This window comes from Thermobia domestica, chromosome 18 (assembly GCF_964235325.1).
Source record: "Thermobia domestica chromosome 18, izTheDome1.hap1.1, whole genome shotgun sequence".
NCBI classification, from domain to species: domain Eukaryota; kingdom Metazoa; phylum Arthropoda; class Insecta; order Zygentoma; family Lepismatidae; genus Thermobia; species Thermobia domestica.
The window spans coordinates 84577565-84649653 of NC_137471.1; the positions used below are offsets into that span (position 1 = coordinate 84577565).

Consider the following 72089-nt stretch of genomic DNA (forward strand, 5'->3'; position numbering starts at 1 on the left):
GTGTTAATTACATAATGTTCATTACAACCTACTGGGGACTTCCAGTTATTAAAGAATATAACAGATCTCATATACAATTTGATAGACTTTATTAAGAACACATCTGTTGTGTAAAATGTTTCACCATCTAGTATAATGCAACAGTACGAAAGAACTTGACAATATCTTTAATGTGCTTAAATCACTACCGTCATGGTCGTCCACTAAATTGCACACCACTTGATAATAAACTACAGGGTGGCCCAAAAGTAGGTATATAGACCACCATCGATCAACTTTGACATTTTAACTTATTAAGATAATACATTTATTTCCTTCGGTCTGTTCCGAGCTTTAGGTATAAGTGAAAAGAAATTAAGAACAAATAACGAAGAAACTAAGTTAATAAATGTATGGATAATAATAAGTAAATGATATAAAATGTCATGAGCCAATCAGTACGGGACTGTATACTTACTTTTGGGCCACTCTGTATACGTAATAAAACTTTGAAATACAAACTAAACATTTATTTGAGACTAGTCAATTTTATATCTAACTGTACCAGTAATATGTAGCTTTTAACTAGATTTCAAATAAGAAACAGCAGAAGACAAGGAAAAGGTTTAACATTGCAGCGGCATGCTTATAAAAGTATTTGCAGGCAATATCCTGAGCTACAGAAACTTCAATAGAAGCCCACCTTCTCCCCATGGTTTACTAATTACATCGCTCTGAGACAACTTTTGTTGGTATTTTACTTACAAGAATGATCGTATACACTTTGGCGCTAAAAAATCTTCCTTAAGCCACCCAAACCTAACTCACAGCCCCAAAATTACTAGTGAGGGATGGACAGAAGATGTCTGGGCGAAACGAGCAGTGTAACACTAGTAGAAATTACTTAACTGTTTCCACAAGAATTTTAGGATACACGAGACCGTACTAGAAACTTGAATGATATGACAGTAACGTTAAATTTTTAATTTATTACCAATTGTTCATTAAATTACTATATTGTAACTTCTATGCAATCAACCTTTGTATATAAAATCGTAATTGTAAGACATTACAATCTATCTACATGCGTTGCGAAATAACACTTTGCAAAACATCATTGCGCTTTAATAAGTATTAGTTAGTGTTTAAACAGCAACATGGGAACGCGTATATAGGTAGGAAGGTTGAATAAAGAACTGAGAAAGTATAGAATCCAGAAAGCCTTCATTAGTGATTACAGTAGATAATGGAAAAACACAAGGAGAAATTGTTACATTCTGAGAATTATGTTTGCAGGGTTCTAATATTTTCACGATGGAGAATTCTCTGACTTTTCCAGGTTCACAATTACAAATTCCAAGATTTATATATAATGTAAAAGAAGAAATACCAACCAACTAGAGTTTCTTAATCTACACATGTAGACACGGCTCCAAAAGAGCACCTGCAATCACATACGGACAATTTTAGTTTCTTTTTTAATAGGGATACCCATTTAATAATATTTATAAAAAGAGAACTAAAATCGTCCACGTCTAGTTTGTTGTCTAAGTTTGAAGAATGTGCCGAATAAAGGTGGTATTCTTTTCAAGCTGTGTGTACATGTGTATATTTTTTGTGATTGAAGATACAAAAGATTTGCAAACCAAATTACGTTCCTTTGTAATATATTACCTACCAAATAGCCAGGTGAGGCACAAATAAACTCAGCAGACCTGTAAAATCCTCATAATATATATATATATATATATATATATATATATATATATATATATATAAAGCCTTATATTTCCAGTTTTTTTTTTAGTTTCAAGAATTCCCTGACTTTCTAAGGATTTCCAAGTCAATGGAAACCATAGTGTAGCTGAAAACGAACACGTTAGTGTAACCATGTTTACATCTTTGCGCCCCCTTTACTGTAATATTAACTTATGCCTTTCTGTATTTCATACTTCACTTCTTTCAGCTTCATAAGCCCTACCTAATTTATCCGTGAGAATGTTGTTTTCTAAACAATAACTAATACCCTTTAAGGCCTAATATCAGTTAGTATTGTCACAGTATTAGTTGTCAAAATCTTTCATGTTGCTGAATAACAAAATACATTACAAACAAACAGAAACGTATAAGGCACCATTACTCATCTCTTTAACCTTTTCACAGAGGAAGTCGACTTTTGTCGACAGAAAGAAAATTTCCTTAACATGCGAATGTCGACTATAGTCGACAGGTTAAAATTTGTTTGTCCGCATCTTGGCTTTGTCGAGAGTAGTCGCCAAAGTTGTACCGTTCAATTTTTTGTGTTCTATTGTTTTCGATAAACAATAGAAATCACACAGAAAACCTTTGGCGACTATAGTTAACTAAAACAAAACCAAGATACAGACAAATTTTAACACGTCGACTATAATCGACATTCGCAGGTTAGGGAAAGTTTCTTTCTGTCGCCTTCCACAGTGAAAGGGTTAAAATAAGTAGGAGGTTCTGAAAGAAAATTATTAATGTCGATACCTTTCCACTGGTTTCATAAGCACAATAAGAGCTCCTCTACACATTGTAAAATATACTGGATGTGCTTTCTGGTGAGATGCGGTTCACTGTATAGTTTGGCTATAAAATAAAACACTTCTTCCTCCATAGCCTCCTGATAGGCTTCAGGTAAGCTGCTTTCTGAAAGTCTCTCATTTGTTTTTTCATCTATGTTTTCATCTGCTACTATAACAGCATCAGTATCAACACCACAAGTTGTTTTATGTTTAGACACATGTATTTTATTTCGAACAACATGAGACATAGACAGAACATCTGGGAAGTCGTGCTGCTTATGTAAATGCTTACGAAAAGAATTAAGAATATCAAATTCACGCCTACACAAATATTTTCCGCAGCGATACACACTATTTATGTGCAAATTGTGGATACATTTGAAATGTTGCAACAACAGTTTAACTGACCTACATTACATCTACATATATAACACGTCGGCATTTTACTTTATGTACTAATGCCAATATTTCACAACAAACAAAATACGCACTATTGATTTCTACAGCAGTTCCTCTAACATAAATTCATTTACAGCTGTATATTTGTCCAACTGCAAAAAAAAAAAAAAAAAAAAAATCAAGGCTGCTGCAGTTTATTTGCGTTATTAAACTACTTACAGCTGTGAACTTCTTGTCCCACTGGGTAAAAATTTCGTAGATATGTTGTTGGATGAATATCCAAGCTTGTTCACTTTCCTTCGGGTACTGCAAGTGTAATACATGGAAACACTTGAAGCAGATATCCATGGCCTTCAAAATTGTTTCCATCCTGTATAACTGAGTTTCGATGCACACGAAATATGCTTCTTGATTTATTATATCCTTCGCAATAACTACGGGCAAAGGTTGAACACCACAGCCGAATCTTTTCATCTTCTCATGATGTGCTTCTAAATTTGCCTGGAGGTCAGATGCTTCCTGCAAAACACAAATATTCGATAAGATTGTGTTCAAAAGCTGGAATAAATATCATGCATTTGAAATAAAACCTACTGTAGGGACAATCTTAATGTATGTATTTATGCGGACCCTCTGCTCAATGAATGAGGAAATACTGCGGACAATAGATGTATGAGCATTAGCCCAATGAAAGTGAGTCTTCGCCTTGGAAGTTTCGTTTAGCGAAAAGTATTGGTTCGACGTGCTAGCTACGTGATGGTGATTTATTGGCTTTTCATTCTTCATTATAGAAGTCCTGGGGGCATTTCTTATATTTGCATGTGAGGTTACCGCTATTTTTATGCGCATCAATATGATTCGTGATTCTTGAGTTTTGGTCGTTTCAACCAATAATAAAAGAATGTACAAATTACCATGTGGACATGATAATGAAACCTTTCCAATGGGTTCGATTTCGGAATTACATTTATGTAATTATTCACTACTGCGGAGGAGAAAGTTAACTAGCTACTAGGAGTATTTGATTTTCTTCCCCTGCTTTTGGGGCTTTATGTGTAAATTCATATAAAATTATGTTGCGCAGTGAGTGACAAGAGTACGGTACGAAGTGGGGCGCCAAGCTGTATAAAACTTATGGTGGCGGAGGACGTCACCAACTGATTCAGTGTAGGGGAGTTTCATTTTTCGCAGCCCCTTATCAAGGGCGAAATTTGGAGGTTGCAAGTGATGTAATGTAACAAACGCACAAGAGCCACCTAGTATCAGTCCCATGTGAAGTGTATTTGTAGCCGACTTGGAAGTGAGGACGGAACGCTTTTAATTTGGCCACAACGACACATTTTATACGAAATTGATATTTGGTAGCTATAATGCGTTTGGACATAAGTAACATCATTTTCTACCTCAAGGTCTCACTATGACTAAGAGATTGCGAAAAATTAGACTCCCTACACTCAATCAGTTTGAGACGCGTTATCCAGCTGTATAAGTTTTATACAAGAAAGTACCGTCCAACTTTATATCAAACTTGTGAGTTTTGACATTACACTGATTTTTCTGCTACGTTCGCTTTAGCTGCAATATGGAAATGATCTTAAAACTTGAGAATCAATTTTCCCCTTTCTGCAGTGTCGATAACGAAACTCACGTTCGGCTGTGCAAAAGTACATGAGAATAATTAAATAGTGCCAACAAATGTAATGTGTTCCCTTAAACTTTCGATGAAACGTAATTATAAAAATTAATTTCATATACATTTAAATTTTGCTGGTTGCTGCTAGGTTACATTTTAAACTATCTGAAACAAGAAATGCGAATAGTTGAAAAAGAATGTGACGTCAGACTCAATACTAAAGTGTCATATATATATTTCCTCTCTTCTGACAGAGAGAATGAGTGTTAGTAATTTCTTTGTCTCTAAAGCTTCGCATTTCTTCTTTCAGAAATTTTGAAATATAAATTACAGCACTTAATATATATATATATATATATATATATATATATATATATATATATATATATATATATGTGTGTGTGTGTGTGTGTGTGTAATTCGAATATATATATAACTGAATATTTATGGGATTTCGAAAATTTATTATGAAACTTGAAGAAACAGTTACTCGATTTAGACAACCTTTTTGAATCATTTAACAATGTATCTCGGATAAACAATCTTTCGATTGATCTGACGCAAACATCCACTCTTCCTTTGCACTTTTTCATTTTATTTCTTCCTCAGGTTTTATTTGATCCATATACTTCTCTATTTCTACTATACGGTATTTAACTTAAAAAGCAACATACCTTAACATGAGAAAGGAATCCCTGCTGCGCTTCTAACATTGTTGGCTTCCAGTATCCTCCACTATCTTTCCTCTTTACCGACGAAGTGACAGGAGGAAAATGTCTACCTAAAAGTAGCTGCAGAATTACATTTCTGGCTCCTGTAAGTATAAAAAATATAATGTAATTAGTACAATTGCTTTAAACTGTAACGCCTTTCTTAAAAGAATATGCCTATATAACATGAATAATATCACATTACGAAACCTAATGGATACAATGTATTGAATACCATATACCATATCCTAGTTGCATTGGTTACTAACTACGCATACGTTGGATTAGTTTTGATACAGATCCAATGAGTAGTTTCCATTTTTGGTACGATTTTACACTATACGAATGTGACTAAAAATTCCGGTTGACATTCGGTGTACTTTCAGTTTCTATAGGGTGAAAAGAGAAGTAGACTGACATTTAAATCCATTCAAGTACGATGTACAATTAAAGTACGATCATATTAATTGTTTAATTCACAGAAAATAGCCACAATTTAATAATTAATTTTTACAAAACTTATTGCTGGTATTAAAATGAGGTCGCGTCGAAAATTATAACATATTTGCTGTCATGAGGAAACTATAGACACACGAGTTTAGATGTAAATAAAATGTTTACTCCTAGAAGTACATAAAGGTAAGCTAAGCTAAAAAGATCTGGGTTAAATTAAGTAAAGAACAAGTTTTAAGGTTTCGTTAAATGTCTACTGTATGTTAAAACAAAGTGCTGGTTTTCGATAAGTTGGAACGGAGGGCTGACTTCAACAATTCATAACTTGAATTAGACTCATTTGTTCGGAACCAAACTATGATAGCTTTTAAAGAAGTTTATTGTTAATACGTATATCAAGTTTTAAATTGATCTGATGTTGTTCAGAAGAGTTCTTGTGTATTTTGTAAGATAACGTTTCTTCAGAACTGAGAAAGCGTATCAATAATGAGATTTAGCTTGTTTTGAAGTTCAGTGAAATGTCAAGCTAAACCTAAAACTGTTTAGGTTTAGATTATGATTTTCATATAAATGTACATTTAATCATGTACATATGTTCGGCGAGCGTATTAAAGCAGGCGTGTGATATTGCCAAGTTGACTGGCGAGCGATCCCAGGATGGCATATATTATAAAAAAAATCGCAATACTTGCTCGCTTCACATAAAGTACTGAAAACCCATTCCTCTTTCGTATTTTACATACACATACTACACACATAAGGAGATTTTCACGTATACTCTACCTAGCAGTATTGGCAAGATGAAGGGAACACCAAGAATATCATTCGTAACCCAAGAAAATGTAATATCTCAGAATCTGGAAGTTAAGAACGCAAAGATATGAAAAAATAGGCGTCTGAACATTCAATTAAGAAGGGACAGCGACGAAGAAAAGTACACAGAAGGGTCCTAACTAAGCTGCAAGAACAATGTGAATTTCAATATCCATAAGTAACGCCAAACAATCATTTACAGATATCAACAATGATACATTAAGTCAGGGTAACCACTCTTTCGTGATTTCAAAATTCCGTGACATTTTCCCGGTTTCGAGAAAATCTTTTTCCTTAAGTGATCTGCAAAACGTACTTCCTAGTTCACCTCAGATACGAGCCTTCTTAATATTGAAAGTTGTGGGAAGCACTTTATCAATTGTGCTTTCTAAGCTCCCATGCAATAAATGGGCTGGAAAGTAGATGATTATTTGTAAACCACTTATAACTTATTCAACAATTTTCCAGCTCGTCGAACAAACTGCAAAAGATTCGCGGAATTTCTGTGTTTCCGAAACAAATTTCCAGCTTAGCATGAACATAAACATTTAGATGTTACTCCTCGGGCCATGGAAATAATGCTGAACAAAGAATAAGTGCTGCTGGCAAGAAGAAAGTACCACAATGTGGAAGTTTTGATACTGTACGACATTTCACAAATGACAAGCTTCTTGTTGGAAAGCTACGTTCTTTAACATTACCAAAGACTGATGGACCTTTTCTTCGCGAGTTTCAAGTAAAGCTGGCTTAGAAAAATATAAATAAAATGAAATATTTAAGTTTAACGTCCCACGGTTATGCCGGTTAGGCTAAAGGAGACGGTGATAATGAGAAATGAAGAAAGTGGGAGGAAACGGGAGAACCCCAAGAAAACCCATGAGCACGGTTTTTGTCCATTACAAAGTCCACACGGCGCGAGCTGGGATCGAAGCAGGGATTCTAAGCACCGGAGGTGAACGCTCGACCACTGAGATCCCTCACCCTCGAAAGCTGGTTTAGCTCTTTCCGATTGCAATTCCCTCCAGGCTACTATATTGTCCGCTGCTGGTTGTTTCGTAAAAGATAGCGTTTTGAAGAGCCAGCGATTAGTTATGTTTGATTTCATGAAAAGTGAAAACGTAAAGTAAGCTAACTTTGTAAACATGGCTAACTTATACACCGAAAGATGTTTTACGAAAAGCCAAGACTATCGGAAAAAGAAATTCTTGAATTTCGAAAAGATTGTCGCGTAGGATGTCAGAAATCTGTATTGAAAGTAATGGAGAGGTCACCTCTGGAAACCAAACTGACAAGAGCAATTTGGAGAGTATTCTATTTACAGGTTTCTGTAATTCCTGAAGTTTTAAATTTCCACGTTTTCAACTCTCCCCTGGAATCTTGGTCATGGAGGTTAAAAGCAGGAAGAAAAAGAACAGAAACATCAAGGAACACAAAGGAACGGACTTACAAAGAGGACAAGATATGTGGAAAACACATTGTCAAGTGCGTCAGCTATCTGCAGATGGTCTTGAAACAAACTGAAATATGGCAGTCAGTTTGTGCGCCTTTTCTATTTCTGTTGGAAGTTTGCCAACTCATGTTATTTTTTATTATAATGCCAAAACTGTGAAAATTTTGTGATAACAGCCTCCCATTCGTCACTCAGTCATCCCGTGTCTAGATTTAATTTTGGTTTCGTTAAATGAATAAATAAAATTTCAAAACACAGTCTCTCTACTTCATTTCTGGCTCCAAATAAAATTTTTGAATCTTCTACCCTGTACTGCGTTTCTTTTAAATGTTTCGATAAACCTGACACCGGATTTTCGCTTTCGAATCTCTAATGTGTTCCTTTACTCGGACTTTTGAATTTCTTTTCGTTTTACCTATGTAACTCTCTTGGCAACTGCATTTTATGTCGCAAATACCATATTTGTCATTGGCATCTGTGTAATAACTCTTAAATTTGGTGATGCTCTTTTCTAACGTTTTAGGTGGTTTTAAAGCTGTACGTAAATTGTATTGTGTGTAGATTCTATTTCCAGAGCTCCTACTGATCTGGAGAAATTTATTTCCCTGACTTCTCCCTGACCTTTGATAGGAAATTCCATGACTTTCATGACGTATGTCGGATGACGCTGACATATAAACAAAGAATAGATAACGGTGAATATTTATATATGGGAACATTTATTCTATAGAGACAAATAGAAATCAATTGCTCATCATGCATTCCACTTACCTCCCATAAAAATCTGAGCAACGTCTCATACTGTGACCATTAATGGTTGGCTAAACTGAAATTGGTGTACAATTAATGTTAGAAAAATATATTTTATAAGACATCCCTGACTTTCCCTGATTTTCAGCCTTTTTCTCCAAGTTTCCTGACCTGCACCATTTTCACTGAGTTTTCCCTGACCATTAGGAACCTTGATTTAATGTAGTTGTCAGTCTAGGAAGAATAGGCAATCCTATCCATGTTTATCCTTCATGTCGGTTTCAGGTCCTTTTAACCCGATTATACCAATTATTTAATAAGGAATAACAATTAGTTCACCATTGGATGAAGATGCCGGATTTATGCGCACACTCAACACGAGGGGTGATGTGAAATTGCTCCTGTGACACTAGAAACGATAAAATTAACTTATATATTCGTGAAAGGAGAGAACAATCCAATTTGTTTAGGCACCAGGTCATCTGTAGGTGCGAATTCAATAACACAGAAAAAGTGAAAATTTGAATGACTGGACGAGGACTCGAATCAGGGATCTTCGGCATACCGTGCCAGTGCGTTAACCACTATATTACCCAGAATAGCCACACACACCTTCTCATTCCTGAAGTCGGTGCTCTCCGCTCCGACCACATGGTTTGTACCACAGCCTAGATGCTATTCTTGGACTTGGACAATTAAGAAAAAAACTTATTTTCTCCTTGCATGAATTACGCGTCAAAAGGTGTTCTCAATACATGAATACTGGATTATTCAAGCACAAGAGCTAGGCCGTAGTACAAGATTGTAGTCGGAGAGAAGATCACAGATTTCAGGAGTGAACGTGTGTGTGTCTGTGGCTGTTCTGAGTAGCGTAGTGGTTAATGTATCGGCATGCTATGCCAAAGGTCCCCGTTTAGTCATTCACTTTTCACGTGTCGTGTAATATTGTTTATTCACTTAAACTTACCTTGTTTATTCACAATCAATTCTGAAATCACCACTATTTTCTTACAGGCACCTATTCAGTGGGAAAAGAAGGTGATTTGAACAGCAGTACTAACCATTTGAAGTTTTTCCTCTCATAAACATCTGAGAACGTAGGTTTTAACTTCATATTAATAACATTTACAATATCTCTGAAGTCAATCTGAAACTTTCAAATGATAACTCTTATAAGAAGTAATAAATTTGTATTCCAGAGAAAAAATGTTACTCGTAGAGATTAGGGGCGGCGTAACAATCGAGAGAAAGCATGGGGTCTGGAGCAAAGCCCCATAGAGCTAAAACGTGGTTTGGAGAAAAGTTCCTAACGGGAAAAAATGGGGTCTCGGGAGAATTCCAGAGCGATGTTCACACAGAAAAATGAAATGAAATCTTTAAGTTTTACGTCCCACGTTTATGCCGGTTAGGCAAAAGGAGACTGTGATAATGAGAAATGAGTGAAATGAAGAAAGTGGGAGGAAACGGGAGAACTCCGAGAAAACCCACGAGCACGGCATTCATACTGAGTCTTCAGCGAATGAAGCTACTACAAAATTGTTTAGCACTCGCTCCAGCTCAATTCACAGGCAGTATTCAATGACCTTTTAGTATAAAACCCATGGATACTGACTGACTGACAACAGTGCATGCCAAACTATGCAGTTCAAACCGGTATAGCTACAAGACGAAACTTGGCATCAATAGCAATCATTAAGTGTCAAATAGTGGGCTGCGGGCAGAATCCAAGAGACAAGGGTGATTTTGTTATAGAAACAGCACAAATCAACGCCTATCTTTGGAAGATAGTATCTTATATTTGCATCTAAACAGAAATACCATGTGTTTCGAAACGACATAAAATTACAAATCTTCACAAAATTAAAGATTCTAAACAGAATTTCCTGATGTTTTCGGTTTTTTTGGTCGAGTGGTCACCGTGTAAATCGCGAGTTTCGATCATTCAGGGAAAGAAACTATCCGGAGAGCATGTAAATACGTTTATTAGGGTGGATCGAAGAAAGAAATGCAGTTTTATAGCTCGCACCACTAAAACGATGAAATATATACAGTATGTTATAGCAGCTTTAAAATATAGGATCCAGACAGCTGTAAAACGTTGTTAAAGTAGCCAAAATTTCAACAACAATGGCCATATCCGCTACTGTAACAATACTTCACATTAACGGTTGAAATACATACTTTGCGACGTCTTTTTCATAGATAATCAAGTCCTTTCAATAATAGATATTTAGCCTTTCTGAGGCTTAAAGATACCTACTTTTGTCTCATTAATAAGGGTCATCGTTTGAGTACGGTAAAGTTACAAACTCTTCCATTCACCCTAAAATTTATCACTGAGATGATAATTTGCCATAACCATACCATTCATGTGCACAATGTAGGTTTGAAGTTGAACTGTAATCAAAGTTAAACTTACGTGGCTCCGGTGAGTTATTAGCCGCTGAATTCAACACGTCTTCACAGTTTAAACTGTCATACAAATACGTTTCAGCGCTTTCACCAGCAGCAGCGGTAATAACAGTAAAGTCACACACCTGAAACTGAAATTATATGCAGTACTTACTGAAAATAGATTCATTCGTTGTACAAAGGATACATGCCAATTTCTGGTGATATTTCAGTTACATGTGTAATCTTTTAAAGAGACAATAGCTGTATATTTTAGCATTCAAAAGACTCGTTAATATGTTTGTTAGTTTTTGAATTAATTTCTTGGTACCAATAAATTTAGAACGTACTTTCATCTCGTGAAGCTTTTTTTTTTTCGGAAAATCTACCATTTTCGGCATGAGCATCCTATAATGACTTGAATGTTATCACAAATTCAATTTTCAATACAAAGAAACGCATTGTATAATGTTTAAAGACATAGTTTCATTGAGGCTAAAAGACAAAACGAATTCATTACAAAACAAACAAACAAACATACACACAAAAAAAGTAGATCCTGCAGCATACAAATTGATCTTAACATTTCGCAGAAATCAACGCCACGCGTCTATCTAAATATATATCATGTTAGCCATAGCTTCTTCCTCACAGCATTCTTTTGGACTAGAAAGTCGAGAATACAAAGAGACCACTGAATAATCCACTCTTTCCTCACAGTTGAAATACTCGGTCAGTGTTATGTGTCACAAAGTGACATAAGTCACTCACCAAGAAAATAACTACATAAATAAGTTTTGGAGAAGCGAAAAGAATGCATCTTGAACGATAGCTATACGTTGGATAAATAGCATCTTGAACCATAGCTACACGTTGGATAAATATTTTCTTCAACCCCGTATCGTATTGTAGAGAATATTTTCTTCCAATTGATCGCTCTATCAAACAAGTAGAACTATTAAATAGAAGCGTAATGTCGATAGGCGTATTTTACAAATGACAAAAAAAAAAAAGATATTTTTCCAAAAAGTCTACCTGTAGCATGGTATTTTTTCTAAACGACGATGCGTGGCTGATGGACCAATATCTTCCAACAAGATAGAATTAGCCTATAGGTAATTCTGTCATACTGAGATAAGGTCCTTTCAACATGTTAAGGAACACCGTCCCGAAGATGTTGCTCACAAAGAAAAAAAAGTTTTAGGTATGTAGATCAAAAATCAAACATTCAAACAATTAGTATGTTGCACTGTGGACTGACTTAAATCAGGGAGATATACAGGGAAAAAAAATATCACGGAAGTCATCTCAACTTGATATCTAATACTAAAATTCATGTACTTCCCTCCTATAAAGATCAGTATTTCAGATATAGTTCCGATAATAAGATAATGTGGAAAGCTTAGTGGGTTTTAATAACGTGCTTTTTTCCAGAATGGCGCAGCCTGAAAGAGGAAATTGTCGCAAAACCTGTCACGTGTAATTAGATGCAGTTTTAAAATTATGAATATTTATCTGAAAGTAGATCCTATCATAATCACTTCTGAGATATGTGTCCGGACTTATACTTTTAACATTCACTTGAAGATGATACTGAGATACAAGATCAAAAGCTCATCCATATTGCAGTCATTCCATTTCAAATCAACACTAAGCTCGTGCTTTTTAGATTCATTTAACTTTTAGTACACGGTGAGACAGAAGTCCACTTTTTTTTTCTTTTTTTAAACATATTTTTGAAAATTGCCCAACCCCACAAAAATTCCTCATTTTTATATACATAAGTTGTCATAAGTCCGTAACCCTCAGTCATATAAAACTAATTTCCGGCCCATTTTAAAGTTGTTGCAATGCCCTTCAATTGATATGCAACACAAGAGTCAGTAAATAAAAACAAAATTACAGGAACAATTATGAATTGATTGGAACTAAACTTAGTACAAAAATGAGTACATATTGTACCTTACTTGATTGTCATGAGTGTGATCCAACAGTTATGAATATTAGCAAATGGATTAGATATTTTCGCTTTTAGGAAATGCGCTGTATTAAAATTAGTATATTGATAAAGTATCTGTTATTATAAATACTAATTGGGGAAGCTCGAATAAATACCCTAAAAAACGTAGTTAGTTAATTAACTGTATTTCTGCTGAATTTCGTACCTCATTAACAGAAGAACTACTACTTTCCGTTGTTTCTGACCCTGGAGTGGAACAAGATATCGGCTGGTGTAATTTAATATCCTCCTTATACTTCTCGTAGCTCTTCATAAATCTAATCCGTGGACCCACCTTTGAGATTAACTCCTTTATAAGATCCGGAGTGAGATGTTGGAACGTGTCGTCGTCAATTTCCTCATCTGTAAATACGAATTCAGTGATGATTTTTAAGGTATTAAAACTGGCCCTTGAATCAAAGTAATGATAAAAACAGACTTACGGTGGGCACAAAAAATGTTCATACATTTATCTCAAATTGTTCAATTGTTTCCTTCTGATGTGATCAGAAACAACAGGCAGCATTGCTATCAACATGAAGAAATCATAGGAAATGCCCTCTTCCCTCCTTTAAAATGAGAATTCTCAAAACCACTGGGACACGCGTCCACTTATATTTAATATGCAATTTATCTTTGAAGTTTCATCTTCGTAGCTTGAAAAGATCGTGAGATAGTCAACTTTTCGTACCAATTTTGACTTTCCAGCTCCCTCTTAGAATACGCATTCTAATCAAAGTAACATCATAAATATCCTGGTCGAAATGTTCATTTCAAATGATCTAATCGTTTTCCGCCATGCAACTAAAATAAGATCCTACTATAAAACTAACACTGATTCACACGTTAGTTCAGCCACTAAGAAGCCATGGGTGCTAAAAGAACACTAAAAGCCTTCCTCTCTCAACTGAAATCTTAATCACTACTCGCTTTGCAAATGAGATACTTTATAGGGCCCCACCGGGAATCGATACCTGGACCCCTTGATTACAAGGTAAAAAACAGATCTAATCTAACCTAATGATATTTTTAGGTAACGCTGTACAAACAAAGTGGCGGAACAAGTTTACTTTATTGGGTATCACAAAAGTGCTTCAAAAATTACTTCAAATGTAATGACGGGAAAATATGTAAAGCGGAGGCAGATTTGCGTGGTGAAAGCCAAAAGGGGAGGAGTATTTTTATCGTTGGGTCCTCAGGGTAGCCGCTTTCGCTTTCTTCAGCATCGCCATGTGACTAAAACGAAACTGTAGCACAAAAAATAATGATTTTGCCATTACTACTACACACGACTGTATTAAATATAAGTAAATAGTTGCCGATTGGCCTACTTAGAGTAGATTTGGTTACGTCCAGGTAGGCCCCAGATACCTAAACAAACACTTCCTGCTACCAGAAATAATTGTCAGAAAACACAAAGCAACCTATGCTAGGTGGCCGATAAAAAGCATGAATTTTACTTAACTCGGTGAGAGCAGGGCGAAAGTGGTAGGCCGGCGGGTTAGCGCGGGGCTGCATCCATAGGGAGAAATCATATCAGCGATGGTGGGTATACGCATGAACTCCTATTTATTATCTGTAAATTAACTTTTACATACTGTTGATTGTCAGGAAAAACGTACATATTCATTTTAATTTTTTCACCATCAAAATTTAATTTTAATTTTTACCTCTAATGTTTCGTTTGGTAAAACAGTCTGTCGCAATCCGTAAATAATTAATGAACAGCGTGTTGTGTATACTGCACAATTACCGATATATTGGTCGTATTCCGCACACTAACTCTTGCCTTAGCGATATCACATGGTAGTCATGATGATGATGATGATAATAATTAATGTTCTGCCTGAAGGCAGATTTTTTACCCAAAGGTCCCTATACGACAAGGTGAACTAACGGTGGTTTACCATTGTCTTCATGAGATGATGATGACATCCTAAGGGTGCAGGTGTAGTTTTGGCTGACCACATTTTGGAAGATTAACAGATAAAATTGAAAACTTTATATCAAAAGACATACATATAAAGAACAAATTCCTGCAGACGACAAAATTAAATTCAAAGTAACACTGGGCAAGTTTCAAGAACAATGGGTCACATTCCCATTAAGTCGCAATAAAGAAAGTAATCAACTTTGTTACTAACCCCCCTACACTCCTTATCGCTCGCTCGGTATTACTATGTGAATTGAGTATGGGCTTTAAAGAAAGGAATCGACCTTGCTACTAAACCACCTTTACCAATATGTGCAGACCAGCATTGTAGAATCTTCCAGTAATACCACTGTCGGCACATTTTTCTTTTAGGCAATTCAATCATTCTCGATTCGTTCAATGATTCCAATTCCAAACTGATTTCTTGAAACAATTTCTTCAATGTTCATAGGTACTACACTCCGAAACAGAATCGGTTTAAGAATCATGGTTCCTGCAGCCCATATCTCACTAATTATTTTAAACATTGTTTTCTTAAATAAGGAAAAATTTATTACTATCCTAATTTTCACTCTTAGAATAGTCCTAAATTAATCAATGTTTAAAATAATAAAAGGAAATACTGCACCAGGAACAACGAAATCTTCCAACTCCTGCAAGTTCTAGAACAGAATTCATAAAAACCTAAGGCATTACTGCTGTATGCCAGACCACACGAAAATAAATAAATAAAAAAAGATTATTACTCAATATCTTCCCCAAAATACTAGGTTGTGACCCTGGCTTCCTTAGTAGTGACTACTGTTTGAAATACAGTGTGGACGTATGACATACAAACCAACTTGTGCAAGGTGGACTCTAAAAGCACGAATGTCATCTAACCGAGATGGGGCAGAATTGCAGCAGGTGGGCGCCAGCGATAGCGATCGGGTGCGTTCACAGGAGCAGGCGCGTCAGCGAGTATACGTATAAATGAGGATAGGAGTAAACACACTATACACGTCATATTAGTTTGGTGTTGTTAAATATAATAGTATCAAAAAGAAAATAACAAGACAGAGATGTAACGTAAACAGCTAAACGTATACGCAAGTTAGCAAAGGATCGCAATAATCGAGGACCAGATGGCTCTGGCAGTCTTTTGAAATGGTTAATTATTTCAGAAATATAGGTTTTGTGAAGCTTAACTTTGGTTCAGTTGTTTTCCTTATGAGGAAATTAAGCAGCAAGCTCTGCGATCGAGTGCTGAAATATAAAAAGTCCTGTAATATCCACCTTGTAAATGAGACTGCCAGAGTCACCTGGTGCTCGGTACCACAATGTGCATGAGTTCTGACTCTCTAGTGAGTGTGCACGAGCCTGGCCACACAAATTTGTGTTAATTTGGAGTAATATATGTTTTATTTTTTGGTCGTTTCTGATATTTTTATTTCATGATTATACTCCCCAACCCGAAGGTGTAAGGTATCCAATTTTAACCAGTGTCAACTCAGGTATCATAAATAATGAATCAATTCCAGGGTCGGGTGTTAGAAAATAAGATTGTGGTACTAGCAACCCTTGCACTATTGTGGTTGGCCTTGATCATTTCGAATTTTGTGCTTAAAATGGGCAAGCTGCATAAGCATGTATGCCACCTAAATTAAAGACATTACTCAGAAAATAACTCACCAAATATACCATTAGCTATTAAAAACATTCATTTAATCTCAAACACGGCATTCAATTGCGCTCCTTTGGGGGCGCGGTGGCTCAGTGGTAGAGCGTTCACCTCCGGTGCTTGGGGTCCTTGGGGCTGTGATCAAACCCGGGACCCCAATTCAACTAGAAATAAATGAATGAATTGCAAAAAGAAAGTACGGCAATTGTTCAGGTTTGGGGAGGGGGGGGGCAAGTTTTCAACCGAATTTTTAACGATATTCTATTCATATATTAATATTCATTCATGCCTTATTCTATTGGTTAGGTTAGGTTAATAATATTTCATTCCGAGCTAGCGTTAGCAAGTAAAGGCGGGTTACAGCCCCGCAGTACATGTTGTTTTCTATGTTTGTTAGTGTTGGCCCCATCACGAAACAATTACCGAAAATACATGCTCAGATGTATTTTAGGCTTACTAGTGCAAACTAATTTCAAGTGCTTTACGACGAATAAAATAAGGGAGGGCATTCGAAAGATGACACCCTTAGTTACCCTTTCCCACTCATGTATATCCACCATCGTTCACGCGCCTCATCCCTTTGAACGTAGCTTCGTCCTGCACTGACTCGGTTACATAGGGTAAACATTTAGGCTTTTTAGTGGCCGCCTAGCACAAGTTCGTTTGTTTTTTGGAACTGTAGTTTTTATGCAATACACGCGCAAGCGGTATAAATATATAATCGCAAATCGTAAAAGATGTATAATTTTTCAACAGTTACTTCTGGTGGCCCAATTGAATTTTATATGTGCCAAGTAGCTTTTCATTTCGCCCAACGCAAATCTTTTAAGGATATAATAAGAAGGAAATTTGTGAAAGAATTATATTTTTTCAACAATTATTTCGGGAGGTCTACCGAAAGTAAACGTGCACGGTTCTAAGTACGGGATATACAGTTTAAGGACAGTAATGTTCTTTTTTCCGTAAAAATTATACTTGTTAAGATGACCTAAGTAATTTGCTAAGTGAACAGTTGTTAAGAGTGAGTAACTTGACCATTCCTTTAATAACATCTACTTTAACAAATATTAAAAACTAAAAACAAATAAAGCCCTACCTTTGAATATCTTGATGTAGTTGCAGAGATTATTCGTTTGTAGAACTTCTTCCATGATTTTAATCTTCTCGTCTTGTCTTGTCTTCTTCACTATTAGTAGTGCTGGTTTTTTGCATCAGGTTTTTTCACCCCAGTATGCTTTTAATGTTATTTTATGATTATTTCGTTTGTAGATGTATTTCGATGTCTATAAATCTTCTTGTCGAATAAACACAAACAAACTATACTCTTCCGCGCCTGCGCGCAAACCAACCAAGCCTGTTATGTTGGTTCAGCTCACAGTATTGCCAGCGCAGCACACTCGAATTTCATGTTGTGTTCAATGGACAAAATATGAACAATACACATTGTGCACGCAACTATAAAATGATTAACTATATTTTATAATTCTCACAACAAAACCGCTATGATTATTAGAACACAGCACCAGGTTGTTTCACAAATTTTCTCAGTTGGAGCAGCAATTTACTTTGACTATACCGTTTAACTATAATTTTATTGTACACGTAACCCATTTTGTTTTTTGAGTGTAACCACTTTCAAGTTATTTACATTTTTGACGAGCGATAATATTACAAACTTAAGAGTATACGTACTCGAGAAGAGTGTACGGTCTTTCTGTTCTGTTGTTAAAAATGTGCAATTCTACCCAACACTGAAATCATTTCGGGAATTCACTGATGAAGAATTGACACAACAAGTCCAACATGTTTACGTTGAGCGTCTGAGTGATTTAGCGATTGGCTATGAAAATTACTTTCTTGTATCAGATTCTGACAACTCGTAGATAGAATATCCTTTTGAGTATGGTATAGTATAGGCGCGCACCCAGAAATTTTTGTTGGGAGGAGGGTCCAAGCTTTCCGGGGGACTGGGGATCCAATACTACAAGCCACTACGTCTATATAGTATTGAACGGATCTTATTCTGCACCGGGAAAGACGATAAGTAATTGTAAAATACCTCCATCTATATTTTCAAATAATAATAATAATAATAATAATAATAATAATAATAATAATAATAATAATAATAATAATAATAATAATAATAATAATAATAATAATATAAAACTAGATTGTTTTTATGAGTTAAGTCGAGTTGATTTTGAGTTTAGTGTCTCTTGCAGCAAGGCTATATGAGACGTGGACCTACTGATTATTGTGGAATCCAAACCTCACATGGGCGCCCGAAGGCGGGCATGGGGTACCGCCCCCTGGCTCACGAAAATGTATGCGTAATATAGTAAACCACGTATATTAAATACCAGATGTAATATAGCAACCATGGAATGCCCCCCTCGTAGAAAAAAAATTCGGACGCCCCTGAAACCACATGAGCTCCCGCCGAGGTTTCTATAAGAGAAAGCGTACAGTTGAAGTATAAGATCAAATTTTCATGCTCCATCATTCATTTCTCTGTTAAACAATTATACTTTTATTGAAGAAGTGTATGTTGAGTTAGAAAGTTTTGGGGGTCCAGACGTGATGGACTAATCGTGGGTGCGTCCCTGGTGTAGTACAATTAAAATCTTTATTTGAGGAGAAGCAAGATGAACATGTCGATGTTACTCATAATGATTTATTTAAAATACTTTTCAAAGAATATGCCCTCTATTATTTTCATGTGAAGGTATTTTCAGAGATAAAATAGGTAAAATGACTTATAATCACCCAGTTCCATTTTCTAGCACATTTCTTTGTGAAATAATATTATCAATAATTCGTTTCCTGAGAAACAAACATTGAAATAATTTCGATTCTACACCTGATTTACGGCCAAAATTAGCAAATATTGAACCAGATGTGGAAAAAATTGCCCGAAACAACATGAGGGATTACTTTTTAATGACATCTATATTCTCGTGTATACAGTATGTAGAATGCTTAGAACATAAATCAAAGTAAGTAGTAATTTAATTGTTGTTAATATTGTTATCTGCCTCACAACTACTATTTCTTTGTACATATCAAAATTAAAAGGTTTGGGGCCCATACCTTGCCTTAGAAATAATAAAGGAAAGAATCCACAACTCGAAAATAATTTGAAAGCTCTGTTTTAATGTATTGTAGCTACATATTTTTCTATGTTATTTTTAATAAATAGTATACATACAGAAATATAGTTGACTTTCTACACTGAAGAAATCGTTATGGCGAGGCTTTGCATTGCGAGGTTTTGGCCAGGCGAGATTTTGGTTCGCGAGGTTTCGGCCATGAGGTTTTGTTCCCAAACCAGTCGATAGGTAGCAACACCCTGTGCTTATGTATATATATCTTCACCCTTTCTTACCGTTTTGCAATGCACCCTGGTGAGTAGTTTCGAAATTATTTGAAACTCTAATATGGAATAACATTTATTAAGATTACGATTGGTTGTTTGGATTATATCCAAACTTTTAGATCCACTTGGAAATAATATGCTAATAACAACTAAAGAAATACCGTAAAACGGGGCTACTTTGACAGGTTTTGGACTAGTTTAGATGTGTACACGGGACACTTTCTGCAAACAATGAATGATACTATTCTCATCATAACAATAGGTATCTAGGCTATCACATCCACTACTAAACCTAAGTCTCTACAAGTAAGTTTAGGCGGGAATAAATTAAGAAATACCGGTCAAAGTAGCCCCGGTGGTGGGGCTACTTTGACATCTTATGTATTTGCTGCATAAGGTCAAAGTTACATGACGTATGGAGTTATTTTGGCATTGAATTTATGTAAAGTGTATAAAACACGGTTTTAGTCATGTGTAAGGTACGGTATGCTGTATACTTGATAACCACGAAATCTTTATTTTGTTGTGGTACATCATTATACACCACTATACAAGTTTTCCTAAAGCTTTACTTTTAACATCTTTTACTTTGAACATCACGGTGCTTTACCTTACATTCTTACTTTATTTTTTACTCTACTTTACTTTTAACATAATTACATATGTACCGGTATGTTATCTTTACATGTAACAATGGAAAGAAAAACCTTAGTCGTCAACATCACAGTCGTAACAAGCATACTGAGGATTTTTTGATCCACTATTACAAAACCCATACACCCATTTTTTGCACAGGACACATCGAATCCACTCTCTTCCACCCTTCCACAACACGTTGATATATATCGTCAGAGTGCGAATTAGATTATTCATTTTGGGGGAAATAAACAGTGGCGGATCTAGAAGTCCTTATGTTATATATTGAGGGACAGAAAGAATATTGAGAGGGGGTAGAAATACAATGGGAGAAATCTCTCATCCCTTCCGGCAATTCGGACCGTGGACACCATATCAGCCTTTATCTATGAAAGTATATGCAACAATTCTCACAGGAAGCACGAATTGCTCATCTGTCAAAGTAGCCCCACTCTATGTCAAAGTAACCCTAAATGTCAAAGTAGCCCCGTTTTACGGTAATACTCTTTAATGCAAGTAATAATTTTAGCAAATAAGTGAAAAATGTTACCAATACTTTTCAGATAAAATGCAAGGTTTCATCTCCATGTGTACATTTTACGTATTTATAATTCACTGCATCCCTGCTGTATCTAGGTACATTAAAAAAATGAAGAAACACTTACTTCGAAGAACGAACTATCCATTATGTATATTGTCGTAGGAAGAAATTTACTCATCACTGTAGAGTTTTTAATGAAATATTTATTGATGAAATCAAAATCATCTGAGTTGTTTCTAAGGTAATCAGACACACACACACACACATACATATATGCATATATATATTTCTAAATATACAGGCGCGGATCCAAGATGGGCTATAGGGGCTATAACCACCCATTGACGTTCAGGTATACATGGATAAAATGGGCTTCAATCCTGCTTTACACTGAATAAAGCGGCAAACTATGGTTTAGCCCCGCAATTGATCATATCCTGCATCCGCCACTTTATATATATATATATTCGGTGGGTTATGAGTATGTGTGGACATTACGAACAACCATCTTAAAGTGTATGTCAGCTATTGCATAGCACACCAATTGCCTAGCTTTCTAAACTATTATATTCGGAAGAAGAAATATCCAGTCAGCCTGGGATGAACATATAATGAAGCATCATATAGCTTTATTACTAATGTAAGCTCAAATGATAACCTCGAAGACAAAGCCAAACTTCTTGCTGTCATATTCTCTGACAACGGAGCATGGCTTCGAGTCTTACCTGCACCTTCTCTGGGCTTACATCTATCTACTGAGAGTTTTCGAAGAATCACTGCTCTGCGCTTAGGAGTAGATAGCTGCGAGTCACATATAATGGTCATGTAGATAGAAGGCTTAGCATGTAAACACAGTGTTGGCAGGCTTTCACGACATATCAGTATAAATAATATCATTCTGAAAGCTCTCATTTCAGCAGGCGTTGCATCAATGAGAGGACCAAATGGATGCAGCCGCAATTATGAAAATAGGGCTGATGCGATGACGTTAGTACTATGGAAAAGAAAAGGGAAGGCGCTTGTTTAGGATTTCACCTGTGCAGATACTTATGCTCCCTCAAATGTGTCAGATACATCGACTCAAGCAGGACTCGTAGCAGCTCGAAGAGAGGTCGAAAAAGGAAATAAATATATCAATCTACTAGCAGCGTTCACCCCGCTTCGCTGCGGTCACCCCGGAACGCAATAAACTTTGTTACTTAGATAATTTTTACTTTTTCGCTTTCAAGTGATATGATAAAAACCATAGAAGATTGCAGTAAATGTTAACATTATATCGCCTGTCATTTATGTTAACCCGCCCCGCTTCGCTGCGGTCACCCCGGAAGTTTTCGCTTTCAAGTGATATGATAAAAACCATAGTAGATTGCAGTAAATGTTAACATTATATCGCCTGTCATTTATGTTAACCCGCCGAGTTACACGGTCATGCGGGTTGCATATAAATACGTTTATTTTTACCTATGATGAACTAACAAAGGATTTGTACGTTATGGACACTTGAATGGTCAATTATCTCAAGACACTGGTAATTAAAAATTAAAGTGATATGATAAAAACCATCTAGGGTCCAAATCCTAATAACCCCCCAAAAATAAAAGAAATTGGTTCAGCCGTATTAGCGTGATGAGGTAACAAAGGATTTGTGCGTTCTCTTTTATATATATAGATTGCATAAATATTGGTTTGTTACGTGGGGCCAAGAGGGGTTTAATTTTATGAATGAAGTTGGCCAACGCATACCACTAAAATCGGGAGTACCCTAGCTAGAGCATTTCTCATACAATGCATTAGTATAGGGAATGTGTCAGCTATTTTGGAAACTCTGTCAACCGGAAAAGAATTAGAAGAGATCTTCCAACTTATGAACTATTTGGGAGAAAACTTTTGTCAATTAATAATAATAATTGTTTTACTTTTTATTCCCTTCGTGAAAATTAATAAATGTACTTAGTTCTTTCGTTGGTATATACTCTTTAAAAAAGTCATACATATTTATATTTAATCTCTTTCCAGCCTTAGAACAAAGTGGATGTAAACATACCCACCTGACTATCAGTAGATCGATGACCAGTGATTGGTTGTTGGCCTCACTGCACTAATATCCTACCACAATATAATCCCTACTAAAATAATAATTCCAAATGAAAATATCCGAATTTACCCTGTATTTTATGATAATAAACTCAATATATATAATATTTAACAACGGATGTAGCTTTATTTCAACCTCATCCATCCTTGGACATATAGTATTTATTGCGCATGCGTATGCGTTCACACGCAGACCCCACTCACTTGAAATTGTAGAATGCAGAGTTCCATGGCGAAAAAAGTGTTACAATAATCCACCTTCCTCTCGTGTTATAAAACACAAAACAGAACATCAGGAACAGAGGTAGTCTTGTTTATATAACAATTTAAGAAAATATGTATTTCCAACATAACAGCAGTCAGTGTCAATGTGTTAATTATATACCAGCCAACAGAGCCTTACATTTTGGAAATTATGCGGCGACAATAAGCTAGCAGAAGATCTTGCTGTTCACGTCTCTCGCTGCCGAAGCACGTGTGAGTCGCGGAGTAATACATTTCGCTTTGTTTACATCTACTTTGTTCTAAGGCTGGAAAGACTTTAAGTAATATATATTAGGTTCGTGCTGAAGAAATGTCCGCTTCAAGTGTGTTATTTCCAAAGGCCAAAAAAGAGAAAAAAATTGAGAATTGCATGACAAAGTATCCATTCTTCGCAGACACATTTTTACCATCACTCGACCAATGATTAGATTCCATGGAGTTTACCTGAATACAGTCTGTGATGCGTAGAAGTTCTTAATAATAGATTACACCACCCAATCATCAGGTAATGACTTCTCTAACAAGACGTGATCAAGATGCAGGAAGAGGTAGTTGTCAGTGGGAGATATATCGGTCGAATAAAATGGTTTCATACTGCGACCCATTGAGAGCCTTATCGATCTTTGCGCTGTATATTGGCGAACATTGGGGGTCAACGTAATGACGCCATGTCTGTTGACCATTGTTGGACACTTATGGACATGTTTGCGGTGCATTTCATGGAGTTCAGTAGTGTAGACTGCACTAGAGACCTGCACGGGTATCGGCCCGAGCCCAATCCAGCCCGAATGTACCTAGGCCAGGCCCAGCCCGGGCATGAAAAGTTTTGGAGATTTTCAGCCCAAGCCCGGCTCGGCCCGATAAGTTTTTTTAAAATTCTTGGCCCAAGCTCGGCCCGGGGCCGATAAATTTTAAAAGTTTTTTTTGTAACATATTTTACGGGTACACTTCTTCAACGTTTGCCTTTATTCTAATTATCGTTTAACGAAAGTCAATAATTATTAAAGAATTGCAATTAATCGGCCCCAGCCTGGCCCAACCTGAAGAGAAATCAGTGTCGGCCCGCCCAAGTCCGGCCCGGCCCAAAGAAATAACAGAGTCGGCCCGCCCAAGCCGAGCCCGGCCCGTGCAGGTCTCTAGACGGCACTGATGGTTTCACCTCGCCTGAGAAAGACATGATGTATAACTTCTACCATAGATTACCATACCAGTGACAGCACTTTCTGTGTAGAAGTGGTTAGGAAACCATCCTGGCCGTTGATCACAATCCAACCGTTGTTCTGACTGATTACAATTGTAATACCAGAACCATTTTCCTTGTAAGGTGACAATTCGATGCAGAAAACTTTCCCTTTTAGTCTTTACATTGAGAGAAGTGCACACTTTCAGATTACTATTCTTATTGTCTGGTGCCAACTCATATGACACCATGAATCAAACTTTCATCTAACTGATTGCACGGAGGCGCCAAACAACAGTGGTATGGCGTACAAGCATAAGCCAATGGTCTTAAATGACATTAACACTTTTCCATAGTGTTCCTGAGGATCTTATCCAAACATGGTACTGGTCAGTGCTGGCGTGACTTTTCTTTAAATGTTGTGTTACCGTACGAAATGTGACAGATTAATGGTGCGTTTATCCGCTATTCCTAGTTCAAATGCATTACTAATGATTTTTGAGGCTTGCTGAAAATCCTAGTTTGAAATCGTAAAGAAAAACTATACGAAATTGTATATTCTTCATAGTGCACTTTAATGTTCAACAATCCACTGCCTCCTAATTGTGTGCAGAGTTTGCGACTTTAGATCCGTAAAATTATCCATCTCTGTGTTGTGTTGGCTGAGGTAAGTCTCTCCACAAGATGTCCTTTCTACATTTCGTTTGCGCCAACCTAATATCAATCCAACGTCCTGACGAAACTGAAAACTCTATAAAATTAACATTTAGAATGACTTACCATCGCTAGACTTCCAGGATATGACACAACAAATTTAACAGTTCATTTAAATCAGTTCCCAATAGTTTGAAAAATGTAGAAGTACGTTTTAAAAGTTAACGAAGAACCCTAACTTATGAAATTGTAAATAATAATAATAATAATAATAATAATAATAATAATAATAATAATAATAATAATAATAATAATAATAATAATAATATTTGTGTTCTTTACAGGTTGTTTGGATTTAGGAATTGACCAGTGGCGTATTTACGATTTTCTTTCGGGAGGGGCTTTGCTAACTTTCGGGGGGGGGGGGGCTTTGCCTGGAAATGTGAAAATTCTGCAAGATATTTCATTTACTTTACTATACTAAATAAGATTTCGGGGGGGCTTAAGCCCGGAAGCCACCCCTTAAATACGCCACTGGAGTTGACCAAGATTGGGAGCATTGACCGACAGCTTTCTCTTGAAAGGATAAAGATATTAAACAACGATGTTCTTCATATGTTGACACCGATTGGTTATTTTATTGTCAATCATTGCAATCTTAATACAAAACACATTTTTCATGAAATATCGCTGTAATTAATTTAAGAACAATACATAAAACTACATTTTGTCATTGATTCTTTATATTTAAAAAATGCTTACAGAGTAGATATGTGAATTGTACGTCACTAAGTCTGTTCGAAAGTCATATGAATGGTATAAAGAAAGTACAAGGGTTAAATACGAGGCCACACCATTCCAAAGTTACCCCAAACTGGTTACTCCATATTTGATTTTCATAATTTTCTCGTTATCTCAACAGATGGATCTTTTTCTTCAGAATTGTCCCATCATGTAGAAATAAACTTTAATGACGTAGAGGTAGATAATTTCGTCCTGAAGATTTGGAAAAATCATTAAGCAGTGGTACTTTTACGGAAGTAATTGATATAGAAAATATAAGTGAAAGAGAGGAAAGTGTTAATTTCAACGAATGTAAAAGTGTGAGGCAAGGGTTAGGTTAAAAGACAGCAACTCCATACAACGTTTCGAAGAAACAAAATAGGAAGTCCCACCTGTAATGGGAAATATAGTATTACCGCCAAATGCATAGTTTAAAACAGATATGTATCAAAATCAAGTGGGAATTGAAATAAATGTTGGCTTGCATGCAAAATAGTAAAGGAATACTAGACGGAATCTAGTCATCCTTTAGTATTTGTACCCAAACCTAATGGAAAAAATTAGACTATGTATTGATATAAGAAAACTTATCAATTCCACCTTTAGACATGTAAAAAAATCTCTGAATGATAAATCTTTGTTCAGTAAATTAGACATTGTAAAATTTTTCTGTTATGTTAAAGTGCTTGAAGAGGATAAACATTGCTTAGGCTTCGTTCGTGAAAGTTTTGTTACTGCTTCATGAAGTTACTCTTCGATAGGAAAACAAACCTCTCATCTTGCATAACTGCATTAGACCAAGCGCTCCGACAAGAACTAAAGTCATATTGTAATTCTTACGTTGGTGACACTGTTGTGGCGTCATCTAGCTCTGAGGAACATTTAATTTGCACTGATAGACGATCATTTTTTTTGAAACAAGGTGATGTCACCTTAAGGTTTAAAAAAAATGTGAATTCTTGAAGTCGAAAATTAAAATTTTAGGGTATGAATTATTACAAGATGGAATTAGGAAAGACCTTCAGAAAATATAGAAAGTTGCAGAATTTAGAGGACCCCGTAATGTGAAAGAATGTCAGAAATTAGTCGTATTTTCAGGACTTTGTCCGTGTTTTAATCATAAATATTTTTTCAGATTTAGTTTACTCATTATTTAAGTTGCTACAGAAAAACAGAAATGGAAAACTGAACAATAAGGAAAGAGGTGATAAAAAGAAATACTTTTCTCTTGAAGAAGTACAATGTAAGAGAAGAAGAAGAAAAGTAAAGTGAAAAGAAACTGATAAACCACTAGAAGAAAATAAGAAAATTTGTCTTTGTACATAACTAGTATAGTACAGTCACAAAAGAAAGTATTCTTCAGTTGACAAAATTCTTTTCCTAATAACTCAACAATAAATTAACCTATTAGAGTACCGACTTTACCAAGTTGTCAAGTTATAACTATTATAAGGATAACAACAAAAAGATTCAAATTAATTCATTTGTTCCCGAGTTATTGACAAAAGAAAATTTGTAACTGTCAAATACTTTCTTTTCCATGTGTACATAAAAAGTTAAATGGTTTAATGTATTATGTTATATATATGTTAAGTTCTATGCGTTTAAATGAATATTTTATGCTACTGATATGCTAATAGGAGAAATTAGAGAAAACTTCTAATTTCTAAAATGTATGGTAAAACTTCTCTATCACTTATAGAAAATAGTAACTTGTAATTTAATCACGTTCATTGCCATCATTGTAAATTAATAGTGTGAATAATATATTAATAATATTTCCAGAATATTAATATATCATTCAAAGGGGGGGGGGGTTGTGACATGCAGATGTGAATATAATTTGCATACCAATATGCAAGTTCCTATACAAATTTTACATCTGAATATCTAAATGAATTATAATTATTAAATACTTTATAATTTATTTGGTTAATATAAATAAGAATATTTTATCATAGAAAGTAATAAGCATCGAATATTCCATTTTTATTCAAGACATCATCGATAGAAAATTTTGAAAATGCCAAAAATCAAAAAGTTTGTAAGCACAACGTAACTCAAAGGTGAGTGACCAAGACGATATAAAGAATTGCCAACTCAGTATTTTTAATAGAAACTGAGAATGCAATTTATTAAGATACTAGTTGTATCTGGAGGACTTAAAAAGAAAAGAGGTTATGAGGGATAGAAGCCAGCAAGTAAGGCAACAGTAAATCTGGAATTGTCTACCGGTATTATTAGAACCCTGGGTGACAGCGATCCTCTACGAAGTATGGATTTTCAAACAGAAGTATCAGATTTATAAATTTTAATTATATTAATAGGATGACTTCATAGTAGTAAGCATGTTCTTGAAAAGTAACGTGAAAGTATAATTTTGTCTTTTCCGCTATCATCCCTCGTTATTACTTTTGAAACCTTGTCTTTCGTTGTTTTAATTTAAAGGCAAAACAAATATACTTCTTGCATGGATGGACGGAGCTTTATGAGCATACCTGCACTAGCAGAAGAGCATCCAATGAGCGCCAAGGAAAGTCATGGTTAGTAATGTTAGTGGAGAATGACAACTCCATATATATGAAATATATAAGAAAGTGTATTTGACTACGTGTATATGAATATTGTACTAGTGTAATCCAGTTTATTTAGTTGTAATTATTGAAAAAGTAATGCACAAATAAAGTTTCGTACCAGAACCGCATGACGTTATGTATACGATTATATTCACATTTTCGCCGCTAGAGGGAAGGACTTGGTACCAGGTATAGTGCTACCACATGACGAATAAAAGACTAAATACCAACTTTCAATAACTAAATCAGAATGTAACGAGTGTAAGGTATAAAATTAAACATAAAAGTTTGAAGTTTATTGTACAGTCATCAGAATCAAGTAACAATTAATTGTCAGTCAAATATTATAGACTAAATTCGGTTTAAGTGGACATAGAAGTATCGTTTTCAAAAGCCTTTGACCCCTTTGAAAAGAGTACATATGAAGTTCGAGCTTCTGTATGTCAGAAACCTCAGTGACTAACAAAACCAAGAGAAGAGAAATTTCTGCAGTTAGTTGATGAATCAGAGTTAGTCAATCGGTTAGTTCTCTACAAACAATCCTTCAGTCGGAGTTTCTGCAGTTTTTCTCAAATCTATTTCTGCGTTTTGTTCGTGTCCACTTTGAGTTAGTTCTCAGTTGAACTTAAATTTGTATTCAAGTATCAATGTTAATTCTCAGTATTAACCATTGTACACTGAAATGAATTCTACAGTGAGAAATTCCGCAATTTAGTTGGCAACTGGCATAAGGGGCATTATTGAACAACAAGATTCTATATTTAGTGATTACTAAGTAGATTGGACAGTTTGAAAATCACTCATACCTTAGATTTTAAAGTGAACAGTGTGTTAAGAATTCCAAGATAGAATTATAAACTTGTATAACTTAAGAACTTTAAAATCCTAAAAAGTTATAAACAATGTAGGTGTATTGCCACCAAGATTGCTATTTGAATGTAATCTTGTAAATAATGCAGACATATATTTTTTTAACATTCTAGCAGAACTTCCAAAGGTGTATTTAGCAGTGCAATACAATTACTTAGGAAGACAGTGCTTCACAAACTATCCAAATACTCTGTACGATATGTGGATAATCTAAGTTGATTTAAATTTAGCGTCCCTTTCAACAGCGAATCTATATGAAATATGGATAATCTGTGTTGAAGAGTAACTACTTGGGGATATCATAATAGTATATACGTCAAAATAAAAGGCGAGAAGGACGATACAAAGTCCTTAATATTAGTATATTAGAATGAAGGACACCCGAAGAATGTTCAACTTATGGAGTCTGACGGTTAAAAACATCTTACAACTTCACAAGAGTGAAGAGTTACAAATGGAGCAATGGGCATACGTACGATAGCAGCAATGGATATATAAGACTACATACACATAATATAAAGAGATAATCAGCCACTAAGAACTATTCTTAAGCTAACTTTTAACAAAACGTTAGAAAAAGAATTATATTTTTTATTATAATATGGTGATATTAATATCCAATCGGTATATATAGTGATAGTGATGTGGTATAATGTGATTTGATCAATATCAGTGATAGTGCAATAAAAGTGTTTAGTATGAAATTCATGGAGTTATCATCCTCACTTAGCAATATTCTCTAGGTAGTGATGAGTACCGGTTTTTGTTGTCTATTTTCTTTCAGGTTTGCTGTGATCTCTGCAAATTGAAGTCAGATTTTGTGATTTATCAATATCTAGAGGTAATCAAAGAATATCTTTGATGTTGAGGTGGTAAATTGCTTTATGTGTAAGTGACATATCAAAGAAAGTTTGAGAAGACTATAATAATACGGAATTCACGCATACAGTATATGAAGTAAATATAGTAAATTTTTGGTCTACCAACATAAATTAGTTTTATTTATTTTATTTTTTTGTCAATGAAAAATTTATTAGTAATTAATTAGGTATTTAATAATGTGTGTTAATACAATCAGACCTTCCTGTAGGCAAGTGTTGGAGGAGAGAAGTTAACATTTATTTTATTTATATTTTACTCTTCCCTTCACTTCCCCCAACAAACACTCAAAATGAGTATTTGTGGCAATCGTTGCAGTACTTTTGTTAAATTTAAGAAGGAAAGTCACTGCATTCAAAGCTTTGATGTAAAATGTTTTAGATTGTATTCTAGATCAGTCTTAAACTGTAGTCATTTTTTTCAAATTCGTCAAGCGTGTGTGAGTGTGTGGTAGCGACCAGCATTATTGATTGGAGAAATTCAACGTCCAAATTGAAAGGACGATCTTACTGACAGAATTTGCCAACATGTGAGTTCGACCATAACTGAGGGATGGTCCCTTTAACCCTTTCAGACCTGATTTTTTGTTTACTCTCCGGTGTTATTGTTGTTTTGAATTATTATTCTTTATGACTTAACAAATGAAATACAACCATCAATTCGTTTGCAGATGTCATATTTAGAGAATTATGGACGAATAATTTTGCGTGCATTTGGGTTGAAATACGTATGTAAAATAAAAATGGGATTAATCGAACACATCATTGTGATCTATATAGTTTAGAAACTCAAAATACCTCACTAAAACAAAAGGAGAATTTATTGCAAATAGCTTGTTTCGCCAAGAATAAAACAGCCTACGTAACTGAGCTTTGTCCATTGTGATAGCTCCTGCAAGTAGTCTACAAGAAATGTGCATTGCTTCCTGACAACAGATTAAAACACCACAGAAATAGTGGAAAGTGATTTAGAAAAGTTGAAAGAATTCTGACATAAAAACCCAGCGATTTAGAATCCTCCAGAGTAATTATATTAAGCTTAAAACTTAATGTACACAAATGTGACCACCAGGTCTGAAAGGGTTTAAATATAATTCTAGAATGATTTCTTTCATCTCCGTTTTCTAGTGTCCACTGGGGATTTCACTTGGAGTATTGTCAACTACGACATTCTCTTCAATTTCGGGTCTAAGTCATAATTCCCTCAGTCCAACTTTAGAAGTGTCAAAACCAAGGATGTTATAAAATAGAGGATCTGCCCATACAACAAAATCGTGAAGCCATACGTCACAGCTTCGCCACACCTACTCTACCCACTCCGCGCCACTAAGATCGCAATGTTTCGAGCCAACAATCATGGCGGAAACGAGAGTAACCAATCAGACGTGCCGGCTCAGACGATGTTCAGTTGATTTTTGGCTTCACTGAGTTCATATGATAAAGATACGTATGGGCAGATCCACTATTTTATAACATCCTTGGTCAAAACACCCACGGAAACCGTTCATTATCGCTATACAAACAGAGAAATTCCCTAACTCTACATGAGAAATCCACATGAGTCGTAACTCCTATACTCAAGAAATATCAAAACGCTCGTAGAATCGGTCATAATCCATACACAATAAACAAATCTTCCAAATGCACGATCCGCTATAAGCATGCATCACAGAAATAACCTTCATACTGAAGAAATGTCAAAATAACTATAGAATTTGTCTTGACCCTACATAAAAGGGAAAAAATCCAACATGAGAAAATGGTCAGAACTCCAACAGTTAGCAACGGCCATAATCCCCATATAAGTTGACAATCCCTCACACAAACGAACAAAACGCCCACACATATGGACAAAACTCCCACAAGCACAAGTGTTCACAACCGCCACATAAATGGGCATACCCCCCACGCGAATGAACAAATCCTTCACATTTGGAAGTGATCATGGTTCCACAGGTTGCCAGTTTCAAAACTGAAATATTAAAACGTCGAAAACACACTCACTTCCGTCCATTTCGTGGAGGTGTATGTGAGTCTTTATTCATTTGTATGTTTTTTTTCTTTAATGTGGGGATTATGACCATTGTTAAGGTCATAACCGTTTTCGAAAATGCTGGTTTCATCCACGTGTGCGGGGTATGTGACTGTTGGGGTTATGACTGCTGAAAAGTGTGGGGGTTTTGAGCGTTCGTGTACTTGGTGGATTTTTCTATTTATGTTTTATTTTTTTTATTTTTTTTAGAGGGTAGTGGTTGGAGCTAACACTTTATTTCTGTATACGGAAGTATAGGGGCATCTTATTATGAGTGGAACAAACTTTATTGTTGGGGAATTTGAATAAACATTAGTTGTATATAATCTGCCACTAGAGGGTTTCGCCCTCTCTCTTGGCCTGGGGTTTGAGATCATCAATTATTCTTTATTCATATTATGGTCGGTCAAGGAGCTGTGAAAGAAATATTTATTTTAGCCATTAACAAAATCAAAATACAAAGATTATATCAAAAAAGATTAATTTTATATATCAATATCAAACAAAACGAAAATATGAAAACAAAATGTTATTAAACAAAACAATATTAAACAAAACATGAAACTAGTAAACAAAGGTGCGAGTGCAGAAAAATAACATAAGTGCAAAAAAAGTAATAATAGAAGTAAAGTAGAATAAAATTTTGTGAAATGTATAGAAGGTACTGTTGAAAGAGATTATAGTACAAATTTATGATAAATGAATGGTGATGAGTGAGGTGCTCTGGACGTCACGACACAGTAGATGGATGTTAGAACAGACAAATGCATATTAATCTTCTGTCCTGGGGCGGCTCAGGACTGATGAAAGACATATGGATAGCCCTTATTAGTGGTGTGGAGAAACAGTGCTATGATGGGAAAAGATGAGGAATGTGCTGCTGGATAAGTTGGTGACGAAAGAATGCTGTGTGATGATGATCTGCTGGAATATTGCGGAGATATATTGTAACCAGGACGCTGAGTGGTGTATAACAGTATTTATATGCGGATTCTTGCTGTAAGTCTGTAAATATTGTATCAAGAAATATATCCTTACGATTCTGGAGATTCTTGGCTATAAATTTCTCACGCAAGTTGGCAATGTGGTGAACGAGCGGAGGAAAGTCAATTTTATCATATAGGTCAGTATTGTGATAAGGAAGTTTGATCCGATATGCTAAACGAATGGCGTGTCGCTCTAGAATCTCAAGTCTGTTGTAGAATTTTTGTGGGGCTGAACACCAAGCTACGTGACCAAAAGTAAGGACACTCCTCATGAATGCTTTGTAAGTGTTAAGCAGTAATTTAGAGTTCAGTCCCCAGTTCTGACCAACAAGGCGACGAAGAAGTTGTAATCTGTTTTTAGCCTTCGTAACTATTTTTTGTAACTGAGGTGTCCATCGCAACTTATCATCAAAGATGATACCTAAGTATGTAATAGTTTTAGAGGGGTGAAGAAGGTGATCGCCTACTCTTATCTGTAACAAATTAGGATTCCGCCTAACTTTACTACGACACTTTGTTGATAGAATAACTAGTGTCTGAGTTTTGTCTTCGTTTACTGATAGTCGCCATTTACGACACCATTGCAGAAAAGCTGTAATCGTAGTCTGCAAGTGTACGTTAATATGTTGTATTGTTTTGCCTAGTGTTAGAAAGGCTGTATCGTCAGCATATTGGAACAGATAAGTATTCGGCGCGGGAGTTGGCAAATCTGAAGCATACAAGATGTACAAAAGAGGCGATAAACTAGAACCTTGCGGTACCCCCGTGTGTGGAAATACTGGATGGGATAGAGAGTTATTGACGCTGACATAGGCAATACAGTTAAGTATGAACGAATAAATAAATCTGAGGTATGAGAGAGGAAGACTCAATTTAAGCAATTTATAAAATAATCCGTAGTGCCAAATCCGATCGAATGCCTTTTCAAGGTCCATCAGTATGAGACAAGACGGAAGAGATTTGTTGTAGTGGTTGGTTATGATGGTGGTTAGGCGAAGTAACTGATCATTTATACTGTAATAGGGTCTAAATCCAGCCTGATGAAGTGGTAAAAGTTGATGATCAGTGATATAGGGGTGTAAACGTAAGACCAGTATTTTTTCAAAGACTTTCCCAAGTGTGGACGTGAGTTGGATAGGACGATATGATTGCACCGAATGTGCTGGTTTGTTCGGTTTCAAAAACATACAGATTTTGGATACCTTCCAATCGGAAGGATAGTAACCTGTTCGAAGTATAAATGTATATATTGTAGCCAGAAAAATGAAAAAGTTGGCCGAACATTCTTTCAGAATTCTGTACGATATTTGGTCAAAGCCGGGGGCAGTGCTACGTTTCCGTTTAATGACGGATAGAATATCTCCAGAAGTGATTTCCTGAGTTAAAGGATTATTGCTGTCTAACCTGTGATGGATGGAAGGCTGTAATAGCTGGTTTATTGTTTCTTCGGAAACTTTGGGACTGCTGCGGTGAATACAGGTAGGAGGTGTAAAGACAGATTGGAGATGGCCGGCGAAAGCATCTGCTTTCTCATTGTCCGTATGTAAAGGTTGATCATTCTGTATAAGGGGATAAGATGAATTTACTTTTTGCCCAGTTAGAAGGTGAAATTTTTTCCAATATTTCGTTGGATGTGACTCTGTGTTCAGTTGATTACAGGTTTTGCTCCAGCTAATCCGCTTGTGAGCAACAATGTAATTGTGCACCGTCCTTTGCCACCTACGAGCTTGCGTTAGGTATTCCGGGTTTCGTGTTTTTTCGTATTCTCGAAAGTAATAGCGAGATTTGCGTACGAGAGCCAAATATTGAGGAGGTAACATTGGCTGATATGTTTTACCTCGATACTGAGGTATATGTTGGTCAGCGCTATTTCTTATAGCCTCTACAATGCTTTGTACGGTACCTTCAAGCTCTGATTCAGTAGTAGGTGGTTCTAAAGGAGCAAGAGCGACATCTATATCAAAGCAATATTGATCCCAGTTCGCTTTGTCGTACAGCTTGATAGTTCTTAAAACTGGTTCTGATTGTTGTCTTTTATGGTTAACAGTCACTTTTATTGGAAGATGGTCGCTGCCAATACAATCCAGAATCTGTATGACGCATTTATCGACAATTGTAACACTACTAATAACAACATCAGGTGTCGTCTGACTGCTTGGTCGCGTATGTTTAGGTAGTTGATAAACATGTCCATGCAAATTAAGTGATATATGATCGTGAAACTGTTCTTGATCTCGTACAGAGCGACTATGAATATTAATGTCGGCTAATATTATGAGATGTCTAAATTGATGAAACAAGTAAGTGAAAAATGCAAGAGGAATGCCGGGACGAACGTAGATTGTAGCCACTGTTAGTGCAAGATTTGGAAGGTAAACTGTTGTCACTAGGTGCTCTGGTAACTGATAATGCAGTGTAATAGAGTGGTTTCTATGAGTGATTTTATTACGTATTCCGATTGCAGCGCCGCCTTGAGCTCTTGCGTTGTGGTCTGGATAATCACAGCGAAGAAAGTTATATCGAGGAAAACGAATATATGTAGTTGGTTTGAGCGCTGTTTCATTCAGAAGAAAGATGTCTATATTCTCCTCAAGTAGTAATTGCTCAAACAGTATGCGATGTGACGGTAGGGAGCGAATGTTCATGAAAAGAAGTGCAAGAGCCATAATCGCATAAAACATTATGAACTTAGACTGCGGTGTCTCTCGGTACAATGTGGAAATGAACATAGGGCCCAGAATATGTAGCATACAGATTAACTTGAAAGATAGCTGAGGCTGCTGCAATAACGTGATCCAGAATAAGTTGGCGTTGGAAAGGAAATATATTTTGAAGGATAAGCGTAATGTAACGGAGAAAGTTTTCAACAATTAGTGGAGTTGTAATGGATTGTGACACTGGTACTGTTGAGTCTGTAGTCCGTAGTGGGATAGTCATCTCAGGGTGTTCTGGATTTGCTGCTGGTTTAGCTTTACATTTATAGCTATAGGTTGGATGTGTGTCACTGGAACAAGTAGAACAGTGCGGGGCCTTTCCCGTATTTGGACAATCTTTGGTTACGTGAGTGCCAGTACAATATCCGCATTTCGCAACATTTGGACATTTTGCAGTTATATGTTGATTATAAACTTGGCACCGTTCACACCGAATTGGCAGAGGGTGATTGGTACGAGATGGTTCTACTCTGTGACGCTTTTTGTATATAAATGCGCCCTCTTGCAACAGAATATCAATGGCTGATTGAGAAGTGGTCAAAACTCGTACCATATATGTTGCGCCGTTATTGTTTTTAATTCGGATACATTTTGAAACTTCAATTCCCTCAGCTTTTAATTCTTCAAGCACTTCCTCATCAGTTATTTCCGGTAAGACACCTCGAATAACTACTGACATCATAGGAGTTCTAGGAAGTGGAGGATTTTGTTTGACTCTATCCGGCAGTTTAGATAACTGGGCAGCTTTACCGAAAATTTCATAACTCGCCTTATTACGAAGTGTTATACCGAAATTTTCATCTTCAGACTTAATAATAACACCACCCCTGGTGAAAACAATTTGGTGAATACTGGCTCGTGGTAGGTATTTAATAATTTGATTAAATATATGACGAGTATTACTGTATTTCGGATCGAAATTGGTTAGAAGAAATGAGTAAAGTTTCGGTCATGCAAGTGTGGCTGCATATGACTGTTGCATAGCAACAGTGGACGTAGTAGGATTGGATGCGGTAGTCTGCATCGGTTCTGGATCTTCTGGACGTTTGACAAAGGCAGGAGAACGAGACCGGTATCTCTTCTCAACAGACTCTAAACTACCCTCCGAGAGCTGTCGGCTACGCCGATTACTTCGGGGATCACGTTTGGCATCCGCCACTGGTTTAGGTGTAGGTCCTTGAACTAATCCCGGTAGCTTATGCATGGTGCGATAAAGAATATGCACCGCATAAGTTAGGGTTTATACGAGTAAAGAACAGCAAGTTCGGATGTGTGGTACAATCCACGGAGAGCAACAAGAGTTGGTCAGGATATGAATACCACAATGACCTTCAAAAATCTAAGTATAACCCTCCAGAAGATGAGAATCTTCTGTCAGTCTCCTATGTAGAGTATCTGTACTGTCCTCCCAAGTACGTCTGCAATACTTGTTCACTGCTTAGTACAGTAACCAACTACAAGAGGAGTTAGGTTTGAAGTATGTCTATTTATGTGGAAGTTGTGATTGTTTATGTGGGTGTATTATTTTTTATTGTGTGAGAGTTATGGCTGTGAGTGTTATGAACGATTTCCTCAATTTCAAATACCTGGAAAAATTTGAACATCACAAGTGAAGTAAAGTATGGTCTTAAAATAGGGCAGACCTTCTTACTAGGCTCTGGAAGTAACAGAATCTAGTTACACTTTCGTAATTATGATTATCCCAAAGTGTGTGTGGGTGGGGGAAGGGGGTAGCGACTTATGCTAGTGTACGTATACGAAGTTTATATACCTTCTATGAAGTAGGTTACCAGAAAAATCATCACTCTCTTCGAAATAGGTACTACATCTACTATGGTATGGAAATAGTTAAACTCTTGAATGTGGAAATATCACTTCCAAATGATTTGGAATATGATACTGGATTAAGTACAATAATATTTCTGAAGTACAATGATATGAAGTACAGAAAAGCGTTTCAGGTTTATGGTAACGAATTTGATCTCTAAATAACAGCACATTAGAAACTCGGTCGATAAGTTATTACGGGTACTTCATATGGCTCGTCATATGGCTCCGAAAGTTACGATATCTTCGGAGGGCTGTATTTATGCCCTTTGCGATGTAGGTCTCAGTTATAGCCTAAAAGTAAACATTATAGGACGAAATATTTTCCCTTGTCAAAAGAAATGGAACAACGCTGTGTTGAATTACAACAAAACGGGCATTCTTGCTGTTGGTACACACGCTTCCTAATAGTAGGATCGTACATACTGACGCTGATGAAGTCGCGGTATTTCTTAAGCTGGAAAGGGAACGAAAATCGTTACTATAAATCTGGAGAAGATCTTCCAAAAAAGAAACATAAAACAATATAATTTATTTTAGTTTTTCGTGCTGTTATTGGTACCCTGGATTTCGCTGGAAATAATGCATATTTTACATATAAATACAAGTTAAATAAAGTCAATAGCTAGCATCTAATCCGTATACTTGTATATTTCTCTTTCAATTTGTTATTAAAGGAAATGTTTTGAAGTGCCAAAGGGGTGGTCGTTTCCCCTTCTCGCAGTATATGGACAATTTTTAAAAACTCAAACAGTCGTTGTTAAAGTAACAAAATTAAAAGTCTAACAAAACTAGCATCATAGTTTCGTTCTTTATGCTCAGAAAAAAAGTTACAATTGCTTTAAGTGTTACGATAATTGCCTCGGTATTGTTTTTGTGCATCCGTTCTTTTCTTTCTTTCTTTCTTTCTTTTTTTTTAGGGCAATCTTAATAACTTTCATTTGTTTTTCAAAATTCAATATTGGCTCCGCTCATGAAAGAATAGGAGAAACAAAGGCTAATGGAAATAAAACATAAAAGAGTTTTTGCTAGAATTAGCACAAGAAATATCCATTATGTATTTATTTTCCAGAAAATAACATTAAGACCTTTGTTTTCTTGGAATGACTTTGGAAAAAAGCAGTTGATCCAGTTGGCTATAACAACTTCGAAGAACAAAATCTTATTATTACTTTCACAAATCCCATTCACAATCACTAATGAATATTCATGCGACGGCCATTATTCAGTTTTGCGTCCATACTGCTTGGTTTGTAGAAGGTAAAAAAAAAAAAAAAAAAAAAAGGTTCTTGAGATTCAAATTGACTTAATTCATTTGGTCCCTTATTTTCACAATGAATATGACAGGTGAAGAGATGTGCTAAAAGTATCCGTGATAACAAACAGTCCAATGTCTGACCGTTCATCTTTATTAAGAAACGATTAATATGTTCAGAAATATACAGAATGGGAAAAGCGGAAGCCGCCTCGTAGGATTTTGGATTGAGTTTTGAGTTTACCGTCCATTTCAACTACAAAGCTGTATGTGTCATGGATCTACGGTGTCGCGTCAGAAGGGCCCGGACAAAAGGGCGAGGACAGAAAGGATCGAGTCAAAACGTCCCCGCATCAAAATGGCCCGAGCCAAAAAGGCCCCGTGTCAGAAGGTTCCTGGTTAAAAGTGTCCCACGACAAAATTGCCCCACTTCAAAAAGCCTAAGAAGTATAAAAAGGCTTATTAGATGAAAAATATTCTTTAGACACCACCTGATATTTATTTGTGTTGAAAGAACATTCATGTGGAAAAAATATAGGGTTAGTAGAAGTATTACGACAGACCAGTAATAACAATACGCGTGAACGAGGGAAAAGTAAATGTTGGAGGTGAGTATTCATGCGAGAACCGGATCTACAGCTCAACATGCGGTCAGAATCACATATGCTCCCACCAAGAATGTAATCCGGGTCTCTCACGTCAAAGGCGCGTACACTGTCTGCAGTCACCTTCTGAGACAACGCTTACCCATAAGTAAGAGTGAGCGTACTATGAAACTAGACCAGCGGAACAAATCTGTCTTCAACATTGGTGGGGGGGACGAGTAAGACCGTTCCCATATTTTTCTTTGTGATGTCTAAAATATTTATGAAGTTGAAAAACAATGATGTGGAGGTTCAGAGGAGCAGAGTTATCTTCAACATTGGTAAGCGAGCAGATTTGAGGCTTATTCTTGGAGACATCAATTTCATCTCACGTTCCTTTGTGGCAATCGGACAAAACTCAAATTTCTCCCCAAAAACACATTTCAAATCGGATTACTGGGGGAACAGTTCCCCTCAGTTCCAAGATTGGAAGGGACATGTCCCCCTCCTCCCCCGAGATTTGCGCCAGTGTACTAGACCCCTAACCAGAAGACTAAAACAAGAAAATGGGGAGGAAATGATTGTTTTTGAAGGCTAATTACCACCTTATATACGAGGAGTGATCAGAAAGTAGGGTTACAAAACCAGCAATGAAACGTGTATATATTATTTCATACAACCAATACATCCAACAGATAGTACATACATTTGGTAATTTTTCGACATAGTCTCCATATTGGTTCACACACTTGTCGCATCGTGGGATGAGTTTGAAGATTCCTTAATGGTAAAAATCCTGTCCTTGCGTCTTCAGTCACTTTGTCATCATGTGTTTCACCTCTTCATCTGAAACGAAGCGATGGCATTTTAGGTGCTCCTTCAACTGTGGGAACAGGTGAAAGTCACTTGGAGCGAGATCCTGGCTGTAGGGAGGGAAATCAATGATGTCCCAGTGAAACTGCTTCAACAGCGTAGTGGTCTTCTGGGCTGTATGCGGACGGGCGTTGTCATGAAGGAAGATAACGCCCTCGGTAAAAAGCCCTGGCTGTTTCCTACTGATTGCTTCGCGCAATCGTGTCAAGGACTCACAGTATCAGTCAGCGGTCATTATGAGCCCTCGTTACAGAAACTCCAAAAACTGAACAGATTTCTTCGCGCGACCAGTGTTCCAAACGAGTAGCCATTTATGTTTACCTACAACTAGCGCCGTAGGTGACTGAAACAATTGCCAACTTTATATATTGCCAACTGGATATATAGAGCATACCTGCCTGCAGAGCAAAACATCATCTGGAACTTTTATGAAATGTAACAAAGAAAGAAAAAAGAAATACAAGAGCAGCTAGATTAGGACAATGCAATTATAACTGTGTCATTATACCATGAAAATTGTATTTAGCTCTCGTATATATGGAGAAAATTCGTGGAATCGAAACTTCCCTAGCTGCAACTCTTGGAAGCAAATAAGAGTCTTAAATGTGTATGTATGTACTTGGGAAATGATTAGGAGCTGTGTTATTTACTCCCTAAAGAGAGCCTCTGGCTTCAAGCTAACTCAACGCGTCTCATCTCACCATATTCGGACAGGAATTCGTGTGTGTGGTTCCCTCATAGTCCCACACATTATTTGAGGAGTAAAGTGTGAATCTACTTGATTAAATGTGAATAGATCTATTAGTTATTAATGACCAATATCTAATACAGTACTATATATAATTATTCCGTATTAATAATATAAACAGTGTTAAAACCTCTTTATTAGTGCCTACAAAGACTGTACTTTTTGGAAAACATGACATTCTATTAAAAATACATTAAGCGGAAACGTGTAGCTATTCTTCCGTGTTTCTTTTGTTCTCAAGCATGTGACGCTAGGGAGCAGTGGACAATCTGTGCCAACATATAGTCGTATCCAGTCGAACGTATAATCTTTCTCAAAAAATACTGCGCCAAAATGTAGTCATGTACAGTCATGTAATGATTTCTTTAAAAAATTTCTGTGCCAACACGTAGTCGTGGTCACTCAAATATGTGATTATTTCTCAGAAAACTGAATTAAGTGATACCCAACATTTTAAAAGTTGTCTTCTTCACTGTGCAAATAGAAAAGTAAGTAATTAATTCAAATAGCACAAACATATTCTTTCAAAATTGTCACTTTATCAACCCTTTCCAGGAGTATTTCAACGATCAAGAAAAATGTAACCACTTACCAATACAAATAAAAAAGCAAACAACATTCATTCTTCATAGCAGTGAAGGAACGTAAACGTCTTCTTAAACAGTTGAAGAGTACACGAAAAAAAAGGGCTCATTGCAATTTTTGCGAAAGAGCCGATATTGACACCTGTTGGTGCTAGCATGTACTTTTAAATGCACTACAAATATTGTAAGAAAAGTAACTTGCAGAGAAACTTACACAAGAAAAACAGCTATATAAGGAAAAAAGGCGCCCATCAACATTTTAAATTGTTTGTTTCTCCTGACAAAAATGTAAAATGTCGATTGGCACCTTCTTTCCGTTGTTAATGCCTCTACAATATAGTGAAAGAATTTTCGTGAAAACGTAAAATCGCACAACTCCGTATAATCGTGTGCACACCCGGTTTCGTTACGAAACGTCTATAATCCAATTATCAATAATAAATATATTTTTCTCTTACATGTTATTGTGAAATTAATGTAGTGTTATTGAAGTGAGAGTTCCAACCGAATAAACCAATTCATTCCGGATTTATTTAATTTTCTGTTTGTGTTATATTTGCTTGAAAGAATGAATTAAGTTACAATGCAAGTGTGTATTATTCATTAATTCAATTAGTATGTAAGGTAAGGATACAGCGAATTTACATGTTTATTTTATTGTTTTACTTTATAGTGGTACCTCTAGGAGCAATATAGTGCAATGGGACATTGTCCTGAAAATTTAAACATTAAGTGCATTGTTTAACTTTACGTGAGCCTAGTAGCTTCCCTTCCCGAGACCGTATGAGACATATTAAGTAGTAAACCCGAGGCCGTATGAGACTTCTCATGAGGGGGGCCTTGAGTTCACGTTAAAGTAGGCACCTCAAACTCCTGCCATGATGGTGGGTAGCCAGTGTTGGGAGCCATCCAAAGTAATTGTGAATGTGCAAAAAATGACACACACATGCCACGAACATGGTGCCAACCGTATATTATTTACTCCTGGTTCAGATCACAGTTTATCACATTTCAGGTTTTTGGTAAAAATCTTTGATCTTTGGTGGATGACATCTAGCACAGGGAGAAGAAACTAACTCACATCGCGCCAAAGGATTCTGTGTTCCCTGTTATCAAGGCTTATCGTTTGCCTACTTTGGACCAATCATAAATTCAGAGCATATCTCAAAATTCGGTTGATGACATGTCTGGGAATTTTACCCTGTATGGAATACTCTGTACACGGACTGAAAATTAATGAAATATGCATTGTTGGATTTCGCATGTATAGCTTCCTTTATGCTGATTAGGACCACCATCAACAATTTCTGGAATTCGAAATAGGGTCTTTTTAAATTTAGCTTTTTCGTGATTTTGGACAGCTCTAGTTCTGAAACTATGCACTTTTCCCCACAGGTCCATATGAACTTTTTCTCTTATTTTAGTATAAGGAATCGCCTCTTACAGTTTGTCGGTATAGTTCATTAACACCCTGTATATATTAGGGTGGGCCGAATTTAAACTTTTTTCGGAAATCGGCTCGGCGAAGCAGTTAAAGGGTGTCTTTTAGTCAACAAACTGTGCCAGATTTTTTTTTCAGAATTTTTAGTCAATGTCTTCATGTACCGCATCGAGGTTTTATGTAAAAGTATGCAACACGCACTACAGGGTACCATATTTCACTTTTTTGTCTGTGTAAAATACGTATATTCTCTCTCTCTCTCTCTCTCTCTCTTTTCTACCTAATTCACCTCCTCAAAGCCCACTTATGTCAGTTCTTCGCTTCAATTGGTCAAATTTCAACGTTTAAGGCAAGATTGTTGCGCTTTTTTTTGTGTATGTACAAAAAATGGATTTATTTTTGTTTAGCCTAAGAGTAGAGTTTATTTATTTATTGCTGTATGCAATTCGTTATCAACATTCTCGATCATTTATTCTTTGGTCAAAATGACAGAACTCATCACGAAGAGGTGACTGCACTTCGAGTTTCACCCATTTTTAGTTCCGCCTTGTTCCTTCCCGCACTGTTTAATTTTCTGCCATAACCTTTATTTCCTTGCGTCCTCACTCCTTTACTTTTCTAGGGCATAGAATTTTTTCGATCCGAATGTTGGCATTTTCCTTGCGAGAAAGCAAGTCACAGCATATGAATCCGGCTCCAACTTGCCGGCCCACACACGGCTTGGGAAACTTGCGTCAGCAAACGCATCATTCGCACTACTGCTTGGGTATGGCATTTAAACGCAGTTATTTCTTCTCCCGGCATTGCAACTGATTTAATATTTTCTTAAATTTCGTCGTCGGAGAGCATCCTTGTGAGTGGAGATTCTGTTGCGGACAAGGTCATCCACTCCACCATGTCCGAGTAATCGTCCACTTCAAAATCTTAGAAATTGGGCTAGTCGTCCCAAATTCCCTAAATGCCACGATCCTTCACAGCACGCTGGCTTTTGCTGGATGGCAAAACAGACACGCGGGTATACCATAACAATGTGTTGAACAAGACACAATAATGCCTCGCAAGGTCTCGCTGTGCTAATGTACAAACGAAGAATGTGAGATGCCGTGGTGAGCTAACGTGACTGGACCACTGGACCGGTTTTCTTGTTCGCCAAGTTTGAAGAACAATATCCTGAGTGAATTGTTCTGCACATTGCCAGTAAATATTGTTGGTCCGCACTGACCAAGGAAGTGGCTCCGCTGAGATCCAAACGAGACAATTGTGTTTGCATTTGATATGTTATAACTAGATGAATTCCAAAGTTACACGTGCCACCAGGAGGAATATCGTGAGTTACAACATATATTGTAATGTAAGAACTACAAAAAAATTACCTGGAAGAATAGTTTGAACCGAGTCATTTGTTCGGAAACCGTTGAGTAAGTGAAAAACTCGGCCAACACGTATCCCATCTCTTTCAACGACAAACTTTTTGGGGTTAAAAACTTTGTCCCAGGGTCCCCCGCAGGGTCCCAGAGGGGGTCCAACTCAATTTTTTTAAATGGCAAGGGGGGTTAAGTGGCACATCATTTGAAAGCTGTTCTAAAATAAAAGAAAATGCAGCAAGTCTCGACTCTCTACAACAACCCTGTGCAAAATGGTGGAGGGTCAAAGTGTAAACAAAAACTTAATTTAAAAGTCCATGGTCACCCCTATAAATAGGAAACAATGAGACAAATATGAAAATAGGAAAGGAAGTGTGGTATTATTTTCAAAGTACAACGATTTAAGTTAAATGTCTTATCCCAGGGTCCCCACATGGTTCCAGGTGGGGTTCAACTAAAAAGTTTCAAATGGCAAGAGAGGTAGGACATCGTTTGAAAGCTCTTGTTAAGTGAAAGAAGATGGAGCACGTCTCGACTTTCTACGACAACCCTGTCCAAAATTGCGGTGGGTCAAAATGTAAACAAAGGCTTAATTGAAACTCTATGGCCACCTTGAATCCAAGATGGCCGCTTAAAACCTATAACGAAAGTATAAGCATACCAAACTGCTGAAGCTAGGAAAACAAATTTGGCATTAATGTTGATTAGTAAGTGACTAAAATATGCAAAATGTTCAAAAACGCGACATCTTGGGATCAAAATGCAGCACTATGTATCGAACGCACATTCAGCTCACACCACTGGTGTTGGAGAAGCGAACGTTTATGGTTAATAGTAGATATCCACAAAATATCAAAGAGTATAATCTGTAATTCAATATGGCTGCCAGGGTGAAAAATGAGTTTGTATATAAATATGTTATTTCTTGGAATACTGTGACCAAACCAACAAAGTTTGAAGCAGCTCGATGTACTGAAATGACTTACACATGTTTGGTACTACTCGCCAATCTTAAAAATGATGTATATATATATATATTGTATTGCTTGAAGTATTGCGATCAAACCAATGAATCACATACAAATGTAACCATCACGAATACGTTACAATAGAGCCCCCAACCTACGGATGCAGCAAGTTCTTTCTGTATGAACTACGTATGACAAAATTAGAAAAATACCCGAAGGTATGCAACTTTTGTTTAGCAGTATGAGTACGGAGTCAGAGTTGCGTGTTCATCGCATATTCGTTATATTCAAGTAAATAATGTCGAGAGAACCGTGACGAACGTGCATTAAGAACAAAACATATATGTGTTGTTACCGCATGAAATAATAGTTGAAGTGAATCGAAATTCAATTGTTCTTTAGTCTTCCTATTATTTCTAAATGCATAATAGAGATTTAGATTTGTACTGTTATAAATGGCATAAGTTTTAAGCGGCCATCTTGGATTCAAGGTGGCCATAGAGTTTCAATTAAGCTTTTGTTTACATTATGACCCGCCGCAATTTTGGACAGGGTAGTCGTAGAAAGTCAAGACTTGCTCCATCTGTTTTCATTTAACAAGATCTTGCAAACGATGAGCTTCTTAACCTCTCTTGTCATTTGAAACTTTTTAGTTGAACCCCACCTGGGACCCTGTAGGCACCCTGGGACAAGACGTTTTCACTTAAATTGTTGTACTTTGAAAATAACGCCACACTCCCTTTCCTACTTTCCCATTTGTCTCACCGTTTCTGCTTTATAGGGGTAACCATGGACTTTCCAATTAAGTTTTTGTTTACATTTTGACCCTCCACCATTTTGCACAGGGTTGTCGTAGAGAGTCGTGACTTGCTGCATTTTCTTTCATTTTACAACAGCTTTCAAACGATGTGCTACTTAACCCCCCTTGCCATTTAAAAAAAATTTGAGTTGGACTCCGTCTGGGACCCTGCGAGGATCCTGAGGCAAATATTTTTATCCGAAAATGTGTGTCCTTGAAAATGATGGGATACGTATTGTCCGAGTTTTCCATTTACCCAACGGTTTCCGAACAAATGACTCGGTTCAAACTATTCTGCCAGCTTTGTAGCTTTTATATTACAAAATATGTTGTAACTCACGACATTCCGCCTGGTGGCACGTATAACTTTGGGATTCGTCTAGTTATAACATATCAAATGCAAACACAATTGTCTCGTTCGGGTCTCAGCGGAGCCACTGCGTGACCCTTCCTTGCGGTCTTCAGCTTTTGCGAATTCATTCAACCAGTCAAGATTTATTGCTTGGTATTTTACCAAGGGCGCTTCCAGGCACTTGTCGAGCTTACTTCCGATGGGTCCCCCTAAAGTATTTTTGGACCCGATGTTCCCCCGTCGAGACGCCTTATTAAGTAAGAAAGCGGTAGTTCATTTGCGTGAAGAAGACAAACGATGCATAGGAGTTCACGATTTAGTTTTTTTCTGAAGCAAGGTAGAGTCAAGTTAAATCTCCCCTTGTTGATTGGCGTACTGTCATAGCCAGCTTCTATCAGTTCCGTTTTCATCCAGAAATTCGTACACGGATGCGGCGATGTCCTCTCCACTACCAGACTTCGGCACGACGTGACCGAAATATGTTGAATCTGGTTCTTCCACTTTCTTAAAGTGTTCTTCGATTTGCCGTCAATGCCAATGTTTAACTTTTCTCGCTTGCGTTAGGATCTGGTCTTTTTTTTCCAACGAAAAAGACTCCTCTAACAGATTTTCCGGCTATTTCGTGATTTTCTTGAAAGACTGAATTTTCTCTTTTCCCTCCCGATCTTACTTTTATCAATATCAAGGTCTTTGCGCTCCGTTGAAACGACTTCTGCATCTTGAAGTGCTACACTAGCGATTAGTGCAACTGCCCGGAGAGAAAATAACTGCGTTTCTATGCCATACACAAGCAGTAGAGCGAATGGCGCGTTTGGTGACGCAAGCTTCCCAATCCGTGTGTGCGCCGTCAGGTCGCGACGGATTCATACGCTGTGCCTTGCTTTCTCGCAAGAAAATGCCCACATTCGGATCAAAAAAATATTATGCCATCTAGAAAAGTAAAGGAAGTAAGTGAGGATGCAAGCAAGTAAGGCCATGGAAGAAAATTAAAGGGGCGTGAGGCCAGAACTAAGGCTGGGCGGAACTCAAAGTGTAGTCGCCTCCTTGAGGTGAGTTCTGGGTTATTTTGGCCAAAGAATTAATGATCCAGAATGTTGATAATGAATTGCATTGGAGCAAAAAAGTAAACTCTACTATTAGGCTACAATGGCAAATCCATTTTTTTATACATAGACTACATGTAAAAAAAAAAAAAAAATTCTTGCCTTAAACGTTGAAATTTGGCCGATTGAGGCTAAGAACTACACATAAGTGGGCTTCGGATCTATAGCTCAAGCTGTCCCTAAGGTTGAATCTTAAGAAAAACGAGAATATATGTAATTTACACAGCCAAAGACGTGAAATATGGTATTGTGTAGTGCGTGTTGCATACATTTTCTATAAAACCTCGATGCGGCACATGAAGACATTGACTAAAAATTCTGAAAACAAATCTGGCACAGTTTGCCCACTAAAAGACACCCTTTAACCGCTTCGCCGAACCGATTTTCGAAAAAAGTTGAAACTCGGCCCACCCTAATATATATATATATATATATATATATATATATATATATATATATATATGTGTGTGTGTGTGTGTGTGTGTAAAACTCTTCTAATTTGAAGGGATTGCAGTCCTCATATCAGTCAATTTTTTTACTACATAAAGTTATTATACACAATATCATTTTATGTATTTTATATGAAAATCAGGGTCGTAACTTGTGAGGGGCAGGAGGCAATTGCCCCAAGGGAATTCTCCGCCGTTCGAGGGGGGCCCACTTTAAGACATTTTCTTACTCCATATATGATACGAACATGAAATTACAAATGAAGCGCGGTGGCTCAGTGGTAGAGCGTTCACCTCTGGTGCTTGGGGTCCCGGGTTCGATCCCAGCCCCCGCCAAGTGAACTTTGTGGTGGACAAACACCGTGCTCGTGGGTTTTCTCGAGGTTCTCCCGTTTCCTCCCACTTTCTTCATTCCACCATTTTCACTCATCTCTCATCATCACCGTCTCCTTTAGCCTAACCGGCATAACCGTGGGACGTAAAACTCAAAGATTTCATTTCATTTCATTTTTACAAATGAAGCATCAAGCAGATTCACTACATTACATAAAAAAACAGCATAAAAAAGGTAAATAAAACAAAAATGAGTCGTGGGCCTATTTCAGTAAAAAAAAAAGTATACTATTAGGGTCTCTAGAAATAATATTTATTCGTATGGCTTTGAGATTTGTCAAAGTTGTTAATTAATTTGTCATATGTAGAACGGGCCCAGGGGCGTAACTAACGGACCCGAGGACATTGCTGTGCGGGAGAGCCCACAAATAGTAAGAGAAAAATGGAAAGAAGGATCTATTTTCGAATTATGCGGGGAACTCAAAAATTAATACTGCCCCCTCCCCCGAAAAAATCTACGTTACGGTGCTGATGGTAATGTCAGGAATTTTTGACCACCCTGTGTACATTATCCCATCTTGGATAGCAGTGGGCTTTTAATGTATAAATCTTGGATAGATTCGGCATCAAATGAGACCAAAGTCAGCTTTATACCAATTACTTCTAGGTTGACCCTAATTTTTAGCTGGTGCGCCCACTCTAATCATCTTCATATTGTTATATGTGAACAAATATATGTTCGATAGATGGTACAATCACAATTTATTTTTAAAAGAAAAAGCTAAAACTGAAATTAATTACGCTTTACAGTGAGAATTCTTGACACGTCTCGACATTTTATTAACCGTTTACATACATGACAAAATGTTTATCGTGTGTTAAGGGGATAGTGGAAAATATAAGAAATATTTGTAATTGTCACGGAAAGAAATTTTAAGTGTTTTCAATAGTCTCCTCGTACGGATGAGCATTTCAAAGATTTTATTATCTATAGGCTATAATGTGAACTTTCATTACGAAAAGATGTGTTGAATGGCTTATTTATTTCTGATTCCTAACAAGAAACGGGCACACCATCTCATCAATCACTCCCTACAATCTATGCTTGCTTTAACCCTTTTAGGACATTTGATTTTTAAGTTAATTTGTAGAGTTTCTCTCAATCAGCTGTTGCATCAAGACTATTTACTCTAGGATTATGGTTACATCCTCATTTTGTTCGGAATAAAGCAGTATTTCCAACTGTACCCGAATTTTCCTATTATGTTCCTGAGAGATAGGAAATTCCCGCCCAAAGTAAGAAAAAGGGAATTTTTAAAAAATAAAATCCCCATTTTTGCGAATATCCCTCCTCAGGTACAATGCATGGACATGAATTGAAATTTAAAAAGTTTGCTTTATTCTGAAGAGAATGAGGTACGAAGATTGGTTCTATGAGAAATAGTCTTGATCCTCTAGCCGATTTACCAATTTTCCTTAACCATTTTTGGATAATATATTTTCAACTTTTATCCAATAAGCTTTAGCATAAAAACTATTCATTGTAGGACCATGAATCGTACCTCGTTCTCTTTGGAATGGAGCATTCTTTCTAACAATACCACTCCCATGTTGGTATCATTTACCTGAGGAGAAAAAAGTCCCTAAAAAGAGAATTTTTCTTTAAAAAATCCCTTTTCTCAAAGTTTGCGCCTCTTTGGGCGTCCTCTGTGTTATCTCTCAAATCTCAAAATCACCTGAAAATTACTACGTAATGTATGTAAATTTCGTGCATGGTGTGGTTTATTCACTATTGTACATCTGCTCCTTCTGCAATCTTGTTGTAGTACATTTGCTCGTTTCATTGTACGGAACCCATAATTTCTCAACTTTAGAGCCTCATATCTCCCTTATTTGACAACATTGATAACCTAGCTTTTGCTTATTTTCTTTCACGTTTCATACCAATTGTTTTAATGGCATAAAATGGTATACGTTCTATTTGAAAAACTATAAGTTTGTGTTGGGATGGCAACACTGCTTGTGTGACACTACTGCTGTGTTGTTAGTCACATGTCCCCCTTACATAGGAATGAGGTTTCCTGCATACAGTTTTGATTTTCTGTCTTTTCCAGGCGTATTTGGGGTATAACTCGGCAAAGTCTCACCCAGTCACTGCTTGGTATTATGTATTATTCAAAGCGGGTAAACAAGGTATTTTCGCACCGAGTGAATATCCCACGATGATTAGCTATTCACAATTAGTTAGGGTACCAATTTTCATAAATATAGGGGTGTCACGGTTCGTTGTTGGTATATCAAGAATATACTCCCTCCACTTTACATCATAGTGCTGTATGACGTGTTGTCACAATTATTATCAGTTACAAGTCCAACAGAACACTGCATGATGCCGCTAGGACTACCACATTTTTGCAACAGAACACAAAACAACAATGATGTTTCACTTACACACCACTCAACACATTCAACCTAGCATGATACAATACAACAAACATGGCGGATCCAATGTTCTGGAATGAATTCTGCTACCAGACAGGGTTACCCAGACACACAGATTTTTGCCACTACTGCGTATGGATCACTAACATGCATTCCTTTTATATGAGATTGTAAGCATTAATTTTGCATGTCAACCACCTATAGGTACGATAACACTGGTCGGCAAAATGAAACTCTTTTTCGCTCCCACGAACGAAAATAGGTGATACCTATAGGTTTCGAGCTCCTGAGTTCGAATCCGTAACCCGTTTTTTCTCCAGAACGTACCAGTTTTCAGGGAGGAGGGGGTGTTTCAATATCCGTCCAAAGATGCTATTCTCCACCCATAATAATTTGCACGTTATAATTTAAATATCAATATAAATTATGCAGGTAAAATTGCATAAAAAGTTAAAGTTTAACACTTACGTGTCACTTGGTTTTCCTATTCCTCTTGTAATTACTACAAGGTGTCTCGCGTGTCACATTCCAACAGAAGTCTGCCAACATATTCACACTCCATTTACCACTGTAGCGCCTCTCCATGGTAACTATTTGCTGGTGAAACCTTTCCCCGTGTTCGTCAGAGACCTCCCCCAAGCTGTACATTTCAGGGAAGAAGTCCAGGTGGCAATACAGGAAGTGTAACTTTAGGGACATATTACATCCAATGTTACGAAATGAAGTAATTAACCTTTCCACAATGTCTTTGTAATCAGGTGACTTATGATTCCCTAGAAAGTTACTGCACACTTCTCGAAAGGCCTCCCAAGCCTCACTTTCCACTTCATTAAGCTTAGAAGAAAATGTAATATCCTTAAAAACGTATCTGATTTGAGGTCCCGTAAAAACACCTTCTTTCACCTTGGCCTCACTAAGTCTTGGGAATAGTTTTCTGAGATGATTAAATGCTTCACCATCCCGGTTCAGGGCCTTGACGAAGACCTTCATGAGCCCTAATTTGATATGAAGGGGTAGTAAGAATATTTTCTCCGGATCCACAAGACGTTCATTAGCCACGTTCATCTCCCCTGGGACCAGTTGCTTCCTTGGCGGCCATTTTGTGATGGTGTACTAATCTTTGGCTCGACTATCCCAATAACACAAGAAGCAGCAGTGTTTTGTGTAACCTCCTTGTAAACCGGTGAGGATGGCACTAACTTTAAGGTCAGCGCATACAGACCACTGGAACTGTTCGTACTTTATTTTCTGCAATAGGTTTCGCATGTTCTCGTATGTTTCTTTCATACGTACAGCATGAGCAATAGGGGTGGCTGGCTTTTCATTGCCATTATGTAGTAGCACTGCCTTGAGACTTATCCTAGAGGAATCTACGAATAGCTTCCAATCTTCAGTGTTGCAGTTCAACTTCAGTTGTCCCATAAGCGATGGAATGTCACTGCAATACACCAAATCACCATTCTTTGTAAAATTAGGAACTAGGCTCACCTCTCTTTTCCTATACATCGACATATTCACATCTTGGTTTAGTAGATTCCATTCTTGAAATCGTGATGCAAGCAACAGGATCTTAGACTTGGGAAGGCTTAAGTCTCTCGTCAGATCATTGAGCTCTTCCTGACTTATCACATGTGATTCATTAGTGTCAGGCACTGGAGCGTAATTGGGATCTGACTGTGTACTCGAAGATTGTGCAACATCCTCACAAGCAGCAGGTTCTTCGTCGGATGAAACACTGCACAGGGTGTATGAGTCTGGTGGTACGGGTACAGGCAGACAAACATCATGTTTCTCAGGTCTCCTCGCGGAATCCAAGTTAAGACACTGTATTTTATGTTTCATGTTTTTTAAGAAACCTTTTGTATTAGTCAGGCAGAAGTAACAGTCTGAAACATGATCACGGGGCTCGTGCCAAACCATAGGCACGGCGAACGGCATCGATTTATGTGTACTTTTCAACCATCCTGTGAGAGTACGCGCACACGAGTTACGACTTTGTTTCGGAGCCCAAACGCGATCCTGGTCGCCGATTTTACACCCGAAGTGCAGATGGTAGGCTGTCTTCAGGAACGGTGACAATGGCCTACTTGTCCCTTGAAATTCACTTCCCCACATATGTAGCAGAATGAATCTGTCGAATTGTTGCAAGTTCTCGGCATGTTCGTTTAACGTCAATATTTCACGCAGAAATATTTTTCACCTACGGTATACACAGACACAGCGTAACACCACCTTCTAACACGAAGATCAACTCGAAACTGAAATATTTGTTTCACGCGACAACATGGTGTATGTCTTGGGGCCTTTTTTCAACAATCTGTCTGTCGTCTAGAGAAAAGGGAGCCAACGAATGATCGCAAATTGATTACGAAACCTTTCTCTGTCAATAACGCCTAGGTTTTAGTGTATGCAGTGTGGAACGACAATAAATGTTTATAACCCAAGGGGAAGGGGTACGTTTCCGGGGGTCGTAAGCTAGAGAAAAGAATGTTCCTGGGATATAGCCTAGTAACAGTTTTTGGATGAAGATAAAAATTCAGAATTATGCACTCCAAACACGGAAAACACATTAAATATGAAAAATACGATTTTTCTGTCAATTATGGAAACAGTACCCCGCAAAAAAAAAAAAAATCTTACGTGCTGGAACTTTCTCGATGAGATATTCGTAATCAGCGTCTCGAAATCTATCCGGTACACCCTTTCACCCTCGTGGGAGGATTTTCGTGCCGACCAGTGTAATATGTTTTTATGATGAACTAGTGTCGCCACGAGACGAGACGAGACGAGACTTCAGGCTGTCTCGTCTCGTCTCGTGCAAAGCGTGCCTCGTCTCGTGTCTCGTCTCGAAAAAATGTGCACGTCCCGTCTCGTGTCTCGTCTCGAGAGGTTCTGTACCGTCTCGTCTCGTCTCGTCTCGTCTCGTTTGTCTCGTTTTGTCTCGTTTTGTCTCGTCTTGTCTCGTAAAAAATATAGCAGCATACCATGGGAACGAAAGTTAAATGTAGCAGGCTGCACCATGCTAATCAAGATACAACTAAGTTACAAGTACTAACCAGAACACAAAGACAAGAAATGTCACGGTAAGTACACCGTGAAGCCTTCACCTCTGGTGTATGTGGTAGTCGGTTCGATCTCGGTTAGTGCCATGTGAGCTTTGTGGTGGACAAACATCGAATGTGTGTGGGGGCCGCGGTAGCTCAGTGGTAGAGCGTTCATCTCTGGTGCTTGGGGTCTCGGGTTCGATCTGAGCCCCTGCCAAGTGTACTTTGTGGTGGACAAACACCGTGTGCGTGGGTTTTCTCGGGGTTCTCCCGTTTCCTCCCACTTTCTTCATTCCACCATTTTATTCATTACTCATCATCACCGTCTCCTTTAGCCTAGCCGGCATAACCGTGGGACCTAAAACTCAAAGATTAAATTTCATTTCATTTCATTTTTTGAATGTGTGTGATTTCTCGAAGTTGTCTAATATCCTACCACTTTCTTCATTCCACTAATTTTCCCATCATTATCCATTCGGGGTGGGCCAAAGTTGCCTAAAGGTCTTAAAAATAAATTCAAATAAGCTCACAAGGCAAGGACAAATAGTTTACAAGATAATACAGGGTGCGGCACGTAAAACCGGCACGTCGTAATATTCTGGTATATTGTGTTTTTGGCAACACTTAAATAATCTACCTACCAAGAGATGTTGTGTCGAGGTCGGGTCGACTTACGTGACCTGCAGCAGTCACGTGCAGCCGCAGCCAGTGAAATTTGTCGAAACCAGTTGAGAAAAAGGCCTCGTTGTGTTAAGCCGGGTAAGTGTCAGTGTGTGATAATGCCGTATTCGATACCCGAGTGTGTTGCCATTGTTGAAGGGTTCATTCTCACTGGATCTTTTGTGAAAACAAAGAATTTGTTTCGGGAGAAATTTCCAGGACGTTCTGTGCCAGCAAAAAGCACCATTCAGGAATTGATTGAAAAATGGCGGCGTACAGGATCGGTTCAAAATGCTCCCAGGACCAGACGACCATCTGTCTGCACACCTGAATTAAAGATACAGGTGCAGGAGATAATGACAAGAAGTCCTGAAAGTCAACCAGGAGATTGAGTCAACAGGTGTTGTAGTTAATCATATTCAATACATTACATTTCATTTTATGTGTTTCATTTTACGGGCCGGTTTTACCTGCCGCACCCTGTATATCTCTGCTGTTAGTTGTCTGAGGCTTCTCGACCCTGCCTTTTTTTTTTTTTTTTTAACATTCTGAAACATTGAAATTTGTTTCACCAGTTTCAATACACGAATATACAGTAAATTGCTCATAGGTACGTCGAAGATGAAGACACTAATGTCAAATAATGTTTACACGACAAGCAAAGTTCGATGTAAAGGTGTCACCATCCACGACACTATCGTATACTATCAGCCCACTTGCTTTATAGTGTCTGTATATATATATGTATATATATAGTATATATATAGTCTCTCTCTCTCTCTCTCTCTCTCTCTCTCTCTATATATATATATATATATATATATATATATATATATATATATAGAGAGAGAGAGAGAGAGAGAGAGAGAGAGAGAGATGGAAAGATATATAGATAAATAGAGAGATAGATATGTGTGTACACTTTGATTTCATATATTCCAGCCTTTAGGTTTCCATACCAATCCAAAAACTACTTTCCATTTTAGCATGTTTAGATTTGTTGCAATTATTATTTTTTTTAAAAAAAAAAGCTCGGAACCAAATAATTTTATTGAGTAATGGAAAGTATTTGATTGAAATTTTATATGTTACTGCACAGTAAGCTCTACTTAAAGTGCCATAGTAATGGGAGCTGAACGACACATCGGACCAAAGAATGCTTGGGGCCAGTCTTCACCTCCATGGTACAAATCTGTTCCCATAACCGCATGGTGTGTGCCACTATATGGTGGTTGCCCCGTTTGTAACAAACTCATGACAGTACACCCAGATTCGCTAGTGGTCTAAAAAAAAGTTGATTTTTGGGTGGCCATTTTGGATTAAAGTTTCTTATATTGTCGTGATCTATTCGTAATCATACAACGTACCTCTTCATACCAAGCTGAGCGGTCTGCGGCGATAGACCATCGGCTCCGGGTTCCGGGTTGAGTCCCGGAAGGGTCATGTGTATGGATTTTAACAGCATTTGTTTTTTCGTATTGTGTCAGGGGCGAAATCGTACGGGATAAAAGGATTTCAGTCTGAAAAAATTGGAGAGAATATCCTCCCCAGGATACTTTCATGGGAGTAAGGAATTAGTAAAAATATAGGATAAACATTTTATAGCAGGTTTAAAATTATGGTTTGGGTATCCTATTTCTTTTCTGTTAATTATGTTCTTCAATGTTCGAATTTTGATCATTCTCATGATACTTTCTGCTTTCTATGGAGTTCCATGAATATTATACCAAATGTTCTTTACTCTGTAAGAAACCATTTCTGAAGATAATTTAGGTCCTAATGAATATTATTCACTAGGAAAGGGAAGTATTCCCCTCCTCTCAACATGGAAGCAGAGCAAGGTCAGTCGACCCTACTGTTCCGCGCTTTTACAGGTCCCTTCATAACTCGCTGTTTCTGCGTAGCCACTTTCTACAGCTGTAGTGTAACGACACCGTGGTGAAGCAGGGACAAATATCGTGTGGTAAGCCTGGGACAAATATCGTGTGGTAAGCCTATGTTCCGCCTTAGCGATTTGCAAACTAAAACTAATTTTTAAATGCAATAAAAGTAAAGACTACATACAGATACAATATGTACTCACTATAGCATTGAGTATCACTTGAAGAACAGCTTTGCATCCACTGTCTTAAAGAACATTCCTCCTGCGCAGTTCCTGTGTTTTTCTACTCAAAAACCGAATTCTGAAGTATGTCTTAGCCTTGTCGAATAGTTTCAAGATCGAAGTGTCTTTCTTAGGACATAAAACGGTCAGCCAATCACATTTTTTTTCTTTTCTTCGGTTCACAGTTTTTTGTGAAATATTCGAAATATAACTTCATACTATTTTATTGCTTCCATCCACCTGGAAGAAGGTGAAACGAGACCACCACATAGCCTCATATTGCCACCATTGAACTTCGAAAGAATCGCAACTATCTTGAATCCTGAGACTTCAACTTTCGATATGATTTCGGAGAGTAATTTTTACTTTTCATAGTCTTATCGAAATCATAATACACTGGCTGTTTCCACACATCTATTAAGCCTAGAATCATTGGCACCTGTACATTTCTGTGTGGTCCTAAAAATAAATAAACGTTTTGGTCATAGCATACACGCCTATTAACATTCAATTCATTAAATATAAGCACTGAAAATTTTTCCACACTCTTTAAGTAGCGTCCTTGCTAAGTCAAAATTTTCAAAACTGGGGTAGGAATACCGGGAAAAAACGGTAATTTTTGCATACAACGTCGAAATGTCGACACATTGGGTACGGGGATTCGAACTTGTAACCACAGATGATTGTATAATTTATCAATGAGGCGTGTTGTGTTAATGCACGAATGATATCTTAATCAATCCATCTTAGTTTTTTCTTGCCATTCATTAGCATATTTACTTGGTCCTGTATAAAACTTTTTCGTAATATATCCACCACCGGTTATTAACCACTTTATTGAAACGATCACAATATTATATTTTAGAACTGGCCTTTGAAATTAATTCTTTATTATATTTGCTTTCCAATTCTTTTAACTTCGTTTGTAAACATATTATTTTGGCTTTGTGTACATACTGTTAGACTTCAGTTTTTCGTTCTCTTTACGCAAAAAGGAGAGCTCTTCCTTTGGTTTATGCCCCTCACTCTCCACAAAACAAACGAAAAATAACATAAACAAAAAGTTATTTTTTATTTCAGTCACAATAGTTATTTCATCTGGCTGCACCCCAATGTCTGATTTGTTTTTTCTTTAAACACCTAACTTCCGTACATTTAATTCTTTCAGTATTTACATCAACACGGTTCCGTATAGTAAAGGTAAGTTTAGTGAAGGCACGTCTTGTTTAAACTTTTTCTTGGGTAGAATATTTAAAAGCTCACATTTTAAATTATGTCCATAAGCTTCGGGAATAAAATGATCGGAATAGATGCTGGCGTTTTCAACTTTAAAGATGTCTTTCCGACATCATTTCTTTTACCAAACTTTCCTCAAAGGAACCGAGGGAAATACATGATAAATAACTTTGGAACCCGTAGTATTTCTACTATAATTGCGACAAGTACTTAGTGTAGAATTCGACATGCCTATAGGCTAACACGACCACTACAGTAATTAATGTTTTCTTAATACAGGAAAGCAAGAATCACTCACTTTCCTGCAAAAATCAACGAAACAAACAAGGGTGAATGACAAGGACCTTGGACGAAAGCTGTTTCTGCTCCCGCCGTGACGTCACAATTTTACTGCATCTTCGGTTTTCAAAGAAGGGTAGTTATGACGCGACCTTAAAAGAGGAAAGGAACAGTAGGGTCAACGAACCTTGGAAGTAGAGGGCAATTTCGCACATTGGTCAGATCAAACATTTCCGCGTAACAAAACGAAGGTCCCCCTGTAAAACCTCTTCATTTAAAGTGTTATTGTTAGTATCATAAATTTGCTGAAAGCAAACAATTTGAAGGGTTCGTCGATAATATCTGCTTTTTTTTGTCCTGCGCCCGCCTTCCAAACGAAGAGGTGAATTTTACAACATGACTGCTGTATAATAAGCGAGCGATTGGTAAAATGGTAAAAGTGTATTTTTATGTGTGTGTGTGTGTGTGAGAGAGAGAGAGAGAGAACGAGAGAGAAGACAAAATTTTAGTTGCAAGATGACATACTTCAATTGCCGTTTTCGGTTAATTTCGGTTCATATAGCAAAAAGAATACCGCCACCAGAGAATCCGCCATCTCAACCAGAACTTTCAACTACAGCCTGTAATGAGTGTAGACCTTATCCAGTTTTCAAATTGAATAGATGGGGTGGTAGTTCGGTTTCTTGACCTTGTAAAAAATCTTCCCTGTCTTTGATTTTGTTTGTCATCATTCCAGCCAGAAATGAAAAAAAATGAGAATTCCTCAGTTTACAGCAAGGGGAATTGGGGACAAGACATTAAGGATGATATTCCTGGAAGCTCATGTATCACGACTGATTCATTCAATAGACAGAAGACACTTTTCTATGAAGGCTTTTCAACATGTTTTCTCATAAAGGGGATTTTCCTTTTGCAATCTATATGAGCAATGGCAATTTCAATCTTGGCCATTCCCGCCATTTTCATTTTCGAGACGGGACAAGTAGTCTGTCTCGTCTCGTGTCTCGTCTAAAAGGGTTTAGTCTCGTCTCGTGTCTCGTCTCGTTTACGAGACGAGACGAGACGGGACACGAGAAATGTCTCGTCTCGTGGCAACACTATGATGAACATATGGGTTGTGATCATAGACGTCTACAGGACCGTACTACCCAAGGGCTCATGGGGAAGGTACTTTCTATTGGGCCAACTCATATGTACGTACTGCCCCCTCCCCCGATAATAAAAGTGAGTCCAGGAGTGTCACTCGGATCGAGTTTTCATTTTTTGATCCAGGATTACGTGAACAAGGGGACCCCAAAGATTTTAAAAATTACATAAAACATTTTCACCATAAACGTTTAAAAAACATGACATGAGTCACTCCTTTATAATTCATAGAGCCTTTTGAACATGTTGAGAGAGGGCAGATCATAGAAGTTTCGATGGGGCCCACCTTGTGTTTTCCCGCTCCAGGACCTGCAAAGGTTTTAATCCGGCCTGAATATTTTCTATACGGAAAACAACGGTGCTGTAAAATGTAAATTATTATTTTGTTTCAAGTTATGACATCATTTGAGATTTGAATTTAGTTGAATACTTCAATACTAGCAAAATTATAAAGCAGAATGGGAAATCAGGAACCTTTAAAGGATTGAATTTTAAAAAATGTAAAGGACTGTTTTTGCAACATCAGGTGCTGGCAACGCTGATCTGCGTTTAGTTGACTGTATTGCCGATACCCGACGTGTTATCGTCCACCTTTCCGTTACTCCTGTATACGAGGAGTGTGTGAGGAGTTTTTTTTTTAAATTTTATTTCATTAGACTCAGGCCCATCTTTCAGAACCGGTATCTGAAAAACTTATTTTGTTTTGCATTTTGGAATAGTTATAAGGAGATTTGGATAAAAGGAGGGAAAGGAGAAAACAAACAAGAAAAAAGTAAAAAAAAATGAAACAAAACAGAACAAAGAATAAATTATGCAAAACTCAAAATATCGACTATTACAATTTCCAAAGTACTATAACCATTGAGCTTGACCCTAACATATTCTAATACTAAACTGCAAAACTCAACTATCGACTAATACGATTTCCAAAGTATTTGACCATTGATCTTCATACTAACATATTCTAATACTAAATTGTGTGCTAATCAAATCAAAATTATCTAAATTCTTTCTTATCTGCTCTATTATTTCCTACCTCCTGGTCCTGTTAATATTTAGTAAGTTTCTTCTAACTATCTAGCTACTAGTTTTTGGTATATTTATTATTATTATTATTATTATTATTATTATTATTATTATTATTATTATTATTATTATTATTATTATTATTATTATTATTATTATTATTATTATTGAAGTTATTTATACTTTGTTTCTTTATTTAGCTTGGTTGAGTCCATATTTATTGGATTATATTTTACTTTTTAAAATTTTCTTATGCTTCATATATTTATTCTGTTTCTCATTTATTTTTGGATTGGATGTTTATTTCGTGTATATTTTTTTTACTATATTATTTAATTCATTTTTCTGGAGTTCTTCTATCTTTAGGTTTTCCCTGTATGAGCTTGGTTTTCACCTGCTATTTCAGGCTTCTCTCCTGTGATCATGTTTAATTCTTTCACTATTTATACACTGGTTTTTCCCTGTGTTTTATTTAATTTTGCCCATTTTACACACCGAAAGCACTAAGAACACTAACTTGACACTTAAATCTCATTCACCAAAACACACTAAACCACACTAGTCTACACTAATCCATACCGCATTCCTCTGGATAGTCCCTTGAGTCTTCGTTTATTGAATGTTCTCGTGGTTGCAGTAGATTTTCTCCCAACAACACAGGTTTGAGGTCCAGGGCCCACTCAGAGTATTTAGTGCGGACCCTGGTCCGAGGTATCCTTCCACCTGTGCCGATGTAGGGATCAATCTCTATTAACACACCGTAATTGAGACATTCACGAAGTTAAACTTGTCTCCTATGGGGACACAGTCATAGCCAACGTGCACACGGCAGATGAACCCGCCACCCGAAGAAAAGACACACTTCCGGAAACACACTCTAGTGCGCCTGGAGTTTCGCTTCAAGGTACCTATGCCTGGGGACGCACTAGCACAACCACATTCGTCCTCCCCGGCAGATACGGAGTTCTTGTATCTTCTACGGAGTTCTTGTATCCTGGGGTCTCCGGTTCAGAGGAGAAACTGGATTCCATTCATCCTTCCACATTCATTCCGCTCTTGTTTTCGTTATCTGTTTTTCTCTATAGAATTGTTCTTTCTTTAGTTTCGAGTAAAAGTCTGTTATTTTCTTTAGCATATTGTAATCTTTCTCGCTTCTCATTATATCAGCTATCGTCTTCTGTCTTATGTCCACTCTTTCCTTAAATAACTCCTCGAGCAAGGGGCACCAGAGGATAGGATGCTCTGGTGTCCCCGTTTCACCACATTCACAGATTGAATCGTCTTTGGCCTGCATTTTTTGTAGGTAGGTTTCCATATGGAAAATGTCCCGTTAGAAAATAGATGAGTCCTAGACCTGGGTCAAGAAACTTTATTTGTTCTTATTTCTACCTGTCGTGCCGGACCTGTGGAAATGTGAGTAGAGACAAAATCCCAAGAGTTCGCACAGGGGCGGCTCGGCAAAAATAAAAGAGTGGAGCAAAGTCGTTGATCTCTTAACACTAATGAAAAGCACTTAGAGTTCTTCAAGGTTCGAACTGAAACTCTCGGATTCCCTTTTGTTGTTTATTTCCAATAATAGTTGACTATCTACAAAGTTATTTACAGAACGGTGGTGTTTTACAGAAATCTCACAATACTACGTAAGGATCCGCAAAACTGGCGAGGTAACACGCACTACCACGAACTGTTGAAATAAGTTCGGGGTTTAATTGCTTTGCAGCAGATTAGTACGGTCTTAATATGAACCTGTATAAACTTGGTACGAACTTCGAATGTACTATGTATGGATAACGTACGAACTACGTACGGATTACGTATGAACTACAACAGAGGAAGGACTTAGTGCCCCTCAACAAACGCGATTCAGCCGGCAGCAATTTGGGATTGCAACTGAATGACGGTTTTCGCACTCCAAGTGGTTTTGTTAAAGTCTTATCTTTATCCACGTGTTGCCATCACCAGTTTTGGGGATGTACATCGAGATTTTGAGGACCGTGTGGCCAACGGTCAGTTGGCCCAAGCGCCCTGGACACATGATCATTCAACGTGAGCAACGTGATTGACGTCCTAATTTTGTAAACCCGGGGTGACCAAGGGGGCCCCTAGATCCTTTAGTTGACGCCAGCATGGTGCTTCTTGAAGCAAAAGGACATTTAGCTTGTCAACAGACAAGGAACTAACGGTAATTTATTACTTTATTTATTTCGTTTATTAAAGAATAATAAAGAAATAAGCCGATATGGTTGGTGTTTTTGGGTTACGAAAATAAGTGAATGTTTCATATATGATTTTAGTATCAGAATTCTGGCACGTGTGTACTGATCTTTGCATCATCTCACATCATGATGCGTATTAGGAAGAAAAGAAAAGAACAAAAACAAATGAAGTAATTTTGATTAGCGAAACTCAATATCATTTGGCCTATGACCCGTCCTTCTTTAATATTGATATGTTGTTGCTCGCGTTGAGTGACTTAACTAAATCTTTTATTCAAAGAAAAATCTCTATTGCAATATACGACTACCTGAAGAAAGAAACGAAAAATGAAAAAATAAAAAAGTCACCTGCTCCTTTCTTTAGTTGTACCCACACAGATGAGAAGCTGGGGGGTGGGACACCTCCCCTCTTATTAAAAAAAATGAGAAGCATTTTTTTTAAATGTACACCAAATATGTTATCGACCCGTGGCATTTGTTACTAACGGCTTCTTACTCTAGACAATACATTTCGAGGTTTGGCGCTGGTTTTGTACCTGTGGTTGCTACCTCCAAATCAGTCACACTACCTTGAGTGCCTAATTCAGACATAGAAATAGGAGTGAGATTAGTTTCTTCTTGATTTGTATGTATCCTATTTATAATCATAGGTTTAAAACATATACTCTTGCAACAATTTTCTTCATTATTACACCAATTATAAATTGATTTAAGACATTTACTTCGTTTGCAACAACACAATATTATTAGGAGTATTACGATTGCAGAACCAATATAAGCGAAAATTGATAAACCTTGAATTTTACTGGCATGAGTTAACTTCCATTCTTGATCGGCAATTGCTTTATCAATCTCGTCTATTTTATGAGATGCAAATCTTAAATCGTTTAGATTATTAATTACATGTTTAACAGGTAAGTTTAATTCTATATCATCTATTGTAATTTGTTGACCATGAATTTCGCAACAGTCATAGCTTAAATTTACCTTTGGAATTACATCCTTGTTTGTAATGTTTAATTCGTATGTGTTTTGAGATTGAATTAATGTTCTAACCCCATATCCTTTACAATTTGGTTTTAAAATTAATTTTCCTGAACCTTGAACTAATACATCATAAGGCTCTTGTTGCTGACAAAGTATGGTTAATTTTTCCTGTTGTGGACTTACATACAACCATTCATTATTGTCTAGTTGCGTCCATAATGTTTCAATTAAATGTATAATTCTTTTGTTGCAATCATCGGGTATTGAGCGTGTATATTGTAACAGTTTCGCTTCACATTCGTCATGAACATGGGTAGATAATATTGGAAATGATTGTTTACACACATACCATTTGTTTTTTAATCTTTTACATCTCTCGAACTCCTGATTAGTTAATTTTGCATAATATTGTTTGGTGGTATCCATAATCAAATAATCCTTTTCTGGTTGGATGAAAATAAACTTATTTGTTACATTTTTTATTTTAATAGGTAGTGGCAACACATGATAAATGTCATAATTTACGTGTTCAGTTAATGGTAGACTGATTACATAGCCTAAAATGTTTTGGTGACAAAATACTTCAAGATCTATAATTTGTAAGAGAAGGTAGCCATTTGAAACACTTAACGGGAATGGAAGGGAGAGACCTTGTGCTAAATTTTGAATATCAGTACGAAAATGGTTAAAGATTTCGGCTGGCGAAATAATGTGTGGTTGAAGAATTCCTTTTTGAGCATTAATAATCGCCTGTAAAATTGTTTCAAAATCGGATCGGATATCTTTCAATAGCCGATCGATTTTTTGTATATGTTCATTAAGGGTAACTTTCATATCAAGAGTGAGATAATTATGAATAAGCTTTTTCTCGCGTTTATTGATTTCTGAGGTTAAATAATCTAATCCCTTCTTTAATTCATTTTCATTTTCCTGAATGTTAAATATGGTATTATTAACTGTTTGTAAACTACTTTTGACGACTACCATTTGTTCTTTAGATAGCTTTAGAAAGTCTGCTTGTTCTTGCTCCAATTTCTGGATGTGCTCAGTATAATATTGAGCATCATCCTCGTCAAGGGTACCAAATAACGTTTTGCTAATGGCCCCGACGATATTAAGGATGCCTCGTTTTCTTCTTTCCTCACGTCTCTGTTCCGTAATTTGTTTAATCAAAAATTGCGTGTCTCTAATGGCTTTTACCTTCTGACTTACACCGTTTTCTAAAGTGGAGGTGCAACCCGTCTTATTACCTTTTACCAAATTATGTTCACACATCGCTTCTGTGCGTTTAATGTACATCAACACTAGATCAAAATTTTTATCTAACCTATTTGAATTTACATACGTTACCAAGCGCCATTTTGTATTGTATAGTTCTGCTAGTCCTTTGTACTCATAGTATAGTCCAGGACTGTCTTGAAATTTTTCAAATCGGACATTTACCCCCATACAAATATAAAGAGTGGCGAGTAGTACAATGAACATCATAATTTTCTTCATCTGGAAGAGAAAGAATAAATTTTAATAATACAGTTTCAATCTGTTGGTGTGAACCTTCATTGCCTTATTACGCTTAGTTTCAATAATACAGTTTACTCCATCGACCTTTTGGACCTTGTATGGTCCAATCCATTGAGAGGACAATTTCTTAGATCTACCCCTTCGGACTGTTTCGTCAAACAATAGTACTGAATCACCCTCCTTAAAAATAATTTCATATGCGGTCTTGTCATAGTGTACTTTATTCTTTTCTTTTGATTGTACTAAATTTCCTTTGGCTAATTGAAAGGCCTGTTGGAGTTTTTCTTTTAATGTTTTCACAAAATCGTCATAGTTATAATTTGGCTCCGTCACTTTACGTTGCAGAATACCAGGGATATTCGGTGGGCGCCCAAACATGAGTTCATGGGGTGTGAAATTTGTCGCCGAATGTTTTGTAGTGTTAATTGTGAACACGGCATACGGCAACCAAACGTCCCAATCTAATTGATTTTCTGAAACGAAGTGTCTCATAATTTGAATAAGATTTTGATGCATTTTTCTATGGAACCGTTACTTTGGGGATGATAAGCAGTTGTGTATATCTTATCTATCCTGAGTAATTTGCAAGTTTTTACAAACACTTGGCTGAGGAAATTAGTTCCTCTATCAGTAAGGAGTATTGAAGGGATCCCAAATTTTAAAATTATTTCTTCTACAAACGCCTTGCTAACGGTATCTGCATCTTGTTGTTGAATAGGTATGGCGACCACATATTTTGACAGATCGTCCTGAAAGGTAAGAATGTATCGGTTGCCTAGGGTAGTGGGTGTAAGCGGCCCGACTAAGTCCATTGCGCATCGTTCAAAAACGTGTTCCGGGGTCGTTGTGATTTGCATTGGCATTTTTGTTTTATGATACGTGATTTTATTCTTTTGGCATGAATCACATTTTTGAATGTGTTTTTCAACATCTAACCGCAAATTTGGCCAATCATCTAAGGTATAGTTATTTAATTTCAAGTGTTGCCTAATTTTATCTATTGTTCTTTTAATACCAGGGTGTCCTGCTAGGGGAGAATCATGAAATTCTTTTAAGATGTGTTGTTTTACATCTTGACTTATTGACTTATTTTCAAGTGTCAGGATCCTACTGAGGGCATCGGCATGGCAGTTCTTTTTACCTGGCCGGTACCTAATTTCGTAATCAAACTCCTCCAATTTAATGCGCCAACGCAGCAATCTAGAACTGGGATCCTTAACATTTAAAATCCATACTAAGGGTCTATGGTCAGTATATATTATGGTCTTTCTCACTAGAATATAAGGTCGAAATTTTTGACACGCCCATACTACGGCTAGTAATTCTTTCTCTGATGTACTGTAATTTTGTTCCGCTTTATTCAGCGCGCGAGAAATATAAGCTATCGGCCTATCATCTTTGCCATCTTCTGTATCACTCTGGCTTAGGATAGCTCCAATCGCGGTCCCTGATGCGTCACTACTAATTTGGAAGAGTTTAGTAAAGTCCGGATGGCGTAACACTGGATAAGATGTTATTTTAGTTTTGAGTTCCTCAAAAGCCTGCTGTTGTTTCTCTGTCCACTCAAATTTTGCGTCCTTCTTGAGCAACAAATGTAAAGGTCGTGCAATTTTACTAAAGTTAGGAATAAATTTCCTATAGTATCCACACAAAGATACATAACTTTTCACTTGTTTGACGGTTTTTGGAACCGGGTAGTCCGTTATTTTTTTCACTAACCTAGGATCGGGACGAATTCCATCGGCTGAAATAATATGACCTAAGTATACGACTTCTTTTCTTAAGAATTCACATTTGGTTGGCTGCAACTTAATGTTATGTTCCCTAAATCGTTCAAAAACCTCAATTAGCCTCTGATTATGGTCCTCTAAAGTAGGACTATATAAAAGTACATCGTCTAGGTATACCAGACATTTTATACCTACAAGACCTGCTAGAACTGTATTCATTAACCTTTGAAAGGTACTTGGTGCACCTTTAAGTCCGAATATCATTCTATTAAATTCCCAGTGACCGTCAGCTGCTGTGATGGCTGTCATAGGTCTGTCAGATTCCCTTATTTCGCATTGCAAATATCCATTTGCCGCATCTAGAGTTGTAAAATATTTGGCCTTATCTAGCTGATCTAAGATGTCAGCAATGTTTGGAAGTGGATAGCTGTCCCCTACCGTTATCTGATTTAATTTTCGCAAATCTGCCACCAGCCTCCAACGGGGTTTGCCAGTAGCATCAGGTTTTTTAGGGACCATTAAAATTGGAAAATTCCAGGAACTCCTACTTGGGCGTATAATGCCATCGTTTAGCATTTGATGTATTTGACTTTTTATTTCTTCCTTGTGTATTTCGGGAATTCTATAATTCTTTTCAGTTACCACAGTGTGGGCATGCTCTGGGAGTAACTGTATAATGTGTTCGGTTGTTTTAGTACAAGTTAAGCTATCACCTGGCAAAAAAAATATATCATGAAAATTAAAACAAATATCAAGGAGGCTTTGTTTTTTCTCAGAACTTAAGTGTTCTAGTCTTAATAGTTCTAAAAGTTTTTGTGTTCTTTCTTTCTGAGAAGTGAGACGGGGCGGAGTAGAGTTACTCTCATCTTGAGTAATGACCTTGATTTGTTTACTTTCTACGTTTTCTGGAAGTGGTTCTAAAACTAAAGGTTGGACAGTTACATTTACAGGTACCTCATTAGTATTCAGAATACATGCTATGAATTTGTTATTTTTAGCAACCGTGATTGCTTCACCAAGGATTACGTTATCAGCTAGCTCTTGTTTGTTCACTATACAAATTCCGTGATTATAGGTGGGAAGTTCAACTAATTTTTCACACCTTTCTGGTATTTCAAGGGTTAATATTAATTGATTGTTACGTTTAAAATTCAGAGTGCAATTGTGCAAGGTTAAAAAGTCTACGCCAATGATTCCACTATAAGGTGAAGGTATGGTAACCTCGTTTGAGACTACATGAAAGTCATGGTTAAATTTATTGCCATCTAATTCTAAGGTTAATGGAATACTTCCGAGGGTGTAAGAAGTTGTCTTCTCAATTCCTTGTATTCGTGTTTTCGTATTGGGATTCACTGAATGGAGTAACTGAGGGTTCAATTCACTTTTCTTGATTAAGCTGAGTTGTGACCCAGAATCAGGAAGAAAATTTAATGTTTGGTCAAGTTCGCAAATTTTTATTTTCAAACAGCTAAGGTGGCCCAATTCGTTATTGCAACCGAGAAGGTCAATGGGTTGCCGCATTGCCTCCTCTACTGAGAGTTTCCCTGCCTGGCAACATTCCTGCTCGCTTGACCTTGGTCTGTAAACTCCTTGGAGCAATTACGCGACGGACAAGTTCCACAGGTGGGACAACCTTGTGCGGCACCTATATGCCTGGATGCGCTAACACTCGAGAATCCAGAACAGTGGCCGCTATTACCTTTACAGTGTGCACACTTAACTTCGATTGAGTGGTTGCAACCCAAGGTTCCTTGTTTCGGAAATTTACGCCTAAATCTACTCTTGCCGCCGTCATTAGTAGTGGCCTGTACCACCTTTACCTGAGCCGTTTTAGGCTCACGCCTCTTACGCAAGTAACATTTTGCGGCCCTGTGGCCCTGTTTTCCGCAATTAAAACAAACAATTTTTGATTTATCTGCCTTTATTGGTTTGCTGGATGAGGTGGATTTATCTGATTTACTCAATTTTTCTTTTTGCGAGAGTATATGACTCTCTTCCTCCAAAGCAATCTCTACAGCTTTACTCAAAGTAGTTTGGTCGTCTCCTTTACTTCTGACAATAGTTTGGATCCTATCATTAGCTAACCCTTGTATAAAGCTGGCTTTTGATAAGTGCTCAATTAGTGAGATTGCTCCAGCAATTTCTTCATCGTCTAACACTCTGTTTGTAGCTTCCTTCAAATCAGACTGAAGGGAGTCGACCCGCGAACCCCAGGAAGCTGTTGTCTCTGTTTTACCTTGCCGGGCATTGAACAAAGCGCATGCATAGAAATCTAACGTCCGACGGACAGCGTAATTTTCCTCTAGAATAGCCTTAACTTGGTTCCAGCTTTCCGCGGTATTACGGACCAGTAACTTGACCTTTGCCTCACCAGTTATTTTTGCTTTTACAAACTTAAGTAACTTATCATGCTGTGCTGGGTCTACTAACTCAAATGCTGTATCTACGTTATCAATAAATTCTTTTAATTTTCGTTTATCGCCACTAAAGGGTTCAGTGATTAACTTTATAGCTTCATTTACTGTACAATAATCATTAAGTTCGCCGTCAGCTGCCATGGTTTACAAGATATTTGTAAACTTAATGTATTGCACCTATTATATCAAATTTAGTTAACTAAACAAAAATTTTGCAAAATGAACACAAATTTTTTTAAAAGGTTATTTGCAAATGTACGTTATTACTAAGATTTCGTGCAAGAAAAATGTGAATAAAAAACTTAACACTTACGTTGCTGTAGCACTAGGATGTTGGAACCACTGGAACTTCACACAAATCACTCTTTTCACTGATTAAAACAGAAAATAGAGGTTTTCGTCAAAATGGTGACCTCTGAGACGTGGTGCGATATCCAGGACCTCCTGCGGCCAATTCGGGAACCGGAACTGGAAAACCTTGGTTGTTGGTGCGTGGTGACCAGTCTCAGCCTCTGTGCGTGAAATCGGCGATGTGTCGGTCAAATGTTGTGGGACGATCGTATATCCAAAAGACCAAACGGCTAGACTCCTGGCTCGGCTTCTACCACCAGTGGCGTACTCGGAGTTGTTGCAGAAAAGTATTTCCTCGTCCTCGCAGTAGGTCTCAAGTCCAAATCCTCCGTCTGGATCGTGGAGACAGGGATTGTCTGGATGGAAGTCTATGAGAACCTCGTCGTCGATATGAATAGTTTCCTCCTCTTCGCACAATGGTTCCAGTAGAGGTTTCATCCGGGGTGTAAGATGGTTAAATTTCCTTTTCTCCTTTTCTTGCGTACACTACTGCCTCTGTTGTAGTTATACTCAGCGTTTGTCGAGAGCACTTGGCACAGTTACACACTTCACTGTCAACTGTCAGTCACTACACTTCACTTGAAGGCACTGAAAGATGGAGAGTTATAATTCGATGTTCTATGATGAACCACTATGTGCTTCGAGACCACCCCACACCTGACACCAGACAGTTTTGTATGTCGTGCCGGACCTGTGGAAATGTGAGTAGAGACAAAATCCTAAGAGTTCGCACAGGGGCGGCTCGGCAAAAATAAAAGAGTGGAGCAAAGTCGTTGGTCTCTTAACACTAATGAAAAGCACTTAGAGTTCTTCAAGGTTCGAACTGAAACTCTCGGATTCCCTTTTGTTGTTTATTTCCAATAATAGTTGACTATCTACAAAGTTATTTACAGAACGGTGGTGTTTTACAGAAATCTCACAATACTACGTAGGGATCCGCAAAACTGGCGAGGTAACACGCACTACCACGAACTGTTGAAATAAGTTCGGGGTTTAATTGCTTTGCAGCAGATTAGTACGGCCTTAATATGAACCTGTATAAACTTGGTACGAACTTCGAATGTACTATGTATGGATAACGTACGAACTACGTACGGATTACGTATGAACTACAACAGAGGAAGGACTTAGTGCCCCTCAACAAACGCGATTCAGCCGGCAGCAATTTGGGATTGCAACTGAATGACGGTTTTCGCACTCCAAGTGGTTTTGTTAAAGTCTTATCTTTATCCACGTGTTGCCATCACCAGTTTTGGGGATGTACATCGAGATTTTAAGGACGCGTGTGGCCAACGGTCAGTTGGCCCAAGCGCCCTGGACACATGATCATTCAACGTGAGCAACGTGATTGACGTCCTAATTTTGTAAACCCGGGGTGACCAAGGGGGCCCCTAGATCCTTTAGTTGACGCCAGCATGGTGCTTCTTGAAGCAAAAGGACATTTAGCTTGTCAACAGACAAGGAACTAACGGTAATTTATTACTTTATTTATTTCGTTTATTAAAGAATAATAAAGAAATAAGCCGATATGGTTGGTGTTTTTGGGTTACGAAAATAAGTGAATGTTTCATATATGATTTTAGTATCAGAATTCTGGCACGTGTGTACTGATCTTTGCATCATCTCACATCATGATGCGTATTAGGAAGAAAAGAAAAGAACAAAAACAAATGAAGTAATTTTGATTAGCGAAACTCAATATCATTTGGCCTATGACCCGTCCTTCTTTAATATTGATATGTTGTTGCTCGCGTTGAGTGACTTAACTAAATCTTTTATTCAAAGAAAAATCTCTATTGCAATATACGACTACCTGAAGAAAGAAACGAAAAATGAAAAAATAAAAAAGTCACCTGCTCCTTTCTTTAGTTGTACCCACACAGGTGAGAAACTGGGGGGTGAGACATACCGTTGGTATAATATTTTTAAGTCTTTGTAACTTAGCAG

The 72089-nt window shown here is 37.2% G+C and overlaps 1 protein-coding gene across 1 annotated transcript; it reads right to left on the minus strand.

Annotated features, from left to right (window-relative positions):
- Positions 1-1748: 1748 nt before the first annotated feature.
- Positions 1749-17996, minus strand: LOC145676160 (uncharacterized). The gene is made up of 3 exons (XM_081747064.1): positions 17813-17996; positions 5232-5371; positions 1749-3443 (listed from the first exon to the last, which is right to left on the minus strand). The coding sequence occupies exons 1-3, from the start codon at positions 17865-17867 to the stop codon at positions 3051-3053; spliced, it is 588 nt and encodes a 195-aa protein (XP_081603190.1). The 5' UTR covers positions 17868-17996; the 3' UTR covers positions 1749-3050.
- Between the last annotated feature and the right edge of the window lie 54093 nt (positions 17997-72089).

Bases quoted from the DNA above. Each gene is read 5' to 3' on its own strand.
- LOC145676160 (XM_081747064.1), bottom strand. From the start codon at position 17,867: ATGGAAGAAGTTCTACAAACGAATAATCTCTGCAACTACATCAAGATA. The intron at 5,372-17,812 runs GTAGGGCTTTAT...TTATACTTACAG, and splicing joins CTACATCAAGATATTCAAAG to GAGCCAGAAATGTAATTCTG. The intron at 3,444-5,231 runs GTATGTTGCTTT...TGTGTTTTGCAG, and splicing joins GATTCCTTTCTCATGTTAAG to GAAGCATCTGACCTCCAGGC.